The following is a 72089-nucleotide window of genomic DNA, read 5'->3' as shown; positions in this document are numbered from 1 at the left end:
CGATCTTCCAATATCTTCTCTCTTTTATGTGATTGTCCTCAAGTTTTATGGGAGCTTGATGATTGTTCCTTGTTACCTAAAATCTATCTGTCTGCTTACAGTTTTTTTTTCTTTGAACTGGGAGTTCTGGGTTTGAACTTGGCTATTCTTGTCTATTTTCAGTTTGGAATTCCTTCTAAGAGGTGACTGATGTGTTCTTTCTATTTCATCCTCTAATTTGAATAGATCTGGGCAATTTTCTTTTTTTTTTTAATGATTTCTTGAAACATGGTACTCAGTATTTTTTTTGGTCTGGTTCTGGTTTTCATGAAATATAATAATTCCTAAATTATTCCTCCTTAAATTATTTTCTAAATCAATTCTCTTTGATAGTTGATATATTTTCTATTTTTTTCAATAATTTGACTTTATTCTATCATTTCTTATTGTCTTAGTGAGTCATTGAATTTTCTTTATTATATTTTTCAGGAAGCGCACTGTTTGTGTAACTAATGCTATGTTCTGTTCTCAGCTATTTGTTTTCCTTTCATTTTTTCTCCCTCCTGAATGCTCATTTAATTTTTAACTTTGTTTCCATTTACTCTGTAGACTTTGTGGCTAAGCTCTTTTTTTCCTTCTCTGAGCTTCTATTTTCGTTGTTGTGAAGTTTTTCTCTTCTTTTGGGTTTGCTTCTAGGTTTTCTCTTAACCAATACTATTTCTTAATTATTTTCAGTGCTTTCTTCTGTATATTCATATTTTCAGCCTCAGCTTTTTGATTTGGAATTTTATGCTTGGGCAGGCCTTCTTTGGCTGGCTTTCCTTGGTTTGGTAGGCCTACTTTGACTTTATTGGCTCTGGAGTCTGGGGGCTGCTGCCCATCTGGATAAGATGATTAGCATTAGACCCCATACTCTGCCTCATACCCTGTCTTCTGACACAGTCTCCTGGTGGCAGGTTTCAGGCTTCAACTAACCTTTTTCTCTGTCTCTCTGCAGGATATTTAATCAGGAATTGTTTCTTTTCTCTCCTGCCGTCTTAATCGTCAGTGGAACGACCTACAATAATGTAGGTCTCAGGGCTCCTTCATCAGGTGCTGAGATCTGTCCCTTTTCTCCTCTTGTGTCTCCCAGCTCTGACGTATACATTCCTCGGCCCTCTCTTCCTGCACACTGATCTGTCTGAAACTGATTCTGTCACATGTTTATACACACTCAGGCTAGGGCCAGAATCTGACTTCAAGGGCCCATAACTGCAGCTGACAGTGATGTCCCTATTCAGAGCACTGGCTAGCTTCACAGTCATGGGAGTTTGGCCTTCTTTCTCTCTTCATATCCACCAGCTTCTGACCTGGTTACTTGAGTCTACTCTAGCATGATTCTGTCCTCCTTTCTACCTCTTTCATCTTTACCTGAGCTAGTGCTGGCTTCTCTAGTTCAACCTCTCCAACTTCTGGCTGTTGTTTTTTTCTGCAGGTCTGGATAGGTCTGCTTCTTTTAATAATTCTTTACCAATGGTCTTTTGGGAGCTGTTTTCAGCTATTTGTTGGAGTTTATATGGGAAATTTTTTTTTTAAGGAGTCCTCCTGAAGGGAAGGAAAACTTTAGACTTTCTACCTAAAATGACCTGTGTAGGTCCACCTGGAATGATCACTCCAGGTGCTGAAGTTTAGAGTATTCGTTTCAAGTCAGTAATTCATTCCTTGAGCGCTTGTCCAATGTTGGATGATGATGGTGCTAATTTCTTTTTTTTTCTTTTTTGTTTTTAGGCTAGGCAATGGGGTTAAGTGACTTGCCCTGGGTCACACAGATAGTGCGTGCCATGTGTCTGAGGCCGTATTTGAACTCAGGTCCTCCTGACTATAGTGCTGGTGCTCTATCCACTGAGCCACCTAGCTTCCTCAAAGGTGCTAATTTCTACTGGGAATCATTTGCTTTTCCAGGAGCCTAGACCAAGGGTGGGAACCTGTTGCCTCAAGGCCACATGTGGCCCTCTGAATTCAGTCAAAGGGCCTCACTTGAGGACATAGAGGGCCACATGTAGCCTCAAGGCTGCAGTTCCCCAGCCATGTCCTAGACAAATAAGGTTGAAGAAAAATGAAAGCAGCTCAAACTGCATCTGTGTCACAAGTGTTTTCTAGAATCATAGATTTAAGATCTGGAAGGGATACTAGAAATAATCTATCCTAACTGTCTCATTTTACAGATGTGGAAACTGAGGCCTAGAGAGTGAAGTGTCTTGCCTGAGGTTACACAGGAAGTAAGGAAGAAAGATGGGCTTTGAACCAAAGTTCTGTGACTCTATAGGCAGCTAGATGGTACAGTGGATAGGGCTCTAGACCTGGAGTCAGGAAGACATGAGTTCACATATGGCCTCAGATACTTACTAGTCTAGACAAGTCACTTAACCCTGTTTGCCTCAGTTTCTTCATCTGTAAAATGAGTTGGAGAAGTAAATGGCAAACCACTCCAATATCATTGCCAAGAAGATCCCAAATGGGGTCACAAAGAGTTGGGCATTCCTGAAACTACTGAACAACCTATGAATCTAAACTCAGAATTCCTGCCTTTGCACCAGACTGTCTCAGAGAAAGTTGTACTGCCCAGGAAGTTTTTGTGAGGGTGGAAAGCAGCCACACAATTAATCTTCACAATTAACATTTATATTTTGGTGATCCCAGCACTTCCTAATTTCTTATAGTTTCTGAAAACTAGAGAATAACAGGGAAGGCTGTTCTCATGATGCATACAGTCTAATGGAGGTGTGAACATCAGAAAATGTGCATGAAATTGTATGAAATGAGATAGATCCTGGGTTCAGTTTTCAGAGAGTAAAAGTGTTCAGAAATTCTGATAGGTGAGAAAGGCCAACATCCAAATTTTTAGAGCCAGCTTAAACATTTGATGCTTCTCTTGTCCTCTCATCAGGCTAGAGGAATCATATTTGTCACCCATCTTGCTTTCGGATGGGCTATGATGGTTTATGAAATGTATCTTTTAATTGGAGAATCTGTGAAATTGTTGCCTAGGGGGTGGGAATTGTTGCGGGAGGGTCGGGTGGGGTGAAGCAGCAGGAGAAGGGAATAACTGTTATTGGTGAGCCCTTTTAAAAGGCTGTGAAGGTGTGTGTGTGTGTGTGTGTGTGTGTATTATGGTGGAGGAAAGAGGAACAGAAGAAAAAAGTAAATAAATAGAAGATCTAGGCAATGGGAAAGTTATTATGCAAGACCAGCTTATGAAAGGAGAAGTGCCATGATGCTGTATAGAGGAGGAGTCAAAGCACAGGTGAATCCTGGCACCACACATACACAGAGACAGACATGCACATACAACTATATTTGTTACGAGTACATTCTGTACAAGAGTGCTGGAAGGGGGTTAATTGGAAATGTGAGTGATTTTTTTGAAGAGACATCAATTAAATATGTAAGAACTCCGTGTCAACATATATGTGTATAAATGTGTATGTGTATATCTTGGTAGAGAAGTAATGAACTATAAGGGTGGAATGAGGCATATGGTGTCAGATTTGATCAGTGTGTTAGGTAGTTTGTTTAACTGTATTTGTTAAAAAGGAGGGTTCCTACGGGGTAGGTAGGTGGCGCAGTGGATAGAGCACCGGCCCTGGATTCAGGAAGACCCGAGTTCAAATCTGACCTCAGACACATACCACTTACTAGCTGTGTGATCCTGGGCAAGTCATTTAACCCCATTGCCTAGCCAAAAAAACCCAACCCCCCCCCCCAAAAAAGGGAGGGTTCCGTGTAGATTCGGAAAGTAGTTGTTAAGAAATGAGAGTGATGTGAGAAAAAAAATCAGTTAAATACATATGAGCACACTGAACACATTTAAAAAAGATATCAATTAAATATATGTGTATACAAGCATACATGCATATATATTTGATTTTTAAAAACACATACATACACTTAGTATGCACATATATATTCAGTTGATGGCAGGGGGATACTAGGAAATGCGAGCAATGTAAAAAGGCATCAATTAAATATATAGGATTAATATATTTAAAAATTCATATTATACTTACAATAATTATATAATTCACATTTTAAAATTCATACTACAACTCATATATACACTGAGTGTGTGTGTGTTTAAGATGTATGCACCATGTCAAGTGCTTTAAAAACCTTAAAGTGTTACATAAATGCTAAATGCATTTTTAAAATATCACTCATTTCTGAGGAACCTCCTGCCTGTTCCTACATGGAACCCTCCTTTGTAACAAATATAGTTAAGGCTGCACATTGTTCATGCCTGTATTATATACCTCATTCCACTCTCATAATCCACTACCTGTCTACCAAGAAAAGGGAGGTAGACCTCTTTATCAATTCTCTAGAGCCAATTAGTATGTTATACTGAGTTCTGATGTCTTTTAGGATAGTTTCCCATATGGTTATCCTGACTCATTCACTTCCCTCTACATCGGTTTATACAAGTTTCCTTGAATTCTTTATGTTAATCATTTGTTATGGTACAATAATATTCCAGTACATGCATATATGCCAATTTATTTAGCCATTTCCCAACGAAAGGACATCCATCTTGTTTCTAGCTTTCTGGTACCATAAAAGAGGCTATTGTAAATATATACACATACAACATATACATAAACATATACATGTGTGTGTGTGTGTGTGTGTGTGTGTGTGTGTGTGTGTGTGTGTGTGTGTGCGTCTTTGACCTCCTTAGGGTAAACTCAGCAGTTTTACTTCTAGGTCTAAAGATAAGAATAGGCTAGTCATTTTCTAGCCTAGTTCCAAATTGATTTCTCCAACAGTTGGACCAATTTACAACTTTATCAACAGCATAGTTCTAAGCCTGGTACCATTTTTTTCTTCCTGAACAAGCTAATTACAGATTCAGTGTAGCAAAATGTTAGAAATAGGGAAGGTGAAAAAAAAAACAAGGAATGATATTCAAAAGAAGGGAAATGAAATATAGATAGAGAGAAGGAATGGGGCCCCAAGTATATAGTGAGGCTCCATGTGTTATGAGGCAGCTGTTGTTGTACGACTTCAAAGGAGGCAGAATAGATATCTCCACTCTCTTCTTCCCCCTTCATTCCTGCCAGGAGGAGAAGCAGGCAGTTGGTGCTGGAGGCCACTATTCTGCTCTCCTCAGAGAGAGCGATTATGAATCAGAAGTAAATTTATCTGCTCCCTTAAACATTGTTCATCTAGGCTAGGGGATATAATCAAGTTCAATCTAACTTTTGATAGCTTTGTCATTTTGAGGGGAGAAGGAAGACCCGGAGCTGTACGTACAAGGTTTGACCCCTTTCCCATCTAATATCAGTTCCAAAATAAACAAACATATCAAATACCAAAGAAATTCATTTGTCCAAATCATAGCAAAGCAGAAATCAGAGAAGGTATACATAGTAGAATATATGTCAGATGATACAGAATGCAGGACCTCTCCCAGTGGGAGTGATGTAACTCAGCTCAATAAAGAGAGGATGTCCTGGATCTTATGCAAATGTGATCTCCCTGAAATCTCTAGATTAGCAAGTTGGGAATAAGAAAGTGGTGAAGACTGCCCACTTCTATCATGTTTTCCTGGAGTCTTTTCCTTCAGCTACCTGAAGTGGGGGTGGCCTTTTCCATCTCTCTTTTGAAGCTGGAAGCCCTCTAGAAAAAGACTCTCACTTGGAGAATTCCTCAAAGAGGGGACTGCAGAGAACTGAAACTCTCTGTCTCTCCTCAACTCTTCCATACTCCTCACATAGGGCAGGACCTTCATCTCCATCCATCAGCTTCCAAGAGGCTGATACCAATGGACTTTGGGACAGGGGTTACAAAAGGAAAGGGTGATAAGAGAAGACAAAGGAGAGGGTAGTAAGCAAGAGTTCTGAGGGAAAGTTACACTAATATCCATTTGAAGAAGAGGAGTTTGGGGATAGATTGTATTTGTTGAGATTTTGGAAATAGCAGTCATTGGCACTTTGAAAACACTCAGAATAATATATTTCATCACATGTAACTGTTCTACACTATGTGGAAAATCTATGCAAAAATTTGGCACAGATTTAATAATCAGGGACATCTGTCATGTTGTAATATATGCATTTGCTCAGTAATAGGGTTTTTGGTTTTTTTAAGCCACCACAGACTCTGGAAAACTAGGAACACTTTTTTTCTTCCCTTAGAGCGGTGGTGGTTTCAATCTTCATAAAATGAGGATTCTAATTCTCTTCTGGGAGAGACTGGTATTTTGCATAAGCACTGAGTTCACAAAGCAGGACGATCAGTCCCTAATTCTTCTCCATTAGGAGAGAGTGAGGAAAACTGCTGTAAATGAATGAGTCCAGATATTTCCAATTTTTTTTTTCATGGATGTGTGGAAAATACAGTCTTGACACTTTCTTTCAGTGTTAGGTATGACCATTTACTGTAGTAGAAAGTTCTATTTACAACCTTTTTGGGTCTGGATCTGTTATTTCCTTAGTGTAAGAAACTCTACTAAGTAAACTTCTTTTGACCAGTGTTAATTTACACCTGTTTTGCAACCTGTGGACTTAGCCAGTTGTCAAGGGCCACTAAACAGGTTTTGGAGCTTAGGTGATAGGGAAAAAGCCGATTGGAATTTAGCCAAGATGGAGTTGGGGAAGGCATAGCCACATACGTTGCTGTATGTATAGAAGGTCTTTAGGACTCCCCAGGAGTTAGAGCTCTGTAAAAATGGAGTTTTCTTTGAATATTCAAAATAAAAATGGAGTAAGAGGACTTGAGGAAATAAAATGGAAGAAAGTAAGAATCTTGCTTAGGCTACCAAATATTTCTTTTCCTTTTTCCTTTTTTGTTTTTTGATTTCTCTCCCCATTGTTTTCTTATGCCCCCACTCCTTTTCCATTGCCTAACCCCATTTATCTCATGTGTTGAATGACTTTCATAATATTAATATCAAAGTATGATGTCAATAATTTAGACGTAAAGGGTAATACCATAAGCAGATTAGGAGAGCAAGGAATGGTTTACCTGTTAGATCTATGAAGAAAAGAATATATGACCAAACAAGAGATAGAAAACATTATGAAATGCAAAATAGATAATTTTATTACATTAAATTAAAAAGGTTTCGCATAAACAAAGCCAATGCAACCAAGATTAGAAGGAAAACAGAAAGCTGAGAAACAATTTTTATTGCCAGTGTTTCTGATAAAGACCCCATTTCTAAAACCGAGTCAAAATTATAAGAACACAAGTCATTCCCCAACTGATAAATAGTCAAAGGATATGAACAGGCAGTTCTCAGAGGAAGAAATTAAAGCTATATATAGCCATGTGAAAAAATGCTCTAAATCACTATTGATTAGAGAAATGCACTAAAAAAAAAGAAAAAGAGAAATGCAAATCAAAACAACTCTAATGTACCACCTCACACTGCTCAGATTGGCTAATGTGACAGAAAAGGAAAATGATAAATGTTGGAGATATGGGAAAATTGGAACACTAAGGCATTGTTGGTGGAGTTGTGAACTGATCCAACCATTCTGGAGAGCAATTTGGAACTATGCCCAAAGGGCTATAAAACTGTGCATACCCTTTGATCCAGCAATAGCACTTCTAGGACTATACCCCAAAGAGATCATAAAAAATGGAAAAGGACCCACAGGCTCAAAAATATTCATAGCAGTTCTTTTTGTGGTAGCCAAAAATTGGAAATTGAGGGGATGCCCATCAATTGGGGAATGATTGAGCAAGTTGTGGTATATAATGTAATGGAATACTATTGTGCTATAAGAAATGATGAACAGGCTGACTTCAGAAAAGCCTGGAAAGATTTCCATGAACTCATGCTGAATGAAGGGAGCAGAACCAGGAGAACATTTTACACAGTAACAGCAACATTGGACAATGATCAGCTGTGATAGACTTAGCTCTTCTCAGCAATACAATGATCTAAAACAATTCCAAAAGACTTATGATGGAAAATGTTGTCTGTATCCAGAGAAAGAACTATGAAGTCTGAATGCAGTTCAAAGCATATTATTTTCTATTTTTTTTTCTTGTGGTTTTCCCCTTTTGTTCTGATTCTTCTTTCACAACATGACTAATGTGGAAATATATTTAATGTGGTTGTACATATATAGCCTATATGAAATAGCTTGTTGTCTTGGGGAGTGGGGAGGAGAAGGGAGGAGAGGGAGGGAGAAAGAAAAAAAATTTTAAGCTCACAATCTTAAAAAGGTGAATGTTGAAAACTAAAAAGCTAACTAAACGAAAAAAAAAATAATGTTAAACCAATCGTTTAACCTTAATAGAGAATACGGGCTTCCCCAAAGAGGAGCTCATGCTCTACACTCCACAGGCCTTATGGAAAACACTATGCCATTGCTGGAGGAGAATGTGTGAGTTAGAAATTTTTTGAAAGGGAAGATTCTGCATCTGTGATTTCTTCTGTGTAGGACTTCCAGTGTGGAAACTCTTCCTACTAATGCAGAGCAACAACTCATGTGAAACTTCTAGTTTTAGAAAATTGTCTGGGATGCTGAGAGATGAAGTGATTGCCCATGCTCACCCTGCTAATAAGTTTAAATAGAACTTGAACTGAAATCTTCCTAATTCCAAGAACCTCTATGGACTACACTTTATTGATGAAACTACAGATGGTTTAATCTGTCATCCAACAAGCATTTATTAAGCACTTTCTAAGGAATATTAAAATCTAGGAATGAAAAGAAGAATGCTGTTTGACCCTCATTGTCTCTTCTCTCTTTCAGTTGGCTCACTCACCCCAACCTGCCAAGAGAGGGGTGGCCACATGGTGATAATAAACTTTTTCAGGGTTCTAGAGGTGACCCCGGTGGGGGGGGGTGCATACTCTGTTATGGCTGTATGCTGTAGCTCCTGAGATCTCGTTGGTGTTCTTCTCATTTAACAAATCAGCCAGATGAACTCCATCAACTTTTATAATTAAAAAAAATTATGTACTTGTTTTTAACATTCTTTTCTTTTTAAATTTTGAGTTCTAAATTCTCTCCTTGCCTCCCACTTCATCACCCATTCACTGATGAGGTAAGCTATATGATATCAATTATATATGTGAAATCATAAAAAACATTTCTGTATTAGCCATATTTTTTAAAAAGTAAGAAAAATAAACAAAGTAAGAAAATTATTCTTCAATTTGGACTCAGAGTTCATCATTTCCCTTTCTGGAGGTGGATAGCAGTTTTTCATCATGAGTCCTTTGGAATTGTCTTGGGTCATTGTATTGATAGAAGTAGCCAAGTGTTTCACAGTGGGTCATCATTACAACATTGCTTTTACTGTGCACAATGATGTCCTGGTTCTTCTCACTTCACTTTGTCTCAGTTCGTATAGGTCTTGCCATGTTTTTCTGAAGCCACCGCCCTCTTTATCTCCCCCAGCACATTAGTAGTCCATCACAGTCATATGCCACCACTTATTCAACCATGCCCCAATTGACAAGCCACCCCTCAATTTCCAATTCTTTGCTAGCACAAAAACAGCTGCTATAAATATTTTTGTATGTATAGCCTTTTCCTTTTTCTTTAATCTCTTTTGGATACAGACTAATAGTGGTATTGATGGGTTGAGGGATATGCACATTTTAATAGTCCTTTGGGCTCAGTTTAAAATTGTTCTCCAGAATGTTTAGACCAGTTCACAACCCCACTAGCAGTTCATTAGTATACCTATTTTCCCCCTCATCCTTTTTAGTATTTGTCATTTCTGATAGGAGTGAAGTGGTACCTCAGAGTTTTAATTTTCATTTCTCTAATCAATAGCGATTTAGAGAATTTTTTCATAAGACTATCAATAACTTTGATTTCTTCTTATGAAAATTTCCTGTTTATATCCTTAGACTATTTATTAATTGGGGAATGGCTATTTTTGTAAATTGACTCTGATCTATACTCAGTATATATTTGAAAAACGAAGCCTTTATCTCAGAAACTTCCTGTAAATTTTTTGTATTATTTCAGTGTCTATGGTATCTTTTGGCATAATGTAGTTTCCCTGATTATTTCTTTTAATTAGATCTATTTTTGCTTTTGCTTTGTCTGAGATCATGATTCCTACCCTGGCCTTTTTTACTTCAGCTGAAGTATATCAGATTCTTCTCCAGCCCTTTATTTTGACTAGGTGTGTGTCATTCTCTTTCAAGTATCTCTTAGACTCTGGTTTCTAATCCATTCTGCTATCTGCTTCCATTTTATGGGTAAGCTCATCCCATTCACATTCAGTTATGATTACAAACTGTGTATTTAGCTCTATCCCATTTTCCTCTCTCTCTCTCTCTCTCTCTCTCTCTCTCTCTCTCTCTCTCTCTCTCTCTTCTCTCTCTCTCTCTCTCTCTCTCTCTCTTTCTCTCTCTCCTTTGGCCTGTCCTTCCTCAAAAGTCTATTTTGCTTAACTGCCTTCCTTAATCTACCTCCCATTCATCACCCTCCTCTTCTTTCTCTTATTCCCTTTCTCTTCTATTTCAGTATTTGGTAAATTATATTTCCATACACAACTGAGTGTGTATATATATATATTCTTCCTTTGAACCAATTCTGATGAGACCAAGGTTTAAGCATTGCCTGCCACCACTCCCCCATTTCTCCCTACATTATAAAAGCTCTCCTGTGCCTCTTTTACGTGGGAAAAGTATTTCCATTCTACTTCTCTCTTCTCCCTTATTCAAGTACATCTCTCTTTCTCATCCCTTCATGTTTTTTGGACATCATTCCAACATAATTGACTCACACTCATGCTCTATGTCTGTGTAAACTCCTTTTAACTGCTCTAATAATAACAAAGTTCTTAGAAGTTATACATATCATCTTCTCATATAAGAATGTAAACAGTTTAACTTTATTAAGTCCCTTATTATTGGTCTTTCATGTTTATCTTTTTATATTTATTGCATTTTGTGTTTGAATGTCAAATTTTCTATTTATCTTGGCTCTTGTCATCAGGAATGCTTCAAAGTCCTCTATTTCATTAAACATCCATTTTCCTCTTGAAGAATTACACTCAGTTTTGCTGGGTAGATGATTCTTGGTAGTTATCCTAGCTCCTTTGCCTTCTAGAATATCATGTTCCAAGCCCTTCACTCCTTTAACATGGAAGCAGCTAACTTGTATATGATCCTGACTGTGGCTCCATGATATTTGAATTGTTTCTTTCTGGCTACTTGAAATATTTTCTCTTTAACCCAGGAGCTCTGGAATTTGGCTACCATATTTCCTAGGAGTTTTCATTTTTCAATCTCCATTAGGAGGTGATTGGGGGATTCCTTAAATTTCTGGACTTTTCTGATGGACAAAGCTGCTTCTTCACTAGCTGATCTTCTGGGGCCACTACTTTTCAGGGAATGCTGATGTGTTAATGTCTTTCAGCAGAAGCAGAAACCCTAATCCTGGGATATGTAGAGATTTTCACAGTCTGTTCCCTTGGCTGGGCCCTGTTAGAAATTTTTGACTTAAGTATCTGCAGAACTTCTTTAAGTTTGCTCCCTTGGCTAAGCTCTGAGGGGTTTTCAGCTATTAGGTAGTAGGTAGTAATGTGGCAAAAAGCAAAGATAAAGCCTGTTTTCCTTCAGTTCACTGTTCTAAGCAGCAGATAACAGCTTAAAGCCTTTCTGCCTTTAGGTCACTCTTTAAATAGCAGATATCAATACAAGCTCTGAGATATTTTCCTATACCTGACTTTGGGTTTCCCCTAAGATTATCTCTCTGCTGAACTCTGTCATCCTACTTTTCTGAAGCAAGATGTCTTCAATGAGATGAATCACCTCTTACTGTGACAAACAGAAATTCACATTTCTGTCATTTATACCATATCTAGGCAATTATGTATTCATTCCATAGTCACTAAATTCTTTCAGGAATTAGAGTTTTCCAGCTGTTACCTTCAAAGTTTTCATGTCCTTCATATGTAAATAGCCCATCAGCCATTTTGCCTCAAGTATTGTTTCTCTGAGAGACTGCTGTTTTCAGTGTTCCTCTCACAACTGTCCTTGGTTCTTCTTCTTTAACTTACCAAAACTACCCACGTCTTTACATTTAATGTAAAAGGCTTCCCTTTGCCTCAGAATAGTAGAGCTATAGAATTAAAGTTTAATTACATAAATCTGATCTAATTGAAAGGGAACTTAGAAGCTATCTATTACAGATTCCTTCTCAATGCAGCAACTCATATGGTGAGATCATTGCCACATAGTTATCTAGCCTCTGTTTGAATGCTTCTAGTGGTGGGAAGCTTACTAGTTTGCAAAACAGCCCATAGCATTTTGTGAAGCTCTAATTGTTAAATTTTTCCTTATATTAAATCTCACAGGAGCCTCAATCTCATGATCTTGGTTCTGCCTATTGGAGCAGAAGAGAATAAGTTGATTTCCTCTCTTCTACATGAGAATTCTTTAGAAAAATGAAGAAAGCCAATATCTCTACTAATCTTAGTCTTTCGATGTTCCTTATTAAAAATAAATCCAAGATTCTTCCCCAACCTCTTCACCTTTCTTTGGATAATTTTTAACTTGTTAATACCAGTGATACAACTCTTTTTTTTTTAAAAGTGTGACTTGGTTACAAATATACTATTAATGTAGCTGTGATTTGGTCCAACCATTTTGGGATCAGTTTGGAACTATGTGAGAAATATTTCAAGACTATTCAAATACTTTTTCTTAGTAATCCCATCACCAGGTAAAATCAGTTACAGAAATTAAGGGCACATGTATACCAAAATATTCATAGCAGCACTTTTGTGGTAGAAAACTCTAAATAAAACAAAGCAAAATTAGGGGAGAATAGATGCCTGTTGACTGAGATAATGACTGAATACATTATGGCCAATGAATAAAATGGATATTATAAGAATGATGACTATGAGGAATTTAGAGAATCATGAGAAGACATGTATGGATTTATGCTGAATAAAAAAAGCAGAACCAAGAGAACAACATGCACAGTTTTTGCAGTAATATAAATGAAGACAACATCATAATACATAAGAACTCTGGTAACTAATGTTGCAATTCGAGTGCTGTTTCTTGGTAGAGAAATGATAGACTGTGGAGGTAAAATATTGCACATTTTGATTGTTGTGCTCACTGCATTAGTGGAGGTTATAGGAGATTATTGGGAAATGATTGTGATATAAAAATTAAATACAGTAATAAAACATTAAAAATAGAATCTCTGCTATTTTCTACTAGAACTATTAGTAGTAACTCCTCTTATAGGTAATTATTTGATTTACATGTTCCAAGTCTGATGAATATGGGATCATTAAGTTTTGGCAATAGCATGGCACTATTATGAATTGTAGAATGTTAAAATATCCAAAGGTTACAAGGAAACAAATATGAGAAGAAGTGTAAAGGTTGTCAACCACCTTTAAATGAAGTGATATTCAATTAATCAGTCAAAAAACATTTATCATCTACTTTGTGAGGCATTGTGCCTAGTGCTAGGGATGCAAATACAAAAGTGTAATGGTTTCTGCCCTGAAGGAGCTCATATATTACTAGAGGACACTAAACATCCATAGAATATACAAAAATATACAGTGATGGGGAGGGGGCAAAGAGTTGGAAGAACTAGAAAAGGACTCTTGAAGGAGTAGCTCTTTAACTGAGTCTTGAGGGGTCTCAAGAGGCAGATGTAAGGAAAGAAAGCATGCTTGTGCAAGAGACAACTTCTGCAAAGGCATGCGGGTAGCAGATTCAATGTCACACATAGGGAACAGCAAGTAGAATAGTTTGACTGGAGTATAGAGTGTGTGAGGAAGAGTAATGGTTAATCAGTCTGGAAAGATAAGCTGAAGATAGAATATGAAGGGCTATAAATGTCCAACAGAAACATTTGTACTTTGTCCTAATGGCAATGGAGAAATTATTGAAGCCTCTTGAATGGAGGAGTGACATGATCACACCTACAGTTTAAAAGTTTCAATGTGGAAGCTGTATGGAGGATTGTCTGGAGAGAAGACAGGTTTGAGTAGGGGATACAAATTAGAAGGCAGAAAAGAGAATTCCAGAAAAGTATTCCAGAAAAGAGAAAAGACTCACGCAAAAGTTAATGAGAGGTCTGGACAAGAGTGGTTAAAGTATTAGTAGAGCAAAAGCCATAGATGCCAGAGAAACTGAGGAGGTAGAATTGACAAGAATTGTCACTGATTAGATCCAGAGGGGGATGAGGGAGAGCAAAGAACTGAAGATGACCCGTAGGTAGTAATAGAGAATGAAAGAGAGAGGTGAGGGATCTTGGATTTATTTTTAATAAGGAACATCAAAAGAGTAAGATTAGTAGAGAGGAAGAAAAGTGATGGTCTTGAGTGAAATAGGGAAGTAACAAGAAGGGAAGGTTCAAGCACAAAAGATAACGAATTCTTTTTCACTCATGTTAATTTTGAGATGTCTCTGAGACATCTATGTGGAGATGCCAATCATGACGTTAGAAATTTAGAACTGGGGACGTGGGAGAGATAAAGTCTGCAGATGTACATTTGGGAATTATCTGCATAAAAGTGATAGCAGAATTCCTGGTAATCTCCTGATGAGATCACTAAGAGAAAGAGTATAGAGAGAAAAAGAGGAAAGAGCCTAGTTCAGAGACGTTAGTTAAGAAGGGGTGAGGCACAGGGGGAGATGGAAAGGCATGAAGTCATGGTCACACATGGACATTTCAGAGTCATTTTATTGGAAGGTAGAACAGTATGATGATAAGATGAAGGCTATGGCCAACCTTATATGTGGTTGAGGTGGGAGTAAAATTGAAGATACAGTAGTTAAGGAAATTCATAAACTGGGAATCAAAAAATTTGATCAAATAAGTTGAAATCCCCAAATATAAGAGCAGTATTTGGGGTAGAGATGAAGACTGTGAGCCAGGTACTGGATTCCTAGAGAGGAGAAGAGAATAACCATAATGATCTGGATACAGTGATATATTTGGATTCATCGAACCTTAGAAAAGGAGAGGTTGTTGAACAACCTTGTTGGGGAGGACTTGTGGCAGTCAGGGAAAATGAAAAAAAAAAACCAAGTTGACTGATGGACAGCCTTTAAACTCCACAGCTATTCAAGCATAGATGTGAAGGGGAGGGTTGGGGAGGGCCAATGGTAATAATCAACCCATGTTAATTGGCTCATCATCAGTGCACACATATGCATCTGAGCTCTGTTAAGTAAATGAGAGGAAGACCTCAACACATTGGATAGATACCCTATATTGATAAAGTCACACTTAATGGACAGATATGGATGGATTGCTATCAGGGTGTGCAGGTAAATGTTTAACAATCTGCTCCCAAAAAAGTATGCATGATATACTTTTAAGTTTCATCTGCTTTATTGACATTTTCCCCATCACTATTTTATGTCTAGACAATCAATAAAACAATAAATCCTCCATTTCTAGTGTTTTCTGATTTCTGAAGTATAAACACAACGAAAATTTAACAATTAGCTCTTGCAAGCTGGTATGTGACTCCACCACACCTCTGGTTATACTCTGTATCAATGTAAGGAGTACTCCTATACATGATGTAACAGATCCCTTGGGCTATTGGAGTATAAAAGTGTGTTATACTGTTATACTCTAGTGGAGTATAACAGTATAACAGTTGAATGTACCCAATAACCCATACTCTCACAAATCCACCTTTGAAAGCAGGAGTTTAATTTACTTAAGTTTATTGAATTAAAGTATACATTGATCATGCTGGGGAAATTTTAGCCTACAGTCATGCAAATCATTGCTCACAAAGATGAGAATTAACTCAATTAAGTAATTGCTTTGTGTTAGGAATTTGGCTTTAATAATTTTTTTTATAGTGAATCATACATACCTCAGTAATACAGAGAGGACACATGCCCGGGAAGAAATTATGGAATCAGAAAATTCAAGAATTAGAAGAGTTCTTAGGAACCATTTTGTCCAACCTATACATGAAAAGAATTCCCACTATAACACTGTTGTTATTGTTGTTCTCATCTTTTGTCCTCATCCTTGAAGGGGACCAATGACATCATGAGGGTCATGTCTTGACTTACACATGAATTGGATGCCTGACAAATGATTGTCCAGCCTCTACATGAATTACCTAAATTCTAAATCTAAGTTCAAGACTTTTCATTTATCCCTGTCAATTCCATATTATTGATTTCTTCTCATAATTTCAGCCTGTTCAGATAGTTTTGAAACCTAATTCTGTTATACTGTGCATTAATTATCATTCCTCACTCTCGGATATTGCAAATTTAGTAAATATATTTTCTATTCCTTCATCCAAGTCACTGATTAAAAAGGTTGAACAGAACTGAGCCAAGAACAATTCCCCGTGGCATTCCGTTAAAGACTTTGTTTGAGGTTGACATCAAACTATTAATCAACATTGTCAATCTTGCTGTATTATGCATGTCTTATGGTTCAGCAAAAAGAGTTTTGGGTTTGAAGTCATGGAACCTGAATTCAAATTTGAGTTCTGCTATTTACTACCTGTGTGAACTTAGGTAAGTTATTTTATATTTTCTGACCTCAGTTTCCACATCTGTAAAATGAGGGCTTTGGACTTGATTACCCTTGAGGTTGTTTCCAACTGTAAATCTATGATCCCATGATCTGCAAGACTGCAAAACTCTGTCAAAAACCTTGATGAAATCCTAGTATGCTATAGTTGCAATCACTCCCCAATCTAATAGTGTAGTAACCCTATCAAAAAAGAAAGTAAGATTAGTTTAATGAAATAAGGGTGTCTTTTACTCTAGTTTATGTCCTAAGAACGGAAAATAAAAGCCATCAGTCAGAAAACAGATGCATATGGAGACCCAAGTAAAAGAAGAAATGTTGTAGAGTCATTCAGGAAATGTTTCCCACATGGATAAGCCCCAAGGATAAGGATTTGGGGCTTATGCAGGTGCTATCTAGGGGACTATGTTCTGTGAATTTTATGTATAAAGTCACTGGAGGGGTACTGGGAGATATTTTTGCAATGATTCCGATATTAAAGGATGAAAAATGTAAATGAAAACAATTTATGATTTATTATGGAAGAACAATGGAAAGGAAAAAGGAAAGGATTATGATTATTATAATAACAATGATGATAAGCAAGTGAAGGATGGATGGATAAGGTCCTATTATGCGTTTTGTCCTTTTTGTTGTTTATTTAAGACAAAATATAAGTCAAATGAGTAATATATTGGACCAATCTGAGATGCATTGTAGCAGATGGAATCAGCCATCTGCCTGGAAATCTGCCTCCCTGGAACAGAGAAAGGCAATAGCAGATATACTGGGAAGTTCTAATCTGCCATTAAAGTGGATCTAGAAAACATAACTAGGGATTATGTCAGCTTTAAATGTTATGGGGCAGGGGTAATAGTGTTCTATAGTGGAATGAATCCTGGCCCTGGAGTCAAAGAACCTAGGTGCAAATTCCATCTCTGACTCATACTACCTGCAGTTACTTACTCTCTTTGGGCCTCCGTTTCTCCCTTTGTAAAATGAAGGAAGTTGAATTACATGACTTATGAGGCTCCTTCCATCTCTATAGCAATGATCTTACAATTTTTACAACTCTATGAGATGATATTAGACCCCAGCACTACTTATTCAGGGAAGCAATTGTTAACTCTGGGAGTCCATACCTGTTAATCCTACTCTGCATGGGATGGTTAATTGGTTGTGGGACAATTAAAGAGAGTTTCCAGGCATGGCAAAGGACCTATACTTCTAGACTGGTCATTGTCATTCTGTAACTGGCAATTTATGCCATACCATTTGCAAGGAACAGTTAATTGAATTTAATTTGATGCAAATTAGCCGTGCAATCTCGGTGATTCTGGGAGGCCTACATTTCTGGTTTTTTAGTATAAGATCTCTGTGATACTGTAGCAACATTTATTTCAGAAATATTATGGGGATTAAAAAATTCTAGTAGTCTTAGAAATCTTATATCCATTGAGGGAATGATAAACTCGGATAAATATATTGATATGCTGACATTCCCAAATGGAGGAGTACAACAATATGACCTTATACTATGCTACATGTTACGAAAAGTTAAGAAATTTATCCAAAAGATGGAGATAAAGATGTTTCAATGGCTTGGATAGTTGCATTACTTAAACCTTTTGAAATCTTATGAGATACAATGAAAGCCAGACTTGGAAAAATAGACTATTCATCAAAGTTATAGTTAATATCCAACGTGATGTCGCATGGTTTCATGGCAAAAAATATACAAAATCTTGTGAATTCAGGGCCAAATCCTGCAAAACAAATTACTGCAGTAAAAGGAGGATTACATGTTAAATTCTTTTACAGATGTGAAACATTGTAAAATTTGTCTTAGTCAATAAATTTAATTATTTGATTTCTTCTTTTAATTTGCACACCATTTTAATTCTTCTAATAGACCTGTTTCTACTTATAGCTCTAGTCATAGAATCAGTTCAATTGATTCAATCAAATGCTCTTTCCATTACACCACAGTGCCTCCGGTTTGGGGGTGGGGAGAGGAAATGGTTTTCTGACAATTAACATTTCAAATAAAGTAGTGAAAAACAATTCATTTAGTTATTGAACAAATCTTTTTTGAGCACACGTTATGTGCAAGACCCTATAGGAATGAAAGTATTAGGAAAATTCTAAATGTGAATTTTATAAACCATTGTATGAAATGAAAACCTCATTTCTGACAAAAGCAATAAAGAATTTATATCAACCAATGTGGATCAGAGGATGATGTTTACATGGTATAAACATTATAGGAATATATCTATTTTTTAAAAAAAGATAGCAGAGTGATTTTTTTCCCTATAAGTCAATTCAGCAAATATTAAGTACCTACCTGTGTGCTTGGTTTTGTGTTTGGCATTGGGTCTTCCTAGACAAAAATAACAGTCCCTGCCCTTAAAGAACTTGTAGTTTACTGGCAACAGGGGCTGTGTCAATATATACGCAGATAAGTAAGTGCAGAGTATTTTTTAAAGTATCTTTTTTTTCAAAAGGGAAAGTGCATAATTTGATCGCTAACTTTTATTTCATGTACTTGATTTCACTGAAATCCTTTAAATATGATAGAAGCTATGTTTATTTGAAAACATATATTTCTGCTATTTTATTTCATGAAGGTGGCTTTACAAACCAAACTTAACATGTATCTTAATTCTGTTCAATCAAAACTCAGTCAATATCCTTAAAACACAGAAGTCTCATGGGGGGAAACAGACATAAAGAGAAGCTCCAAATGTCTAGTGGTTGAAAAAGGACAGAGATCTTTCAATTTGTGATATCATCGGCCAAATATGTATACACACATGTATTATTTAATTATGCTAATTATTTAATTTATGTAATTATGGAAATTATAGATATAAGGACTGGAAGAGATAATAGACTTAATTATTGATAGTTACCATTGATTGCTCTATGTGTAAGTTTACTTTTTAAAAGATTGATTAAATATTACATATATTCATATATACATGTACATACATACATACATATGTATACACACAAAAGCGCAAATGGGCCACAGTTTTGTTCAGCCCTCTTTAGCTATAACAATGACAGTAGCAGAGAGTCAGAAAAAATGGACAGAAAGTATTAAGAATACAGATTTTAGACTGTCTACAAACATTAATTTAGTTCTTGGCACTCTTAATGTGTAAAGCCTGTCCAATGGCCAAGAGTTGAGCCACTACCAGAGGAAATGAGCCACATCCATGTTGATATTCTTGTCCAACCTTGAGGAACTGGGTAACCATACATACTGGAAGTTTTGTTCCTACTCCCTGTTCTGTACCCAGGGCTCCCTGTATCCATAGGTCATCCTGCTGGAAGTCCAGACAAAAATTTCTTCTGGTTCCCTACACCTTCAGGCTCCCCACGTTTCCCTAATGGATCCTTGCCAATACATAAGGCAATCTAAATAGAACTCTTAATATAGCTGATGATAGGGCAAGCAGACAAGTCAAAAGGAAAAAAAAAACCCAAGTCAAACAAGCCACAGTTACATGTGGGACTCCCCAAAGGAATTAAAGACTGACAGTTGATTGGCATCAGATCCACAAAACTCTAACAGAGTCTCTATAGTTATCCTTGAAAGATCATTACTGGCTCAACACAGGGACTTGAGGTACTCATTCAGCCACTCCCTGTTCCCTAACCAGGCATGCAGTTCAGAATGAGTTCACGTACTGGGGAAACCTGCCTCCAGTGAGAGGGCAATCCTTTATTTGGCATTCTTTTGTCCACTCCCGTGGTACTCCCAGGGTTGATTTTTACCTCAGGCTCTTATCCAAGGTGTCCCAAAAAAGGTAGGGCAGTAAAAGAAGTACTAAACATACAATGTGAATCAAGGATGGAACAAATAATTTATTCTTACACACACACACACACACACACACACACACACACACACACACAAATGCTAAACATAGAACACTCACAGGCATGCAGTTGACAAAAACAAACTTGACAGGACTGAGTAATAACTCATAATTACATTCTCATCTCTTAAAATCAACCAGAACATAAAGTAGTATGGGGACTGTCTTTCACATTTCACGTTGATACCACACTGTACAAACCACTTTGGGTACATGTCTGTTGGTAAAATGTGTAGGTGTGGACCAATGATTTTGTTGGTGGTTATCTTCTGGAACACAGAGGCTTTTGCTACCATCTTTCCATTTTTGCTGCTGTCATTATGACATTTGCTTCTCTCGCTGCACCCAGAACCTCAAGATCTCTTGAACTTAGAAGGCTATCTCCAGGCCTAGACATGTCTAGCTTGAGAACGGTATCATTAGGAGAAGAAACAAAAATATAAAAAGGTTGGCAGGATTCCAGGTTCAAACTCACCTACTTGAGTAGGCTCCATGTAGAGTGGTGACAAGGTGAGGTGAGGTTAGCATCATCGATTCCTCCAGTCCTTTCCATGGAAAAGTCAAAGCAAGTAGTGATCTAGGTCCCACATGAGAGAGTTGTATCCAAGAGGATTGACTCACAAGCTAACTGTTTTAGTTCTTTATTCACCCTTCACCTCCTTGCTGTTGCCATGTTTTGATAATTATTACTTTGTATCAGAGTTTGAACTCTGGTCCTCAACATTTCTCACCTTTAAAAATAATTTCCCTAGCTGTGTGACCCTGAGCAAGTCACTTAACCCCGATTGCCTCACCAAAAAAAAAAAGAAAAAAAAGATTTCCCTTGACTTTTTGTCCCTCTAGATGAATGTTTTATTTTATTTTTTAGTTCTATGAAGGAATCCTTCAGTAATTCCGAATGTTACTGAGTAATTAAATTGATTTAGGTAATATTGTCATTTTTATTATATTGGTTCAGTCTGTCCAAGAGTGATTAATATGCCTTCAGTTGTTTAGGTTGGCCTTTATTTTTGGAAAGAGCATTTTGTAATTGTATTCATACAGTTTTTGTGTACATCTTAGTAAGTAGACTCTCAAGTAATTTATACCTTCTATGGTTGTTTTAAATGTAATTTTTCTTTCTAGCTCATCTTCCTGGATTGTGTTGGTAATATACAGAAGCGTTAATGATTTGTGCATATTTGCTTTACAAGTAGCAACTTTGCTGAAGTTATTGGTTCAATTAATTTTTAGTTGACTTTCTTGGCTTCTCTAAATAAACCATCATATCATCTGAAAAGTAAAAATATAATTTCCTTTTGGCCTGCGCTTATTCTCAGTACATTTTTCTTGTCTTATTGCTATAGCTAGAATTTCCAGCACATATCAGATGGCAGTAGTAATAATGGACATCCTTCTCTTATCCCTGATATTATTGGAAAGACCTCTAGTTGATTTTTATACACACACATATATACGTATGTATGTGTGTATAAGTGACTCTTAAGTTTTAGATAAATGCTATTTACCACATTTTTGGCAGCTAGGAGGTTCAGTAGATAGCATGTTAGGCCTGGAGTTAGAAAGACTTATCTTCCTGTTTTAAGATCTGGCCTCAGACACTAGCTATGCAACCCTGGGCAAGTCTTTGAAATGTTTGTCTTAGTTTTCTCATCTGTAAAATGAGCTGGAGAAAAAAATTGGCAAAACATTCTAGTATCTTTGTCAAAAAACCCAACAATCCCAGATGGGGTCACAAAGAGCTGGACACTACTAAAATGACTGAACAACAACAACAAAAAACTTACCATATTAAATACAGATCTATTTATTTTTATCTTCCTATTTTTAAAAACAGAAATGGGTGTTGTATCTTGTCAAAAGATTTTTCTTCAGCTGTTGATGTAATCATGATTTTTGTTGTTCTTGCTTTTGATAGGTTTTATTATATTTATAGTTTTCTTAATATTGAACCAACTCTACATTCCCGACACCTAGTATGTTTCACTATCTATTCTATTACATGTGGAGGATACCTCTCATAGTGTTTTATTTTTCTCCTTGCCTGTATTATCACATTACATAAGGAAGTGAAAGTGGCACATAAAAGATAAAACTGGGAAGAGAGACTGGATCTGATCCAATATTTAAGAAAAAAAATCTATGCTGGAGAATGAGACAGTCTTGAAGGCACTCAAAGATCAATTTTGAAGATAGCCCCAAAATATCCAAAATAGTGGAAAGATCAGGGATAGTATTATTGCACAAACATAAAATAAAAGGTGACTTCAGAAGATATCATCAATTACTTAACCATATCCCGACTTTCTCATCTCTATAAAATCTTTATGAGAATGGTGTATGCATACGTCAGGGCTACTGTTGATGAAATCCTAAGATTGGAGAAAACAATTACTTGCAGATGATTTTCTCTAGGAAATCATATCTTCTGAGCCGTATGTTTGAAAGCTACAGAAAATACAAGATTCTGCTGTGTTCATTATATATTAACTTCAAAATAACATTTGATTCAGTGGAGCTGATAGGTCTGGGGACTCCCCTCAGAGTGTCTTCCAGACATATGTAAAATTGCAACAATATTCCCTGATAGATGGAACCTTAGAGTTAACTTTGTGCAGTGATCATTTTAGTATCAAAATTAAGTGAGGCTGAAATAAGGAGTCATATATTTGCTGATAGTATTCATTTATTTCATGAGGTATGTTGTGCGCAGTCAAAATAGAATGGGGTGCCTAACATATGACAATATTCTCCAGAAACTTGGGTTTGCTGATGGTATCGTATTGATCACATGGAGCTTGCAAACACTGTAAAGCCTTCTCACTCAGATACCTAAGGACTCAAAGAGGTTGGCCTAGCAATCTACACGAGAAGCATTGGGTCAGCTTGTATCACATTTGGAAAACTACCAAATGCTTTAGATGATCTCAGATTGCCTCAAGGCCATTTAAAAACAACAAAACAACAACAACATACTCTCATTGATCCCATATGTCTGCAAATCATGGAATACCATGTTCTTAAAGAAATTTCAGGTGGGGGCAGCTAGGTGGTGCAGTGGATAGAGCACCGGCCCTGAAATCGGGAGGACCCGAGTTCAAATCCAGCCTCAGACCAAACACTTGACACTTACTAGCTGTGTGACCTTGGGCAAGTCACTTAACCCCAATTGCCTAAAAAAAAAGAAAAAAGAAAAAAAGAAAAAAAAAGAAATTTCAGGTGACTGAAAGCACAATGGAAAAATGCATAGTGGTTGTAAGTCAGAGGTGTCAATGGCACCAGCAGCTAGTTAAAATGTAATTAGGAAATACTTAATGAAACAAAAATCCAATGAGACATAGATAATTTTTTTTGGTTTTCTAAGTCAATTACCTCCCTTTTTGAGTTTTCCAAGGCATATTGCCAATGACCTCTCATATGCAAGGAAAGGCATAAAAGACATCATGAAGGATTAGAAAAGGAAGTCATATAGCAAGAACGAATGACAACAATTAGATAGTCTAACACAGGTTCCCAAAGTGGATGATACACCCCTTGGAGGGTGCTGGAACAATCCAGGGGGGGCAGTAGTAGCCTTGGGTGCAATTGGGGGGTGTTGAATAAAAATAAGGGGGTGGTGGAAGCAAAAGGAAAGAAGATAAGAAAATGTTGAAAAACTGTTCATACATTTTTCATTTGTTGTGTAACAGAGTTAAAGTTATAGTGATTATATTATTTTCCAAACCCCCCCCCCCACAAAATGCAAGTTATAACCAATTAATGGTCAAGTTGGCCAAGAGTAAATGTTGGCAGATGAGTGTGTCGCATAGCGTTAGGAAGTCCAACATGTATTGACAAGAATATGTGTGTGTAATGACTTGTTTACAATATGAAGATATATGGTTACATTATGCAATATTGCATCACCAAAATTTTAATACAGGAAAAAACCCACAAATTTATAATAAATTATTAAATTTAAGATTCATTGTTTAAAAATATATTTTATATTTTTTGAAATAATGCAAATGAAAAAGAAACCATTAAAGGGTTAAAGAAAGTAGATTTCCAGGGGGGCACTGAGTAATTTTTTTTGAAAAGGGGGTGGTGGTCCAAATAAATTTGGGAACCTCTGGTCTATATGCTTCACAGACATCCAAAAATATGTGAAAGAACTAGAGGAATGACTCTTTTGTGTCATATATTAGTTCTGCGGAGGACTTAATGGAAAGACTTGGACTTTAATCACTTACCTAAGATGAGAAGGAAGGAGTGTGTTACAATTTTCATTCCTGGAAGGACTGCTAACTTCAATGAGATCATGGTTCAATCCAAGGGCAAAAGTTTTGATCTGGATTTTGGCTCTCTAGACTTCTCTTCTGATCCATGAGCACGCGTGTATTTGAGTTTGTTACTTGAAAGTTACCATTGTCATTCCTAAGTTTGAATGAATGAATAGGTAGAAAGGCGTCTGTGCTTTCTATGAGACAGGCACAGTGCTAAGCACTGGGAATACAAGTGCAAGCAAGCAAGGAAGTCCCTGACCTCACAGGGCTTACATTCTAATAGGGGAAGACAAAATATATAGGGGAACTAGACAAATAGAGGGGTAGGGAGCATGAGCATGAGCAGGCCAGGGTGAAGGCGGCGTGACTTGCAGGTAGCTGGGAAGTGATGTGGTGGGTCCAGGAGAACAAGACAAGATAAAGGGCCCAGACAAGATAAAGTGCAAACTCACCGATCAGAATTGTGTGTTACGGTGCGAAGGCTGCTAGTCTCAGAGTCCCAGGGTCCTGGGGTACAAGTTCAAGTTTCAATAAGAGGAGGAAAAGATGAAGGAACAGAAGGCCAGAGCACTAATAATATGGTTTGGAGATGACAAGGAAACAACTTTTTCATGTAAAAAGACGTTAAATAAACAAGTTTATAGGCAGATCAAAATCTATTATAGATTTAGATCTGGAAAGTGCCTTCCAGGGTGGTTAGCTCAATCTTCTCCTTTTAAGTGAAGAAACCGCTGCACAGAAAAGTTAAGTGATTTGTCTAAATAAGGTCACATAGAAAATATAGTTTGGAAAATGACTGCAATGATATAAACAGAAAAAAAAATGAAACTGAACATTGCGTAATAACAATGAGCAGTATGCTTGTAAATGCTTAATAATTAATAATCTCTAGAAAAAGATGTTCACATGACACACTTTTAAGTTTATCTGCATTATTAATATTTTCTCCATCATGTCATTAAATGTAGACAATCAATGAAACAATAAATCAGGCCCTGATTTGTAGTATTTGTCAATTTCTGAGATGTAAATGATCACACCGAAGATTTAGCAATAGGTTCCCAAAAGCCAGTTCAAACTTGCTCTAGCACACTCCTTTTTAAAAATTTTATTTTTTCCCAATTACACACAAAGATAATTTTAATATTCATTTAAAAATAATTTGAGTTTTGAATTTTTTCCCTTCCTCCCTCACCTGCCCCCTCCCTGAGACAGTAAGCAATTTGATATAGGCTACCCATGTGCAATCATGCAAAACATATTTCCATATTAATCATGTTGACTGGCATGCTGCTGAAATAATTGTTTGGAGCCTAGGAAGAGTTGAGAAATGTAGCTTCCTTCCCTCTTTGCAGAGGTGGGAAACTATGGTCATGGATCAATGCGTATATTGCTAGATTTGGTTGGTGAGATGATTGGTTTTGCTGAACTAATTTTTTTCCTCTTTCATTTAAAAACCTTTATTACACTTAAAAATCCTTTATTACTCTTTGTGCAGGGGAGAGGTGAGATGCATTCAGAAATTAGATTGATTTAAAAACAAAAGATATCAATAAAAACAATATTTTAGAAAAGGAAAAAAAGTGGCAGATATGGGGTTTGAACTCGGGTCCTATGTCTCCAAATCCAACACTCTTTCTCCTACCCTCACATAACCTCTTGTAGAAAGACAATTGAAAAGATTATTCAATAGTTAACAACACTCATTTGCTCCATAAACTTAAAGTTGGATTCAGATTTAGCTGATAGCACACATTACTATTATGACAGTCATTTTGAATTGGATTGAGAAATATATTTCAAGTTTAGAACAGTTTGTGGCTATTGAAATCTTTAAAAGAAATATGTTTGGTATGGTTAGTGTTTATCACCACGATGAAAACACTTGATGTTAATTGTTTTTTTCCAAATCTCTTTAATTTTTATTTTTTTAATTTTTTTTTCCATATGCTTTTGAGTTGAAAATTTTTTCTCCCTTTTTCTCCCCCCCACCCTCCCCAAGATGGCGCACAATCTGACATAGGCTTTACATTTACATATCCATTAAACATATTTTCACATTAGTGAAGTTGTAAGTAAAAGTTAAAACCAATAGGAGGAACCATCAGAAAGAGGAAACAAAACTCAACAGAAGGTAAAAATAAGTGACAGCGATTTGACTTCCATAGTTCTTTCTTTGAATGTGGACAGCATTTTCCACCCTGAGGCCTCTGAAGATGTCTTAGATCCTTGTAATGCTGAGAAGGGTTCAGTTTAACATTCTTAGTCATTGCATAACTTGGCTGCTATTGTGTGCAAAGTCCTCTTGGTTCTGCTCACTTCACTCAGCATCAGACCATATGTCTTCCCAGGTTTTTCTGAAGTCAGCCTGTTCATCATTTCTTATAGCACAATAGTATTCCATTACATTCATACACCACAACTTGCTCAGCCATTCCCCAATGGATGGGCATCCTGTCAATTTCCAATTCTTTGCCACCACAAAAAGAGCTGCTATGTATATTTTTGTACACGTGGGTCCTTTTCCCATTTGTTTGATCTCTTTGGGATATAGCCCTAGAAGTGCTATTGCTGGATCAAAGGGTATGCACATTTTTGTAGCCCTTTGGACATAGTTCCAAATTGTTCTCCAAAATGGTTGGATCATTTCACAACTCCACCAACAATGTATTAGTGTTCCAATTTTCCCACATCCTCTCCAGCATTTATTATTTTCCTGTTTTGTCATGTTGGCCAATCTGATAGGTGTGATGTGGTACCTCAGAGTTGGCTTGATTTGTATTTCTCTAATCAATAATGATTTAGAGCATTTTTTCATATGACTATAGATGGCTTTAATTTCTTCATCTGAGAACTGCACTTGACATTAAGTTTAACAGTCCTATCTGGATAGATATTCTAATTTAGTTAAATATCTGAAGCATATTATCAATATTATATCATAAATTCTTTGTGTGTCCTTACTTGTGAAGGAAAATGTGCTATTCATTGTGTAGATTGAGAAGCTAAGGTGTAAAGGGGTAAAGGTTATTTATAGATCTCAAGCAGACATTGAAAGACATTCAATCCTACTTGCCCCTTCAAATCCACAGGTTCCTGATAATCTCTTTTGCATGCCTCTTCTCATAGAACTCCAAGGGTCTCTTGTTACTTAACTTTTCTTATCTTTTTTTCTTCTCCTTCTTCCCCTTGCTTCATAATTTATGTCTGGTTGACCATTTCCTTAGGATTCGGCTTTCCTACTATAATGTTGGTTCAGTGACCATACAACTAATCACTGCTTATGGACCCTTCCTAGATACCTCAGCTTAGTTTAAAATACATGTCTTCTCAAATAGGCATGGGAATGGGTCTCCATTTGATTGCCTCTGGATCTCTATGTGGCCTTGTGCCATTCAATATAGGATCATAGGATAACAGATTTAGAGCTTGATATTCAAGGGAGTAAAATCGTAGAATCATAGTTTTCAAACTGAAATAGATCTTTGTTGTTGTCGTCATTCAGTCATTTCAGTTGTGCCTGACTTCGTGACCCCATCTGGGGTTGTCTTGGCAAAGATAGTGGGGTGGCTTGCCATTTCCTTCTCTATCTCATTTCACAGATGAGGAAACTGAGGCAAGCAGGGTTAAGTGACTTGTCTAAAGTCACACTGCTTGTAAGTGTCTGAGGCCAGCTTTGAACTCAGGGAGATGAGTCTTTCTGATTCTAGGCCCAGAGGGCAAACCAGATTCTGGGTTAAAGTTGCAAAGTGGTATGTTCATTTTTGTTGTTAGGGAAAAAAATTCTAATAATTAGAGCTGTCTAAAAGTAGGAAAGGATTTTTCAAGAAACGATGGTTTGTTTTAGATGACCAGTTATTGGGTGTGCTGTAGTCATGGTTCTTTTGAGGGATCTGGCTTGGACCAGATAGCTCCTGAGGTCTCTACCATCTCCAAAATTCTATAAAATTCAATTAATCAATCAATAAATATTAAATTTTTGTGAAGGGTTAGAATTTCAGAGAAGTGGAAAGGAATTTTTCAGACATTGTGAGACTCAGGTACAATGAAATGTAATTCCTGACCTCAAGGAGTTCATAATCCCATACCTATTCAAAGTGTATAGTGTTGAACTCTTCTTTAAACCAACAGGAAGCCTGTGTTTAGTCTTACAGATTTTGATTGGCTATAGAAGAAAAGTTGCAGTTCATGCTTTGTTTTTGAAGAGGACCAGTGACATCATGGGGCGATTTCTTGACTCGTGCATGAATTGGATTAAAGTGAGGTAGAGTTAGATAAAATCACCAGCCTCATTCTGTTTTCCAGAGTCAATGAAATACAGTGGCAAGGCAAAAGTCAAGATGTATAAGAAATCAAGAAACAACAACACAGAACTTAAAGAATGAAAAAGTAGAAACTGACCTGGAAAATAGATCCAGGAGAGAGAATTTAAAAATTTGTGGACTGCCTGAAAGCCGTGATTAGAGCCTAGACATCATCTGTCAGGAAATTATCAAGGAAAACTGCCCTGACATTCTAGAACCAGATCACCTCCTGAAAGAGATCCCAAAAGGAAAACTGCCTGGAATATTATAGCCAAATTCCAGAGTTCTCAGGTCAAGGAGAATATATTGCAAGTAGCTGGAAAGAAACAATTCAGGTATTGTGGAAACACAACCAGGATAACATAAGATTTAGCAGCTTCTAAATTAAAGGATCAGAGATATTGTAGAGGGCAAAGGAACTAGAATTACAACCAAGAATCACTTACCCAGCAAAACTGAGTACAATCCTTCAGGAGGAAAAATGGATATTCAATGAGATAGAGGACTTTCAAGAATTCTTGATGAAAAGACCAGAGCTGAATAGAAAAATTGACTTTGAGACTCAAGAGAAGCATAAAAAGATAAAAAGGAAAGGGAAATCATAAGAGACTTAATAAGTTTAAACTGTCTATATCCCTACATGGGAAAATGTTATTTGTAACTCATAAGACCTTTCTCATTATTAGCATAGTTAGAAGGAGCATATATAGACAGAAGGCACAGGTGTGAGTTGAATATGGAGGAATTATATCCAAAAAATAAAATTAAGAGGTGAGAGAGGAATGTACTGGGAGAAAGAGAAAAGGACAAGTAGAGTGGGATAAATTATCTCACATAAAAGAGATACATAAAACATACCCACTCAATTGGGTATAGAAATCTATCTTACCCTACAGGAAAGTAGAAGGGGAAAGAGATAAGAGAAGAGGGAGTTGATAGAAGAGAGGGCAGATTGGGAGAGGGGGTGGTTAGAAGTAAAACACTTTTGAGGAAGGACAGGGTGAAAGGAGAGAGAGAATAAATAGAATAAATGGGCGGGGGGAGAAATGGGATCAAGGGAAATACAGTTAGCAATAGTAACTGTGAAAAAAATTTTGAAGCAAGTTTGTCTGATAAAGACCTCATTTTTCAAACAAATAGAGAACTGAGTCAAATTTATAAAAATAAGAACCATTTCCCCAATTGATAAATGATCAAAAGATATGATCAGTTTTCAGATGAAATAATCAAAGCTATGCCAACTCACTGTTGATGGGAGAAATGCAAATTAAAACAATCCAGAGGTACTACCTCATACCTATTAGATTGGCTAATAGGACAGAAAAGGTAAATGACAAATGTTGGAGGGGATGTGGGAAAAATGAGACTTTAGGGGCAGCTAGGTGGCGCAGTGGATAGAGCACCAGCCCTGAAGTCAGGAGGACCTGAGTTCAAATCTGGCTTCAGACCAAACACTTAACACTTACTAGCTGTGTGATCCTGGGCAGGTCACTTAACCCCAATTGCCTAAAAGTTAAAAAAAAAAAGAAAAAAAAGAAAAATGAGACTTTAATGCATTGTTGGTGCAGTTGTGAACTGATTCAACCATTCTGTAGAGCAATTTGGAACTGTGCCCAAGGCTCTGAAACCCTTTGACCTAGCAATATCATTACTAGGTTTATATGCCAAAAGAGATAAAAACAAAAAGGAAAAGGACTTATATGTACAAAAATATTCATAGCAGCTCTTTTTTTTAAGGGGTAAAACAATTAGAAATTGAGGGGAATCCCATCAGTTGGGGAATGGCTGAACATCTTGTAATATGTGATTATATGGTGGAATACTATTGAACTATAAGAAATGATGAGGGCAGGTACGTGGTGAAGTGGATAGAGCACCGGCCCTGAAGTCAGGAGAACCTGAGTTCAAATCCATTCTCAGACCAAACACTTGACACTTACTAGCTGTGTGACCCTGGGCAAGTCACTTAACCCCAATTGCCAAAAAAAAAAAAAAAAGAAAAAGAAACAAATGATGAGCAGGATGCTCTCAGAAAAACCTGAAAATACTTGAATGGGCTCATGCAAAGTGAAATGTAGTGGGTACAAAGTAATAGCAATATTATAAGATAATCAGTCATGAATGACTCAGCTATTCTCAGTAATACCACAATCCAAGACAGCTCTGAAGGACTTATGATGAAACATGCTATCCACCCCCAAGATAAAGAACTGATGGTGTCTGAATACAGATTGAAGTATACTTTCTTAACTTTATTTTTCTTGAGTTTTTTTCTGGTCTATGTTTTCTTTCACAACATGAGTATTATGAATATGTTCTACATGACTACACATGTATAACCTACATCGAACTGCTTGCCTTCTCAATGAGAGGGGATGGGGAGGGAGGAAGGGAAAGAATTTGAAACTCAAAAGTTTTAAAAACAAATGTTAAAAATTGCTTTCACACATAATCGAGTAAAAAAAAATACTAAATAAAAGCTTAAAAAAAAGTCGAGATGGCTGGCAATGGCCTGGGATACAGTGGATGACCTTGAGTGTCACTGACGTCTGACCAAGCTCTAAGCACCTCACAGAGGCTGCTTCAGCTGCCCTCGTTTGCTATAGGAACAAATGGTTCTTATCAGTCCATTCTACTGGGGGATGTCTTCAGATGCTTGTGGTAGACATCCCCATACCTCAATGACAGGTTTGAGGCCTATGCTCAGCCTGATTTAGTCCCTCTGAGAAGACTGTTTTACCCAGGTGTGGCCACTGGGCATGCTCTAGCTTCTTGAAATATCTGGCATGTACATGAAGGACTAACACCTCTGGTGTGAAGGCTTGCCAAGCCCTTTTCAGAGTTGCTCATCCACCTTTGGTGTTCACCTGTCACCCAACTCTCACCTGTAGAAGACAAGCACTTTCCTAGAAATAGTATGAAGGATTTGAGTGCATCTTCTGTAGAAATGCTCAGAGGAGAGATATCATTGTGTGAATGAAAGTCTTATTGTTAGTATATTTTGGCATATCTTGTGCAAAGTAGCACAACATTTACATTTGTCTTTTATTCATATGCACATTTCTAAGTCCTTCTGCGGATTTATATATGTTGTGGCATCAAGTTTGGGAAGAGGATCAGCAGTCTTAGTCTTAATTTCCAGAAGATAAATGCCAAAGGACCAAAAGATTGGATGAATTTTCTCAACATCACACAAGTCAGTGGCAGGATTAAAACTTAAACCTCAAGGGGCAGCAAGGTGCAGTGGATAGAGCTCCAGCCTTGGAGTCAGGAGGACTTGAGTTCAAATCCAGTCTTCGATGTATGACAGTTACTAGCTGTGTGACCCTGGGCAAGTCACTTAACCCCGATTGCCTAGCAAAAAGGAAAGAAAAAAAAAGAAAACTTAAACCTCATGAGTTTAGTAAACTGACCTCTTGATTGCATATCCATCAAAGAACTTCTACCCATACACCAATATGGGAGCCTCTGCCCATGTCCTGAGCAAGTTTTTTTTTTTTTCTCTCTATTTGGTTTCCATTTGGAGAATAACGGGAGAAACGAGAGTTTGGCAGTCTGGCCAATTCACCACCACTCCTTCAAATCTATGAAATGTCCCTCAAGTTGTTGTTCAGTCCCTTTTCATCATGTCTGACCCTTTGTGACCCCATTTGGGGTTTTCTGAGCAAAGATACTGGAATGGTTTGCCATATCCTTCTCCAGCTCATTTTATAGATAAGTAAACTGAGGCAAACAGGGTTAAGTGACCTGACCAGGGTCATACAGCTGCTAAGTGTTTGAGACCAGATTTGAACTCAGGAAGATAAGTCTTTCTGATTCCAGGTCTGGCACTCTGCCCATTGTGTCACCTAGCTGCGCCCGTCCCTCAGGTACTAAAAATGAAATAACTTTGAGTATTTATTTTAGTTATAACAAAGAAGATCTGGCATGTTAATTTCCTACCCATTCGAGCCTTCAAAGCATTAATTGCTGTGGCTGTCTGCTCAAGCACAGAAGATATACCTTCAGCCTATTGTGTAATTATCACAGGAATTATAAAGGCAATAAATGCATGATTGCTTTTTTTTATTAATACATTAAAACAGAGATGCATAATTGGCACTTTAACAAACTAGTGGCAGCAAATTAGATATTAACATGATTACAAAATGGCAATTACTGTTGGCAATTAATTGGCATCACCTTTTGGTAACCTTTTTCAAGTCACTATTTGGGAGTCCTGTATGTGGAATGCAATAGTGTACATTGTGAGAGATTTTCAGAAGTGTGAGTTAATTACTTAACAACACAAGTAAATTTAAAAAAAAATCTTTATTTGTCTAGCTCATTGGGCCTTTGGGGCCCTAATGACACGCTATCTCTTTTGTCAAGAGTGATGGTAAAGTAACATGAACCTTCTGAGAGAAATTTATCATATGGAAATCAATTCAGTCAGCTCTGCAATGTTTTCTTTTTTTCCTGAAACGGACGTAGCAGATGTCCATCTCTGCATGATAGCATAGTCTTGGATGAGAAAGGAAAATAAGTCTTACCTCTAACTGGGATTATAGAATAAAGACAGGTAGGAGAAATATTACTTGTGATATGGTGCTAATATAGTTGCATAGCAGGAACAAAAATTACTCATTTTTCTTATACTTACCCCATAGTAGCAGGAGAAGGTAAATGCATTCCTGTGACGGCTATTTTAGATTAAGGCCCATTTGTGGATTATTTTAGTTAGGTTTTCAGAACATTCTCCCAGCTAAAGCACATCATACCTTAATTAAAAAAGCTTATTTTTTACCAAAGTACTGTAACAAATATTACCTTCTTATTCCCTTACACAATGATGAAAGAAGCAGTGGGTCAGCATAAAAATCACAACAAAAGAACAATGGCCTTTCTTTTGTTTCTGCATGGAGTGAGAATGTATGTCTTAATATGGATTGTTACCTCTGTCTATGTGTCCTAGAGATCCAGTCAGTCATTCAATTATCATTTACTATGCTTCTGCTATGTGCCAAGCTATTCTACCTTTGTACTGACTTTGTTTTAAGTCTCTAGTCTTCAAAAATGTTAACAAGGGGGAAAGGAGCAACTTCAGAGTTTGCCCATTTGGACCCACCCACCCACCCACCTTGGGTAACATCATTAGGTTGAGTCTGCCTTAGCAGCAATGGGTGAAATGTTTTACATCTTTTGTGATGGTATTCTCGTAAGAACCCCAGACCACAATTACAATTGTTTATATCAGCCTTCTACCTAATGAGGTCAATTTTGGATAACTATCCTATGATGGGTGAGGAATATGTAATTTATTTTCAAAAGGTTGGAAAAAAAATAAGAATGCCATGTGGTGAATAAAGGATTTTCCCCCACAATATTTTGTTTAACTGCTCATAATTATTGACAGGCAGAAGTAATCCAAAATGGCAATTTGCAACATAACTCTTTGTTACTGACTTGGAGTTATATTGTCTATATTGATTTTCTAAATAAGTCTTCTATTTTGCCCCCAGTACCAAATAATGAGATTATCCATTCCTCAATAATGAGAGCAGATGGTATATTGACCACATTCTAACCACCCTGCTCCATCTTTGATTTCCTATTTTTACATACAACTCGGTTCTTTCAAAGTTTTTTTTTTTATGTCTGGCATGAGAAACATTATAGGACCCTTGAGGACAGTGATGTAATGAAAACTAGTGCTGACACTGTACCTTTAAATTATAGCATCCTAAATTCCTTTATCAAAAGAGGGTACTTATTTCATCTTATTGAAGTGGAAGAGTTGGGGGAAATGTTTATTTAAGTTTTTTCAATACACTGAGTCTTGTGTATATGTGTGCGCATCCTGCTCCTGAGATAATTACTAGAGTGATTAAAGATATGTTAGTTAATTTGTGTGTGTGGATGCTATCTACCATCAATACATATGACTTTGTAGATAGGCCCCAGCGAGTTGCCTATGGCACTGAGAAGTTACTCAGTGTTTCACAGCTAATAAGTATATGAGACCCATTTTGAACCCAGGCCTTAGAATCATAGGATCTAGGTTAAAAACTGAAAGGGATCTCAGAGCAAGGGTGTGCTAGTAAATGTTTAACAACTGGCTCTCCTGGGGTGGAGGAAGGTACTCATGACATACTTTTAATTGATTTTTAAAATTTTAATTGTTTTGCTTTTTGGTGAGGCAATTGGGGTTAAGTGACTTGCCCAGGGTCACACAGCTTAATGTCAAGTGTCTGAGATCATATTTGAACTCAGGTCCTTCTGACTCCAAGGCTGGAGCTCTATCCACAGCACAACCTAGCTGCGCCTTTTTTATTGATTTTTTTTTTTTTTGCTTTTTGGATGACACTTTTAAGTTTAACCTTCATTATTAACATTTTTGTTCATAACTTTCTTAAGTCTAGACAATCAACAAAATGATAGATCAAGCCCTGATTTGCAGTGTTTGCTGATATCTGAGACATAAATATTCACACTGAAGATTTAACATTTGGCTTTCAAGAGATGGTTTAAGCTGGCTTCGGCACATACTTGCTTCAGAAGTTACCTGGTCCAACTCCTTCATTTTTCATATGAGAAAACGAAGGCTTAGAAATGTAAAGTGACTTGCCAAAAGTCACACAGGTAGTAACTGTCAGGGGCAGGATTTGAACCTAGTCTTCTTGACTTCAAGTTCAGAACCTCATCTACCATTGCATACTGCCTGTGGGATAGATATAGAATGAATATTTACGGATCCAAAGGAAAATAAAAACCTTCACCCCTCCTCCACTTTCCTTCCTAGGGGCATTTCATTTCCCTCTCAGAATGCCTTACAGTCTGTAAGCATATCTTAATAACACAATGATTTCTCTTTTAATTCTGCATGTTCTTATTTTTTACCCATGGGCCTCTTAAAAGGGACTCTTATTCTAATATCAACTCACTGTCATTCAGTTTATAGGAAAATGTTAATTTGGTTATTTGGGGGTATTGATGGCCTGGGGACTGTATTGTTTCCTAGCTCAGATTTTCCTGTTGATGATACTTCAGCACCATAGTGTTAGGAGGGATGCTAGAATTTAGAAAGATCCATTTGATCCTCTTTTTCTTTTCTATTTTCTCTTTCTTTATATTTGCAACATGCTTTTCGATTAGGCCTCATGATGTAGCCTTTCAAATGGTAATCAAAGATTATAATTCCGACCCATGAATTGTTGTCGTTTTTTGTCCTTTGTTTACGAAGAGGACCAATGACATCACAGGGTGGGGTTTTGACTCACGTACGAATTGGATTTAAATGAGGCAGAGCTTGCCCAAAGTTCTCAGCCTCACTCTCTCTTCTAGAGTCATTGAAGTCTAGCGGCAGGACAAAAGGCAAGATGACTGCTGAAGGCCAGGGATGGAGTGGATGATCTTGGCTTCTTCAATGCTTGAGTAAGCTCTAAGTACTCCACAATGCTTGTTTTAGCTTCCTTCATGGCTATTAGAATAAATTGTTCCCACCTGCCTTTCCGCTGGGGAAAGCTTCACATGCTTGGGGTAGACACCCCGCCCCAACTCGTCAATGGCTTTGAGGACCATTGGTTACCTTCAGCCTGGTTTAGCCCATCTGCTGTGGTAGTTTTACCAGTGTGAGGCTGCTGCCCATGCTACAGCTTCTTGGAGCCATAGGTTAGAGCCGAATGCCAGGTGGACATCAAAGGTGGATGAGCAATCCTGAAAAGGGCCTGGCAAGCCCTCATCCCAGAGGCACTTGTTTCTTTGAATACCCCATATACCCCACAAATATGAAAAGGATCATTGCACGCCATCTGGGGGAGGAGAAGGAGGTGGAAAATTTAGAAATCAAAATCTTATAAAAATAAATGTTAAAAACTAAAAACAAAGAAATAAATAATTTTTTCAAAATACAAAAAGGATCAAAGCAAGTTTTATCATTTGCATGTGCTGCCCCCAGACTGCCCCTTCCCACATTTCTTTCCATTCTCTACCTGCCCTCTATGTAAATAGATTAAAATAACAGAAACAATAGCTGCATCAAATATACTCACTTCTCTTACAAAGGAGACCTCTCTGAAAACCCATCAAAAAGGGACTAGAAAGAGATGAAGTGTGTTTGAAATCAGGAGGACTGGGACCAAGTCCAGGTTCTGCTAATTACTGCTTGTATGATCTTGAGCAAGTCAGTTAATGTCACTGAGCTTCAGTTTTCTTATCTGCAGGATGAGGATCCTTCCAATTCTAAATATATGATCCTGTGACAAAGCACAACCACAGGGCACAGGATGCCCGGGCAGAAAGGAAACACAAATGCACGTAGTGAGCCAGGGTTCAGTGTTTGGGAGGTAGACACACGGTGGCACATCTACTTCAGGGGAGTTTCCTAGGGATCCTGACAATGTAGCTACGCCCTTCTGGAGCCCCAAAATGTTCATTTGGATCAAAGTTGCCTTTCTTAAGGAACCCCAATGTGCTGCAAAGCTTCATGACAGTGGGCATTCTATGACTTCTGGTAGCAAAATCCATCCCTCCTTCTTCATGGTTCTGCTATACTCTGCCTCCATACAACCATAAAGGTGAAACCTGGCACTTCAGCCTGCCTTTGGCCATTAGCCTCCCCATTCCCTCTTGCCAGGGTGCTAACAATAAAAGTATGCTGTGCTCTCATGGTTACATTTAGAACCAAATGAACATTTGGTATTTAAGAAAGGTGTAGTTATATTATAATTGTGTGCCTGAGGATGAAAGTATACTTCAGATATTCAGGGCTTATTCTAGATATTCAGGGCTTTTTGTTTGGGCTTTAAAAAAATTTTTTTTTCCTCCAAAAACTCTACCTGCTTGCCAATGATCATGGAAGTCTTGGTTGCTTGTAAAGTCTTATAAAAAATTGTGATTGTGTACGTTAGCAGTTGAAAGAGCTTTTAAATATTGGTAACTGATTTGTGAAGGCTTTTCTATCTTCCTCTCTACAGCTAATAGCCATCACGCAACACATTGCATACACACCCAATTTCTGAAGTTGAGTAGATGGGACTATTTAGGGAAGTTGTCACTTAATAAGCTCTTATTAAGGTATTGATGTGGCAAAGTGTCTAATTGTTAGGCATTCAGAGTCTGCCTGGCAGCTCGCTAGGGATATGTTAGGGTCTGTCTCTGATCTGTATCAAGAGTGGCACTGAAACTCTATACAGGAAGAGAGTCAGAATTTCAGAACCTATGTATGCTTCAAAAGCATGCTGAACCTGTGCATGATCTAAGTATGTATGCATCCCAAGTGTTCAGTAACCTAGGAACTTATTTGAAAAGAAGCGTGGCTGAATATGCAACATAATGTAAGAGATGGAATGGCTATTCTAGGTATATTGATTCTGTGTGGTGAGATTTTTCCATTAGCAGTAAGCCAACTTCTTACAGAAATAGCACAATATAGTGGAAAGGGCAGTAGACTCGGACAGAAGACCTTGATTCAAATCCCAGCTCTTATAATTATTATGTAAACATGAGCACATCACTTCTCTTAGCCTCAGTTTTGCCATCTGTAAAATGGAGAGAATGATACAAGCATTAACTTACCTCACAGGACCATTGTAAGAATAAAATCAGATATTGTATATAAAGTGCTTTGTAGACCTTAAAATACTAGATAAACATAAGTGATTACCCTCATTTTTCTAAACCTGAAATTGGAGACACCCTCCCAGTCTTACCTCAAAGGCTTATTATGGCACGGAAGTGAGCCTGAATTCTCAAAAGCTATACCATTGGAGTATAATCTTGGGAAGGTTCTATGATGTTAAAAAAGGCTTTGAGTATGCCTGATAACAGATCAAGTCTGTTTTTAGCAGACGAGCCCTGCTAAGTATAGAAAGCCTCGTTCTCAGTTGGCTGTCCATTTTGTGATGAACTCTTTGGCCACAGTAGCCCATAAAACAAAGAAAAATGCAAAATGGCTCTCAGTTCTGTGGGCCCCCTTTGACTTCTGCAGTGAAGGTGGCAGAATGTAAATGGACAGTGAGCCCGACCCAGAATTAAGCAGTAGTAAGAGGAGAGAAGTCTGAATTGCTTTCAAGAAATTGCAAAGCTCTTTCATGGCTCCAAATTTCTCCAGGAAACAAAGGCTCATCCTTTTTTTTTTTAATTGTATTAATTTATTTTGATTTATCAACAATCACTTCCATATGCTTTTGAGTTGAGAATTTTTCTCCCCCTTCCTCCCCCCCACCCTCCCCAAGATGGCACACAATCTGACATAGGCTTTACATTTACATACCCATTAAACTTATTTTCACATTAGTGAAGTTGTAAGTAAAAGTTAAAACCAGTAGGAGGAACCATCAGAAAGAGGAAACAAAACTCAACAGAAGGTAAAAATAAGTGAGAGCGATTCGACTTCCATAGTTCTTTCTTTGGATGTGGACAGCATTTTCCATCCCGAGACCTCTGGAGATGTCTTAGATCCTTGTAATGCTGAGAAGGGTTCAGTTTAACAATCTTACTCATTATATAATGTGGCTGTTATTGTGTACAAAGTCCTCTTGGTTCTGCTCACTTCACTCAGCATCAGACCATATAAGTCTTTCCAGGTTTTTCTGAAGTCAGCCTGTTCATCATTTCTTATAGCACAATAGTATTCCATTATATTCATATACCACCACTTGTTCAGCCATTCTGCAATGGATGGGCATCCTCTCAATTTCCAATTCTTTGCCACCACAAAAAGAGCTGCTATGTATATTTTTGTAGACGTGGGTCCTTTTCCCATTTGTTTGATCTCTTGGGATATAGCCCTAGAAGTGTTATTGCTGGGTCAAAGGGTATGCACATTTTTGTAGCCCTTTAGACATAGTTCCAAATTGTTCTCCAAAGTGGTTGGATCATTTCACAACTCCACCAACAATGTATTAGTGTTCCAATTTTCCCACATCCTCTCCAGCATTTATCATTTTCCTGTTTTGTCATGTTGGCCAATCTGATAGGTGTGATGTGGTACCTCAGAGTTGTTTTGATTTGCATTTCTCTAATCAATAACGATTTAAAGCATTTTTTCATATGACTATAGATGGCTTTAATTTCTTCATGTGAGAACTGTCTGTTCATATCCTTTGACCATTTGTCAATTGGGGAATGGCTTGTGTTCTTATAATTTGTCTTAATTCTCTATATATTTTAGAAATGAGGAAAGGCTCATCCTTTTAATACTAATATCCCGTCAATGTTGTTATATAGCCCTAAGTTATGAGACACAATGGTTTCCAAAGAACTGAAAATGAATATCACACAGAGGGCAAATAAGTGCATGGTGGGTACAGGCAGTCTACAACGTATAACCAATGAGGAACTTTGAAGAACTGTAGTAAAACATGTCACTAAGGTATTTATTCTAGCAAAAGAAAGTGGTTGTTAACATGGTGAAGATGAAAGATCAAAAATGGACAGTCTGAAAATTCCACTGGTATCTTCATTGTATCAGGAGAATGTAAGGAAAGCCTCTAGCATGTCAGGTCAACCTGCTGTTGTGGGGGAGGATGTGGATAAGTGTTATAAAGCTGGGGAAGGAAGTAAACAAACATTTATTAAGTACCTATTATTTCATTTGATCCTTACAACAACCCAGGGAGATAGGTGCTAACATTATCCTCATTTTACAATTGAGGAAACTGAGGCAGATAGAAGTTAAATGACTTGCCCAGGGTCACACAGCTAGTGAGCATCTGAGGCCAGATTCAAACTCAGTTCCTCCTGAATTCAAGCCCAGTACTCTATCTACTGTGCCACCAAACTGTCTCATGGGCAGACATAGATGGGTTGTCGTTCATACCTCTGAAGGAAATATCCAAATTAATGAAATCACAGATACATTTGAGTATCGAACATTAATTAGGATTATTCTAATCCAAGCTTAAAAGTTTTAAAACTTTTGTTTTTAAATTCTCAATTTCCCCCCATGAAGTATCCCCTGTGGACTTGACTCTGTCAAGATCAAGATAAAAAAGGAGCGTCCATATTACTTCCTTCCACTTTTTAGTTTTATCCAGGAACAAACCAGCGGTCCTTCATTGGGTACCATGTATTGATGCAGCTGCTTCAATTTAATTGTTCTAGCACACTGTGACTTTTTGCCTCACGAGAGGCAGCTCTGAAGGAAATCTAGACTGACTGTCTCACAGGTATGTATCATGTCAGGCAGCTAGGTGGCTCAGTGGCTAGAGTACTGGGCCTGGAGTCAGGAGCAATTGAATTCAAACCCAACCTCAGATATTTACTAGCTGTGTGACCCTGGGCAAGTCACTTCACTGTTTGCCTCAGTTTCCTCATCTGTAAAATGAGAAGGAAATGGCAAACCACTCCAGGATCTTTGCCAAGGAAACCCTAAATGGGGTTTTGGATGCAAGAATCGGACACAACAGGAATGACTGAACGGTGACAACTTATGTCATATCTCACAGCAAGCTTGTTTCATTCCTAGCTGTGGCTACAGCTGTGATAGTCTTTTGGTCTAGAGCACGTGTTGGCAAACATGCCATAGCCTGTGGAACAGATTGGGCCAGCCTCCTGTTTTTGTGTAGTTTGTGAGCTTCTATAGTTTTAAAGTTTTTTTTAATTTAAAAATGTAAAAAAAACATTCTTACCTCTCTGACCATATGAAAAACAAATGAGCAAGGCAGATTTGGCCATCCAGGTATACTTTGTGGACCCCTGGCCTAGAGGAAAACTTGTGTCAAAGGAAAATTATTCTTATATCTAGATGGAAAAATCATCCCCATCATATCCAGTTTGGGAAATGCTCTGTTGCAAGGGTAAAACATGGAAGTTATTTATCAACAGGTACATTCTCCTCTACTTACATCAACCCATCCACCCCCACCTGCCAATTTTTGGCTCCTTTTTCTAGAAAACATAAAAGAATTGTTGATTTGGAATTAATTTTGACTGTACACATTTGTAATGAGTTTTGTTCTTCTTGCTTTCTGTGCATGGGGAAAGGGGGGAGGAAATGGGATAGAGACAGTGTGGACCTGAAAATAAAATAAAATAGAATTAAAAAAAGGATTGTTGTTACTTTATACAACTATTTAGTGTGTCTGAAAGCTTTTCTGGAGGTTAGACAATGTGATCTTCAGCTATTTATGACCACTGTGAAATCAGAAATGTAATAGGTTCCTCAGCAGTATGGACATTAACTATTAAAAAGCCCTTGTGCTTTTATTCTGTAGACAAAGTTGGGAGCCATTTTCCCAGCTTTGGGACTTAAACTCAGGTCTTCTGATTCTAGACCTAGCCTTCTTTCTCCTCTAATATTTTGTCTATGTAAGTATATATGCTTGTCATATCTTACTAATATCAATAAAAGATATTTACTTGTGACTTTTTTTAACATTGAGTATATATTATAATCATTATCAGAATTATTTTAACAAAGAGACTCCAGTGTACATTATCCCAGGATAAAATAAGTCAGCTGTATATGGTCCCTGACTTCTTGTTCCTTGCATTTTCCTAGATTGCCTTCTACTAATAAGTGGTAAATGCTGGTCTGAATTAAAGACAGAGAACACTTAAATGAACATGAATGAATTAAAAAGCAGTTATTAAGCTCTTATTTTGGGCAAAGCACTTTGCTAAGTGCTGGAGACATGAATAGAAATGTAAAAGAGTTCTTGCTTTCAAGGAGCTCACATTCTAATGGGGGAGACAAATAGGTTTCAGCTACAAGTCAAATAGAAAAGCTCCATGGTCCTCAGAGCACATTGGCAAAGCAGATGGTAATGCAACTTTCTGAATGTCATTTGGTACTGATAAAACCATGTATTTCTGATGATGAAGCATTTGAAGGTGCCAAGGACTTTGATATTAAGAACATTTTTTACCTGGTCTTCATTCCATAGCTATGGATGTTTAGGAGATAAAGCTGTAGAAACAGTTGCAAGCTATGTTTACACAGAGGTTGCTTCTCCACTTCTGTGATGATGGCTTCAGGGGCTGGAAGCAGGACTGGTAAATTATTTGGGTGGTGATGCTATTCCAAGGGCTCTTGGGCTTACCTGCCCATCCATTGCAATTGGTCAGTGGTTGGTATTGGTAGTGGTGAGGAAGGCAGACCCTTTTCCCTGCAGTGATAGCCCTGGGACTTGGACTGGATGCAGAAGACTGGTGTTCTGCAGCATTGCTAAGATCTTGGGTTGAGGGTCCTAGGCTAACTCCATCAGGGTCTGAGGGGAGATAGTGGTCAAGGTGGTGGTGGTGGTGGTGGTTTGGCAATGTTGTACCCTCTCTCTCTCTCTCTTTCTCTGAAGATGCCTTAATGTTTCAGCCAGACTGGTTTTCTGATCTTGTAGATGGCAGTTGGCTAGCAATTCACAAAGAAAATAAAATCTTAACTATACTTTTATTTTATTAGAATAATGTGAATTAGTAATTGACTATTGCTGCTTGTTTGGTGCTGACCCAGACAAACTACAAATAAAAACTAAGGACATGTCTAGAAAAACCTTTAAAATATTGAGAGCCAGGTTGATGGTCACAAAGGGAGCAGCTATCAAGGAGAGACTATGGATGACACGGAGCAGGCTGAATCTGTAAGAAAGGCAGCCAGCTAACTTTGATGAAAATCAAAGGGAAGTTCCCCTCACCTCCGCCCCAATCCCCTGAATATCCTCTCCTTTTTTCTTATACTTTTGGAAGGCTTTCATGGGGGCTTAGGTGATCGTCTGAATAGATATGTTTGTGCTCTCTTAAATTATTGAGTAAGGTGGTAGGATATGCCAGGAGATGAAAGAAGATTGACTGGTTTAGATGTATCCATGCCAAATATGGCAGCCTGGTAAAAATCTTTCAATTCCACTGGACAGCATTCCAGCAGCGTATGTGAATCCCACTTCACTGAACCAGTCTTCTTTGCCTCATTTAATAGCTGATGAAGGACCACAAGAAATCATGTAAGCCAAGAAATGAGGGGTGATGCCAATGATTCACATGTCAGTCACTTGAAGGCACTTGGTAGAAGATTGGGTTGTACAAGGAAATGCTGTGCCAGATTGTCACTTGTATTAGAAGAATTTGGTGCTACCTAATACATATCACTCCATGGCTATGAAGGCTTTGTATGAAGGCTCTGGACATATGGATTGGTGGGTCAAAAAGCTAAATCTTTTTTGCTCTCTTCCCTTCAAGGAGATTATGTTCTAATGGGGGACAAAATATGTAAAAACTTAGGTAATCATAAGTAGTCTTTATATACTGCTTTAAAGTTTGCAAAGCACTTTATAAATATGGTCTCATTTTATAACTCATAACAACTCTAAAAGGTTGATGCTATTACCATCCCCATTTTGATGAGAGGCTGAGAGAAATTAAGTGACTTGCCTAGGGTCACACAGGTAAGAAGTGTATGAGGCTGGATTTGAATTCAAGTCTTCCTTACTTTAAGACCAGCACTTTATTGACTGTGCCACAGTACACACAGAGTAGATGAAAAGTAATTTGGGAGGTAAAGTTGAAAAAGGTCTGTGGAGAAAGTTGTATTTGAGCTAAGACTTGAAGAATACCAGGGAAGTTAAGAGGCAAAAGTGAGGAAAGAGGGCATCTTAGGTAGGGGGGACACAGTGCTAAAGCGTAGACATAGGAGATGGAGATTATTGAGATATGATGGAGATAGGAGATTATGTGAGAAGAACAAGTGAGCCAGTGCAGCTGAATCATGGAGTGTGTGGAGGGGAGTAAACATCAGAAGACTGGAAAGGTAGGAAGGGTCCAAGTTACTAAGAACTTTAAATATCAAATATAGGACTTTACACTTGATTCTGAAGGTAATAGGAAACATTGGAATTTATTGAGTTGGAGAGTGACATTGTCACCACACATTAGGGAAATCACTTTTGCTGCTGAGTGGAAGATGGATAGATGGATTTGGAGAGTGGAGAAATTTGAGGTAGAGAGACCAACTAACAGGATATTGCAATAGTCTAGACAAGATGTGATGAGGGCTTGGACTAGGTCAGTGGCTCTGTGAATGCAGAGAAGGGGACACATATATGGGAGATACTGTGAAGATGGAAACAATATTTGGTCGTGGGTTATATATGTGGAGTGAATTAGAGTGGGTAGTCAAGGATAGTGCTATAATTATGAGCCTGATTGGCAATAAGAGTGGTGATATCCTTGACAATAATAGGGCAGTTTAGAAGAAGAAAGGGTTTTGGGGAAAAGATAATGGTCTTTTTTTTGGATGTATTCAGTTTAAGAGAGACTAGGACTATATGGATGTATGGATATATATATGTATACACACACACATAAATATATAAAATATATATATATATGTATACGCACACATAAATATATAAAATATATATATATATATATATACACATACATATGTACACACATACATACATCCATATAGTCCTAGCCTCTCTTTAAATATATATATATATATACACACACATACATACGTGTAGTTTAAAACAGACTAGAACTGTATATCTACATATCTATATCTTTATCTCTTCCTATCTCTATCCGGCAGTCATCTGCAAAGAGATTGAACCCCACTGAACCCATGGGAGTTGATGAGATCACCAAGGTGGAGCAAAATGAAAAGAGAGCCTAGGATAGAGTTTTCACATTCATGGATAGTAATAGTGTTATAGATGAAAATCTCACGAAGGTGATCGATTGAGAAGGTGCTGTTAGGTAATAGGAGAACTAGGAGTAGAGTCATAAAAACTCAGAGGAGAGAAAATCCAGGATGAGAAGGTATCATTATTTTCAAATGCTTCAGAGGGGTCAATAAGGATAAGAATTGAGAAAATACCATTTGGCATTTAAAGGATTGTTGGTAAAGTTGGAAAACACAGCTTCTGTTGAATTTTGAGGTCAGAAACCAGATTGCAGAGGGTTTAGAAAAGAGTCAGAGAAGTAGAGATACCAATTGTAGATAGTTCCCCAAGGAATTATATAGGAAGAGGAGGAGATAGTATCTCAGAATTGATTTAATTTGCATTTCTCTGATTAGTAGTGATTTTGGAGCATTTTTTCACATGTCTGTAGATAGCCTGGGTTTCTTCCCTTGAGAGCTCCCTTTTCATAGACTATTTATTAATGCCTTAGACCATTTATCAGTTGGGGAATGGTGTGACTTTCATAAATTTGAATCAGTTCCTTATATATCTTGGAAATGAGATCTTTACTAGAGATACTTGCTGCAAAGATTTTTTCCCCACTAATCACTTCCATTTTAATCTTAGTTTTATTGGATGTGTTTGTGGAAAAACTTTCAAATTTTATGTAATCAAAATGATCTATTTTATATTCTATGATCCTTTCTATCCTTTGGTGGTGAATTTTTCTTCTATGCATGGATCTAATAAGCAGTTTTCCCATGTTTGTGTAATGCTGAAACATTTTTTGTACTTAGGTTATATATCCATTTGAAGCTTATCTTGGTGTAAGGGGTGAAATGTTGCTCCTAAATTCAACTTTGTCGAGTATTATTGTCCTAGCTGTTTTAAAAAATTAAATAGTCTGTCCTCATCAAAGTAGCTGGGATCTTAGTGTTTATCAAATATTATGTTACTAGACACATTTGCTTCTATATATTGTGCACCCAAATGGTTCCACTGATTAATCACTATTTTTAACCAGTATCAAATTGTTTTGAGAATTATTACTTTGAAGTCTAAGTTTGAGATCTGGCACTGCTAGGCCCACATTATTCCCTTTATTTTCATATTTCCCTTGAGATCCACAATGACTGAGATCTTCCCACCCATTAGACTTGTAAAGATGACAAAAAAAGGAAAATGATAAATATGGGAGGGGCTATGAGAAAGCAGGCATATTGATGCACTTTTGGTGGAGCTGTGAAAAGGTACAATAATTCCGCAATGCCAATTTGGAATTATACACAAAAATGAGCATAGTGCCTGGCACGTAATAAGCACTTAATACATGTTTATTGACTATTATACAAAAATTTACTAAGTAGCACCTGCCCTTTCTCCCACCCTATACCGATGCTAGGCTTATACCCAAAAGATATCGAAGAGAAAGGATAGGTCCTATTTGTTAAGAAAGAAAAAGAAAATATTCATAACAGCTCTTTTTGAAGTGACAAAAAACTAGAATCTTAGAGGGATGTCCATTGATTGAGGAATGGGTTTTTAAAAATGTGGTATACAAATGTGATTATTGTTGAGTTGTTAGGAGTGAGGAAGTGTCAAAGAGACACGGAAAGAGTCATATGAATGGATATAAGCAAAGTAAGCAGGACCAGAAGAATAATCTATATCATATCACCAATATCTTTTAAGTGGACAATTTTGAATATTCTATAAACTGATGAAGAATGGAATGAGCAGAACCAGTAGAAGAATTTATTCAGTAACAAGACCATATGTTGTGTATATACGAGTGTTCAGGGAGGAGTAGCTCCTCTGGTGGGAAGGCTTGCTGAGCCCTTTTCATGGCTGCTCGTCCACCTTTGGGTCTATCTTCACTCAGCTGTCACCTGTGGCATGCATAGTGGCCACACCCTGGTAAACCATCTTGGGAGATTGGCTAAACCAGATTGCGGGTAACTGACAAGCCTCAGTGAGTTGAGTGGGGTGGGTGGGGTGTCTACCCCAAGCATGTGAAGACTTCCCGCAGTAGAATGGGCAGTGAAGAGCAATTTGTACCAACAGTCATGAAGGCAGCTGAAGCAGGTGCTGTGGAGCTCTTAGAGCTGGGTCAGGATATATGAGAGGTTACAAAGGTAAAACCTACAGGATTCCCATTTTCCTTCTGGATCTTTGCTACTACAAAAATTCTGTTCATGAACATTTTGGTATACAGAGAGTTCTAGCTTTCTGCACATTTGCATTATGCAAATTTGACTTTACATAAAGAATTCTGAAATTTGCATTAAAAAACTTATGTTAACTTTACTTCATTTCTTTTTAAAATTTTAAATGAATTTTTATTTACAGATTATATTTTTACATTACCTATTCAATTTAAGGAGTAGAGTTCTCCAGTATTAATTTATAAGGATTTTCCTTGTTGGGTTCTCTTCTTTCTACTATGAATTTAGCTACGATTGTTCTAATCTGGTGCATAATCTCATTTTTCGGAGGGCTGAAGAGTTGAAGTGGTTTGGAGAAAATGATGGGTCTGCCATCTTAATGGTCACATTCACTATGCTACTGTGAATATTTACACTTAACTTATTGGCAATGAAGGTCCACTTTACTTTCTATGAGGAGGGCCTGTGTATTGGGAGTACCATCCTAATGACCAACTCCATGCAAGATAAGATAGTTTTCCTTAAAAGGTTTTGAAACCACCTTCAATATCTGATTGGTTCAGGAGACTTAAGGGTCAGACTCTTGATGTTACTTCCTAGTTTCTTGAGTGTAAAGGAACCAAGAGGACCCCCTGGTGTGCACTGAAGTATGACTGGAGAGCCATAGGAAAGCTCAGGAAAAGGGGCTTCAATCAGCTTGTGGGGTCTTCAACTCATATCCTTATTGAATGCAATATATGTCCTTCTCCTGCTGTGGCTAATTAAATCTCCTTTTATTAACCGTTGAACAGCTTATTATTAAATTTCAGTATCAAACAGAAACTACCAGGAAGTAGCCTGAATTAGGGCCAGTCCAGAGCAGCCAGCATGTCAAATTGTCTATTGATATGTATATGTGTGTGTGGTTTTGTGTGTGTGTGTGTGGGTGTGTGTGTATGTATATGCATAGACATGTACATGTCTATGTATCTTGAGGCTATTAAGAGATGGACTAGATTTTGAAGATTTTGGATTTTGATGGATTTTGAACAAAATCTCTGTTTTTTGGGGACCAGGCCTATATTGCCACAGGCTGTCTGCATATACCCTCTTACCTGTCACCCCTGCATTTCCCTGTTCTGCAACCAACCACACTAGGAAACTTCTATGCCTCATAGTGCAATTTCACTCTGGCCTTTCCTTGCTTGTGCTATCAGAAAAAGGAAATGTCTTTATCCGTGGATATTCACTCATTAAACAGCCTGCTGAGTCTCCTCTATTGGCAGCAGTTGGAGATTGAAACAGGATATAAGTAAACTCTATGATATAATGAAGCTGGCTATAGAAATACTTTACTATTTGACAACAGTAGGTAAGCCTTCCTCGGAAAATAGCGTTTCAAGCAAGGAAAGGAAAAACATGGCTACAGCAATTCACGGATCCATAGATTTGTGGAGACATCAATTCAAGGCTTTAAGAGCACTTTATAGACATTTCACGGGCAATTCAGCTACTGGTATCCTGTATAAATCAGTCAAATGATCAAAAGCATTTTTTTTCTGTTGTTCCCAGATCGTTTTTTTTTTTTCATCCATTCCTCCAGGGTGTGTGAGGCTTCTTCTAGGTCAAGGATAATAGGGATAGATTTCTGGGGATCCATAATGTTAGATAGGAAAAAAAGATACATCTTTACTTAAATGTAATTTGTAATTTTCATAATCCTATGTATTTTATTTTAAACATTAAAAATTCCTTTCTGTGTAGAGGTCCATAGATCTCACTAGATTGCCAAAGACATCCATGACACCCCCCAAAAGATAAGAACTGCTTCTGCTCTGAATGCCCTTTAAAGCATTTTCTCTGCCTTGTTCCAGCAGCAGATTTCAGAAGGATAGTCTCTTGTTTGTAACACATCAATCCCCAGGCAAAGCTTTTTGAGGACAAAACCTCTTACCAGTTTGAAAACATAGCAGTTACAATGAAGAGTCAGATTTACTTTTCACTGCAATTCCCTAAAAGATTCTACTCTGAAAGACTCATCCCCATTTACCTTATTGATTGGTTTAGCAGGTGACCCGACCTGAGGAGGAGGAGAATATTCTAAGGTGAAAATCATGATAATATAAACCCCTTGTTGCCTCAGCTTCTAGCTAAGGCTAAGCCTGTCAAGCCTTGCTTTTCCTCTCTATTCAGTCATGAAAGAACTTTTACCCTCATACATCACCAGCCCATACTTCACCTCTGGATCTAGGGGAAGATTTTCTAAAATAGCTTTCAAGGGGTTTAAGTTACGAGTTCAAGAGGTGGAATCCCTCCATACCTATCTGTCCTTAACCAGGATGCTAGACTTGCTCTGAGGCCTTGCTTTGAATCCACGTTATCTGCAATGCCACGGAAACCTCTTCACCCTGAAAGCTAACTCCAGCCCTGGACTCCACACATTGGAAGTGCTCCCCCCACCTCCTTCTGGCCCCACTCTCATTGGCTGGTTCCTCCTAAAACTTCCATTTTAAGGAGGATGCCCAGGACACCCATGTCTTCATTTTTCTCCAGGCTGTACTCCTACCTCTCCTCCTGGACTTTCTCTGTAACCCACAATCCCAAATCCCTACCTGCATCTCTGCCACTTTTCCTTCCTTTACATTTTATTTTATGTGTTGTCTCTCCCCGTAAGAATGCAAGTTCTTTGGAGGCAGGGACTGTTCTCTTTTGGCTTATATTTATATTCCCACTGGTTAGTACAGTAACATAGTAAATGCTTGACTTGTTGACTTGATAAGGGTTTTAGCAAAAGGAATGAGAGAAAGAAGAAAGCATTTATTCTTGTATGAAACAAGCTCCACTCTTCTGTTACCAAGCCTATCTCAAACTATCTCATCTTCTTTTGGAATAGAAAAGCCTTTCCTGTCAAACAGGGAACAGGTCAATGAAAGCCTAGTCCTTATGAGTATGCACAGAGGGCTCAGCCTAATGTGATTCCTCCATTGGACTTTGAGCATGTTCAGATATTCTATGGCTTTTTCCTATTTGCTTGCTATACGGTGAAAAATAGCTTGGCTGTTGCACTGAAACTGAGTGCTCATTCCAAATGGCACTGACCGGTCCTCTTTGCTTCCTGGTAGTGAATGTAAGAGGGCTGCTCTAAGACTCTGGGTAGACCAGAGAGGTCATAGTGGTAGCAGCAGCAGCCTTCTCTTGCTAACTGCCTATCTCCCTACTCAAGCCTACACATGGCTGCAAATACAGTGTCACTGTTTTTCTGTTTCTTCTTTCCTTCTCTTCAAAGAATGGAATACACTGTGCCCTTGTGAGCTTCAGACAATCATAGGAGCACCAGAGATCTACCCAGGAGCTGGAATATATACTAAGAAACCAAGCACTGTGAAGAGTGTTGCCCTCTTGGAATGACCCACCTGAGATCCAGACCAGTGCCTGGACAATATGTCCTATTGCAGCAAGGAAGCAAGGGAAAACCAGAAATCTCGGCACAGTCAAATGGTTTAACATCAAAAAATATGATTTTAAAAGTGGAATTGGCATTAAGAAAGAGGCATTGTCATGTGCTTTACCCTAAAAACCATGGAACCTCTCAATGTGTTTTGCTGATAAAACATCCTATATGTGTTGTCTTTCTATTAGAATGTGAAAACTTTGAGGGTAAGGGACTATCTTTTCTAGTTGTACTCCTATTGTTTAGCACAGTGCTTTCTCCATCAAATTCTAATTCATTTATTCCTACCTCTGATGTCATAGGCAGAGAGATGCCAGAGATGGAAAAGAGCCTGCCCTTGACATCCCACCTCCGAATCATGGGGGATGGAAGTTTCCAGATAGGAAGAATTCCAGAAAAGTATAGGGACAGGCAAGGTGAGGAAGGAAGAAGCAAGCATCAAACATAGAAAATCTATGGCAAGAAAAGTAAGACCCTCATTCCCCCACCGAAGAGGTTTTTTTTTTTTAGTACTTCACGTAACATTTTACTTACTTTTGTTTTCATTGTTTCTTCTAATAAAATAGTTAGTACTCAAATAACCATTATTCTCTTATATGCCTTTTCTCTACATTAGAGTAAAAGCTGTTTAAAGATAGGGTCTGTAACATAAATCTCTCTCTCTCTCTCGCTCTCTCTATATATGTATATACAACAACTGATGCTATGCTCTAGGCAATTATGTTTCAACTCTTATTATCTTGATTAAACTAACCCTTCTGTTCCCACCACAATAAGTAATATTTTCACAACCCTGCTGGGGATTAAAGTTCTCAAAATGTGACAGAATTCTAGTCTCTTAAATAGACTTCTGATGTTGACTTTGATATAGCTTATAATCAACCATAAAGTTCCTATGTGTTCAGTCTTTAAGGGCCTATGAAACAACTTTTAAGTTACAATTTTTGTTTGTGAATTGTTGTATTATACAACATGCTAAAGATTAGTGTGGGAACTACTCATTCCTATTTTGGAATGAGATCAAGCTGTATCTTGGAGTTAGGAAGATCTGAGTTCCCACTTGCTTCTAATAGTCATCCTGTGACCGGGGCAAGCCAATTCACCTTTATCAACCTCAGTTTCCTTATCTGTAAAATAGAGACAATATTAATACCTACTTCATAGCATTGTTGAGAGGAGCAAATTAAAGAATACATCTATATGTAAATATGTATCCATACATACATGCACATATTTATGTGAAGTGCTTTGCAAATCTTAGAATTTCAAAATTTTATTTAATTATTTAAGGTTTCATTTAATAGCAATTATTATTATTTAAGCTAAGGCAATGTCATCTTACTTCTAGAAACCAAGATGTTTAAATCCAATTTATTATAAGTGGAAATTAATATGCACATATAGTGCTTTGCAAACCTTAAAGAGCTATATAAATGCTAGCTATTATTGTTATTAATATTTCATTACTCTCATCATTTTCAATGGGATTTAGGTAAAAATAGCCCTGGGAAAAGTGGTTATCACACTATTCCTTTAGATTCAGTTTTCTACGGATTGCTACATAGGTTGATTATTTTTTATAGTTGAATAAGAGCATTAGGATGTAAGCTCATTTTTTATAGGTTTACTGAAAGCATCCTTGGTACATTCCACTAAAAGACAGGATGACAAGGACTATGTATCTCATTCTCTTCCCTCATGATTCTGATGTCCTAAGTCTATTTCGAAAGTTTTTTGTTCAATGTAGCTTGGAGATTATGAGTATAAGGTACAGCGTCACCTATTAAGAATGTTTAAAAGTAGAGTTTGTTTTATTTTGAAAATTTGGTAACACCATCACCTGGTGGAGTTACCTAGCTGTAGTAGATACTTAATTAATACAAATAGATTGATCTTAATTTTTTGAGAATCAATGTTATATTTATGTGCTTAAGAGAAACACCTCAGTCTACAATAATGACCTAATTCCAATAGAGTTCATTATTTTTTAATTTTTTTTTTAATTTTTAGGCAATTAGGGTTAAGTGACTTGCCCAGGGTCGCACAGCTAGAGTCAAGTGTTCGGTCTGAGGCCAGATTTGAACTCAAGTCCTCCTGACTTCAGGGCCAGTGCTCTATCCACTGCACCACCTAGCTAGAGTTTATTATTTGGTTGAGTTCTCTGAGACTTACATCAAACAAGAGTTTGACCTTTGTCAAACATGTGACCAGTAACGCTCCTGAATGCAGGCAGAACCAGATTAAAATGCAATTGGGAGATATTTTACAAAGTAAATAAAAATACAATAAAACATAGATAACACTACATTTTAAAGCTAGTCAATATGTAGTTCATTGGGATCCTATTATATGGACTAGTGACTCCCATTTCTATTTGAGTTAGACACAGATGCGTTAAGATATTTTGAGACTTGTATTTGTAGTATAGGGCAGCTAAGTGGTACAGTGGATATAGCACCAGGCCTAGAGTCAGGAAGACCTGAATTCAAATGTGGCCTAGCTGTGTGACCCTAGGCAAGTCATTTAACCTTGTTTGCTTCGGTTTTCTCATGTATAAAATGAACTGGAGAAGGAGATGGGAAACCACTCCAGTATCTTTGCCAAGAAAATCCTAAATGGGGCCATGAAGAGTTGGACACAACTGAAAATGCCTGAACAGCAATAAAAATTTGTAGTATATGGATTGGTCTTCTGTCCATCCATGAAAGATAGAAATATTTGTAATTCTAGTCACAAGTTCTGGGTCATATGAACAACAAGATGGAAGACAAAATATTTTCTATATTCCTCATCAACTCTCAAAAAAACCAAACCAAAACAAAACTCAAAAGAGGAATTGAGCAAATACAACTCTCTTCACAGAACCAGAAAACAAGAAGCAGGCTGGGTGGGGCAGTGGGTAGAGCACTGAGCCTGAAGTCAGGAAGACCTGACTTCAAATTTGGCCTCAGACACTTACTAGCTGTGTGACCCTGAGCAAGTCATTTAACTTCTGTTTGTCTCAGTTTCCCCAGCCGTAAAATGAAAATAGGGATAATGACAATGCCTACCTCCCAGCATAGTTGTGAGAATTTCAAATTAGATAGCATTTTTAAAGTGCCTAGAACAGTGCCTGGCACATAAAAACACTTTATAAATGCTAACTATTATTAAGAAGTCCAAAAAGATAATAGAAGCTTTGAGAATTAACAGAAAAGAACACTTAACCCTAGTGTTCACTCAGTACCAGTTTCCTACCAAGCTACACTTTCTGGAAGATTGCACAAACTGACCCACTGCCTGAGCTTTGGGACCCACTCAGGGATTTCCCATCTGCTATAGTCTCTTCTACAACACATTCCTGCTGCCCTTTCCTCAGCATTTTGTTGTTAACATGCAGCTGGCCTCAACTCTGTCTAGCCATGCACACATTCTCCCGTTGCTCAGGTTTACAACCTTAGAGTCAGTCTGGATTCCTCATGATGGCTCACCTACACCCACCTCCACTCCCACCCCCATATCCACGCTGTTATGAAGGCACATTAATTCTACCACTACAGCATCTTTCTTATATGCCTCCTTCTCTCCTCTCACTGCCAAAACGCTACTGCAGGTCCTTATGACCTCATGCCTGGAATATTACAACAGCCTGTCAGTGAGTTTGTCTGATTCAAGTTGCTGCCCACTCCGTTCCCTATTCAGCCACTAAAATGATTTTCCTAAAGCATAGATTTAATCATTTCCACCACCCTTTGACTCAATAAACTCTGATGACTCCTTATCATCTCCAGGATCAAAAACAAAATCCTCTATTTGGCATTCAAAGTCCTTCATAACCTAGCCTTCTCCTACCTTTCCAGTCTTCTTACATCTTGCTTCTTAACATGTACTCTTTGATATAGTGACAATGGACTCGTGGATGTTTCATGGACAAATTACTCCATCTATTGGCTCCTAGCATTTTCTCTGGGTGTCTGTCGTCCCCCCCCCCCACCCCCCCCAAGCTCTTTCTCTTCAACTCCACCTATTGGTTTCTCTGACTTCCTTTAAGTCTCAACTAAAATCCCATCTTTTACAGTAAACCTTTCCCAACCCCTCTTAAATCTAGTGCCTTCTCCCTGTTAATTACTTCCTATGTATCTTCTATGTCACTTGTTTGCATATATTTGTTTGCTTGTTGTCTCCCCCATTAGATTGTGAGCTTCTTGTGGGAAGGATTGTCTTTTGCTGGTTTTCATCTTTCTAGTGCTTAGAAACATTAATAAATGTTTCTGCATGGGCAGTCTCTAGGTTAGGGACCCCCCCAGAATCTTTGATCAGAGCATACTCTCCATACCTTCCAAGTCTGCAAAAAGTATTCGACACTGACTCATCCCAACTAGAGAGCTAAAGAATGGAGGGAAATGGCACAGGGTGCCAGCATGCTTCATCAGGCTCAAAGGAAATGAAATTAGCATTTAGCTGGGGTCAATTTTGTCTCCCAAGAAGTTACTTGGAGTAGGGACCCAGGCTGGTAAAAAGTAAATTCTCCAGTGTGGGAGGAGGCTGAGGTTAACTTTAAGGTCTAGCCTGGAAATAAACCCACCATCAAAGGGGAAAAATTCAGAGATTAATTGACAGGGGAAGATAAGGGGGAAAAAAAGACTAAAACCACAAAGTTTCAGGAAAAAAAACTCAGCAAAAACTTAGTGTAGGGATTGACAAACTAAGGCCTATGCCAGGGATGACCTATGACTTTGAGGCCACATGTGGCCTTCTAGGTCCTTGGGGGTGGCCTTTTGACTGAGTCCCAAGTTTTACAGAACAAATCCTTTTATTAAGGGGATCTGCTTTTTGAAGTTTGGATTCAGTCAAAGGGCTGCACTCGAGGACCTAGAGGGCCACAGGCCTCAAGGCCGAAGGTTCCCCATACCTGGCTATGCTCTTGTTTTTCCATGTTAATATGAAGTTTTATTGTTTTTAAAATTGTAAAACCAATCTTAGCTTGTTATTTGCCGAGCCGTTGGGTTTGTGGACCCCTTGACCTAACACATAAGCAGATAAATCAAATCAAAAGATACTCAAATCAGAACAAAATATTAGTAACAAGATATCAAAAACATTACAAAAAATCACTAAATAAATATTGCCAAGATAAAGAAAATTGAACCAACACCTGGCAAAGCATAGAACTCTGTTGATTCTCAACAGAACATAGAAACACAGCAGGATATTTGTAAATTGTTCAAGAAAGAATCAGAACCCTGAAAGAAGAATTTAGGTGGAAATAAATGGCAGAATTTATGGCTTGCACAGCAGAAATAATTACAAGAATGTACAAATTGAAATGTATAGTGGCAAATCTCTCCAAAGAAGCAAAACTGGAGGAAGACAGATTGGGAATACAAATTTAAAAGGACAAATTTGAAGAAATAAAAAGCTATAGTTAAAAGAACACATGAACTCTATACAAACAAAAAACATTGATCTCAAACACAGCATGTGTAGAGGCAGCTTAAGGATCATGGGCCCCTCAGAAGAACGAGTCAAAAAACCTGGAGTATAATACAAGAAATAATGCAGGAAAACTGCCCAGAATTTCTGAATATGAAAAACAAAGCCCCGATTGAAAGAATTCACAAATCTCTTTGAGGTTAGGCAGGGGAAAGACTATACTTCAAAATCCAAGACAAGTGCTAGTTAAATTGAACAATTCTGGTTACAAGCAATAAAATCTGCACATGACCAGAGGAAAGACCTTCTAATAGAAAGGAAAGGAAATTTCAGTAACATGAGATTATTTTGTACCCACTAGAAAGTACAAAAGGGAATGTAACAATACATGATAAAATGCGAAGGAACTCAAGATAGAAATCATAATGACATATCCTGTAAACCTGAGCCTAATCAATGAAAAAAAAAGGAACATTCCCCCCCAAAGAGGTATTTGGAGCATTTCTGCAATTATGGCCACCAGGTCATACTACATATTTGATAGCTAATTTTTTACAGATGGTAGTGATACGTTGCACTGTTTCCACCATTTCCTCATGTAATTGATACTGATCACTGAGTACTAGCTCCTTAAAAATAACTCTTGTGGAGTTTCTGGTGGCAATGACTTGGCCTTGAATTGTCATCATAAATCCCTTCTGTTCTGTGACTAAATTTGCATGACTCTGGCATTTCTCCAAAGCTTCTTTGCCAATAGATTTGGTCTGTTGAGTTGATGTGGACATTGTCCATGGAAGGCCTTTTGATCAGTTTTTTGGCTTTGGTTGTCTCATAGGCTCTATGAAGAAAGAAGTCACTTTAGGCTACATCAATGAATCAAATGGTATATATGAATGACTTTTATTTTTGCTTGGCAAATATCTGCTTATTCCAAAAATATTTCTATAGGTTTTGATCAGTTTGTCATGTGCTTTAATATCCATCAATTTTCTTCCTCTTTTTTTTTGCTTGGAAATATTAACCTTTCTATAGCTGTCTTATTGTTATTGTTATCATCATTGCCACTACCACCACTAACACCACCATCATACCATTGTCACCATCACTATCACCATCCTTCTTCCTCTTCCTGCTCCTCCTCCTTCTTCGATACATTGTATCTTCTGTAAATACTTATTCCTCATGGAATCATAGATTCAATTTTATTGCTCCCATTTAATTAAGATTATAGGCCTGGAATTATTTGGTGAGTTTCTACTCTGTTTGCAAATTCCAGCTTGAGATATCAGCTTTATCTTTGTTTTTTGCTGTTCAGTTTGTTATTTCACCTGATGTAGATTTTCCCTTTCTGCTATCAGTTTTTTGATGTGTAAATTTTACATTCCCTTTTGCCTACTATAAAATTCTAACTGTAGCCATCCTGCCTTGCTCTATGCAAGATTTTTGAAAACGTCACTCTGAGTCCATGGGAATGTACTGCAAACATATAATAAATCAATTATTGAATATCTCTGCATGTTGATAAGTATGATTGATAGCAATACCTATCAATGAATCCCTGAACATTTTATATCACTTCCAAGAATAGAGATGTTCTGTTTCTATTGTACTCTGCCCATGTCAGACCTCACTTGAAGTAGTGGGTTCTGTTCTGGTTGCTACAATACAACAGCATTGATAAGCTGGAATGTATCCTGCTTATATAGGAAAGTATAGATTGGATAGTGTCCAGAAGTAGGTGAATAGCTTTGCTTCAAGATCATAGGAGGATCGGTTGAAGGAACTGGGAATATTTAGCTTTGAAAAGCAACACTAGAGGGGAGACATTAGCATGTGGAGGAGATGTGAGATTTGTTCTGTTGGCTCCAGGAGACAGAATCAAAAGCAGAGGGTAGAAGTTGACAACAGGGCAACTGAAGCTTGAGGTAAGGAAAAAAAACTTCCTGACACTTAAGAGGTGCCCCAAAGTAGAAGGACCTGCTTAGAAAGATGATGGGGTCCACCTCCTTGCAGGCCTTTAAATAGGTCAGAAGACCACTGACCAGTGATGTTAACAGTGATTTTTCCTTTTAGTTATGGGTTATAGATTGCTGACAACTTATAGTTCTCAAATTCTGTGATTTTGTTCCTTTTTTAAAAAAATATATCAAGTTTAAATTTGTTCTGATGTGACTCTCATCCACTATTTCTATTTTTCCCTAAGGGAAAGTGGAACATGTAAAATCACTCTTTAACAGGAATCACGTCCCTGCATATGTCTTCTCTTCTAAGGCTAATTATTTCTAGTTCCTTTACCCAGTCCTCTTGTGGCATGATCTTGGATTTCTTCATTATCTTGGCTGCCTTCATTTGCCTGTCTCAACAATATACTACCTAATATATGCCACACCAAAACGAGAATATTCCAGATGTGGTCTGACTGGAACAGCATATAGTAGAACTAAGACATATTTCTTGGATTGTACACAATGTTTCTGTTAATGTAGTCTAACTTCATATTAGCTTCTTGGTTTACTATACGTTATTATTCACTTACATTGAGTTTATAGTTCATCAGGGCATGTTTTTTTTTTTGTAGGAGTTGAAGATGACTGATGCAGAGTGAAGTAAGCAGAACCAGGAAAACAATTTTTTAAATTGAAATTTATTTTTTTCAGTCCCCCGAAAGACACCCTTTTTTTCCTCTCACCTCACCAATTGAGAAAGAGAGAAAAAATGAGACCCCTATTACAAACATGTATATTCAAGTAAAACATGTTTATGTATTGGTGATGCCAATACACAATACATACACAAATGCTGTCATCTGGACTGAACTGGCCTCTAACCTGAGGATGGCTGGAGCCAAACAGAGCAAATTAGAGACAAGAGAGTCAGGCATCAAAAGTTTAATTTCAAAGTGAGAGGAATGGCTTGCAAGCAAGGACATATGTGCTAGGGCCCTGTCCCTAGTAGGAGGATCCAAGGCGGTGTGGGGAGATCTCAATACTTATGCCAGTGGCTGCACCGTGAGCTATAGCCCTGACAACGAGGGGTAACAGCAATAATGTGGCAAGTTTGATTCATAGCAGGGCTTCATGACCAGAGCTATCTGAGCTCAGAGAATACCTGGCACTGGTCAAAGCAGTGCAATAATTGTGTAATTTTTGCCAGGGAGTGAGATAATCTGGAGGGTGAGTGCAAATGTTGCGGTTATGCCACGCTCAGGGCACAGCCTGCTTGCTGGACTTTAGTTTTGGAAAACAGAGTGTCTCCTAATACCTTGACATTACCCCCTTTTGACCAAAGGGAGGGGGTCTGAATGAACCCTACCCTTCTGGCCAATAAAGGAGAGGTAGGTATTAGCCAAGATGCCACAAGAGGACAGTTGGCCCAGGATGAGCATTTTTATTCTAGGAAGTCAGTTCCTTGAAGAGACCTACTGGGGAAGTATGTCCCAGGTATCATTGCTAGCCCATTGTTTGCTTGCAAGAGAAAAGAGAAGGAGGCCAAGAATGTAGAGGAAGAAAATGCCAACACAAGCTTGAATCAGGGCCTCAGTGGTCAGACATGTAACAAAAGGGAAGAGGGAAAAAAAAACCAGGACAGTGTACTCAGCCCTCATCAGGAATCTTGGGACAGCTATCTTATCTGGATGTCAGCTGCTTCTGGGTCTATCCTAGATGAACTTTGAGGTTCCTGGAGGGTTTTGCCATCTACTCAAGAGCAGGGGATTTCTTCAGATGAACCAGGAGTCCATACTCACAAGTATGGCATCTATAGGAGTAGTCAGAAGGACCTGGTAGGGACCCTTAGCTTGAGATGTACAAGTATAAGAAAACTCTTTACATCAATCTTTAGATCTGAATTTCTGGTCAGCATTCTTGGTTGAAGGTCTCTAAACAGCACACAGAGATGGTCCAGTTTCCAGCCATCCAGGGCTAGTTTCAAATAATGCAATAAAGTTTCCTTACAATTCCCATAATTGCATGATTACATTAAATCAGGTCCCATTAATGTCACCTTAAAGATCAAACACTTAGAGGGCTTACAATGGACCAGCTTTGAGAAGGGAGATTTATATGTCAGCAAGGTAACCAAAAAAACTTAAACAAACCATGCAAAACAATACAATAATTATCTCCAATGTTAGCTAGCTCCATCTCCTTATATCCTAGTAATTCATTCTCAATATCAGCATATTTTGAGTTCCAGATGTCTCATGTAGTTATCTGGTCTATAGATATCTTTTCTTGGGTAATAGGCTTTATTCTCAGGATAGCTCTAAAGGAGGCTGTGCTTCTCTGGTTCCAAATCTAGAGGTTCCTAGATAATTCTGCTAGTAATATCATTTAAATTTGGTTCTCCAATTCTGAAACTTTAGAGAATTTCAGCTTATACAACATTCGATGTTTTTATCCTTACCTAAATCCTGTACCTGATAGAAGAATCTTTAAAAAATTTATGAGGATCCAACCACAAAATGAGCTCTTCTGCCTTTTAAAATGATCAGACAGATACTTTAATACTGGGAACATAATTTTCTTTTCTTTACCATTACCCATACAATTTATGTGTAAAATTTTAATCCAATTTTGAGAACTTATTACTAAAACATACTCAGAGTCTGAATTTCCATGAAAAATAAATTTGGAAGCCAATCATATAATCCTGTTGCTTTTTCAAAATTTACCATTCCATTTATTTAGAAAACTTTTGCATTACATCTTTGTGTATTACTTTGTCTAATCATTTCCTCCTTAGTAGAATATCATCTTTATATTATAATTTGATCACAAATATAGGTTAAAATTGTAAGATTGTAAAATTTTTCATACTTGCATCTTATTATAATAACTCAGAGATATTCCAGTAATAATCTACTGTTTAATAGATTTAGTATTGTACTTAAAAAACTTCTAAATTATAGAAATTTGCTATAAAAGGAAAGGGAGGGACATAGATATAACAATATAACAAGGGGAAAAACTTCCTTAGCTCTGTTTGATTCCAGGCATGAGTCATCTCTGACAGCCAATCACATAGTCACAGCGTATCAAAATGGGGAAATAGAGCCAAGAGGATCCTACCTAAGCTATGCCAAGGTCGTCCCCAAAACTTTTCCCAGGCACAGATGTACACCTTTAGCAGTTCCCAGACTGCTAAAGGCACATGTCATTTTCTTCTATTGGCTTCATGACGATTCAGACAACTATTCCCATAATCAAAGATCAAAACAATAACAAATTACAGTCCTAAGAATTTTTACCTTAAATAGTAAATTTCACGAACTACAACTTGGAACTTGAATAGCTTTCTTGATGTTTTCCTAACAGTTAACATTTCATTTACCCTTTATGTATAAATTAAAACCACCCATATTCTGGGGCTTTATACAGCAAATACCTGATAGTTGACTCATCATTAATATTTTGAAGGTACATCTTTAAATCGCCCTATACACTTTCATAATAGCCAAAAATTTCAAATGTAAATTTGCTATTATATATTATTATTATCTACTTTATAACAAAATATATCTCATTAAATATTTAACAGTTTTCAAATATCTTTTTATTGCATCCTTTTAAAAGCCCAATTCATGTGTAACAGCATCTAGATTAAAAGGTTGTTTTGTCTAACAGCATTTCTGTTACAATGATCTCTCAAATTTCACAATATAAGAGAATTTAGAAATACAATAATAACAAAAACAATATCATGTATCTAAAACATGAAACAAAACTTCAGATGACCTCAATTGGATTTCCAAATTATCCTATATAAAAATCATTAATCTTATTAACTTTGGCACTTTAAAACCACTTTAAAATTGTCAGGTATGGAACAATTACATTCAATTAAAGAAATAATAATAATGTAGTGCTTAATATACGCCAGTCATTGTTTTAAGCACTTTATGATCATTATATCATTTTGGTCCTCATAACAGCCCTAGAAGGTGAGTAACAATATTATTTTTCTTTTTACAGATCAGGAAACTGGGGCAAATAGAGATAAGATAACTTGCCTAAGGTTACACAGTTAATACATTTCTACAACTGGAATATAGTTCAAGGTTCCCTACATTTTTCCAGCATTTTTTTCAACACCTGTGTTTGGGAATCTTATATGGGATGAGAGGGGTTGACATGGAGAGGGTCTCTGACTAGGGGGAGTCACAGGAGTCTTTTCTTTTGTCATGGTCAGAAATGTCAATGAAGGGTTAACAAGAGGTTGCTATAAGGTGCAAACTGTTTACCTATTTTTTTTCTTTCTTCCCTCTAGGATTACATTCAAACTAGCTGCCTTCCTTCATTGGCCTAGAACAATGAAGCTATTAATCTTGCCATTTACTTTTAAAACTTTATGAAATCTAATCCCTTTTTTTCTTTAAAACAAATTCTACAAAGTGGTACCTCAAAACTTACTAAGATATTTCAGAAGGAAGTGAGTTCCTGGAATTACCTCAAGGTCCCAGGAGTTCTCCGGTGCAATATTAGAACGATTAACCTTTAAACTCCTTAATCTATTAAGATGTTTTAGTAGTTACACAAACTTTGATTATTTGACTTTATTTCTGTAATTCCAACATAGCCAAAGATGAAATGGCAGAAAAAAAAAGTCTTGAAGATTTTTTTTTCTATTTCTCTTTTCTTATAATCTAATCTCCTATGGAAAGCCTAAAGTGAGAGTTAGTCCTGCTTACTGGGAAAATTGCTTCAACTATGAAAGTTCATTAATCTTTCCCAGTGTTCTAAACTCTCTGGCTACAACCCTTAAGAAGTTTTTCTGACTGGCTGCATTTTAAATCCTTCAAGGTAACAGAATCTAGCTGACAACACAAACACAGCAGAGACAGTTTACATTTTACAAAGACACAAACACAGACAAAACAACAATACAGATAAAAACAGACACAGATAGTTTTGACAAAGCACACAGTTACAGTCCATACAGAGGCATATGGTTATTGAAGTGTGCAGTTTCAACTTTACAGAGGTTGCAGTTTAAAAAACAACAGAGACACGCCAAGGGACAAGAGGCATTCAGTTACAGTTTTACAGAGGTGCACAGTAAAAAACAGACAAACAAAAAAACAGCAGAAGTGCTCAGTGAGGCCAATTAACAGAAGTGTGCAGTTTAAGAAAGGATATCCTTACCAGAGTCATCTGAGACAAACCAGGTCACTGGAGGGGTCCTGGGGTTTTCCTCACAAAGAATGATGAGTTCAATCAATGTGGAAGCTTGGAGGATTAGAGCAGAGACAAGGACAGAGGAGCAGGGCAGACTGCAGAGAAATAACTCTTCAGTAGCACCTAGTCTGTTCCCACTTTGACCAGAGAGTCCAATAGTCTGCTTCTATGCTCAAACCCATTTCTGACACCAATTAACATCAACTGGACCAAACGAGCCTCTATCCTGTGGATGGCTGAAGCCAAACAGAGCAGGTTAGAAACAGGACAGTCAGGAATCAAACAGAAGTTTAATTTCAAAGTGAAGGAAATGGCTTGCAAGTAAGGATACATGTGCTGGTCCTTGCCCCTTATTGGGGAACTTGAGGCAGTGTGGAGAGATCTCAGTACTTATAAAAATGGTTGCACAGTGATCTGTAGCCCTGACAATGAGGGGTAAGAGCAAAAATGTGACAAGTCTGATTCATAGCAGAGCTTCATGACCAGAACTGTCTGAGCTCAGAGAACAGCTGGTGCTGGTCAAAGCAATGCAATAATTATGTGAGTTTGCCAAAGGGTGAGATCATGTGGAGGGTGAGTGCACAGGATTGTTGTTATGCCAAGCTCAGGGCAAAACTTACTTGCTGGGCCTTAGCTTTGGAAAACAGGGTATCTCTTAATAACTTGACAATACATACATATATACATACATGTGATATTTCTTATTCTGTACTCTGAATCCTTCATCTCTCTTATGTGGAGGTGAGTAGCATGTTTTATCATTAGCTATCTGGAACTATTGTTGGGCATTACACTGATCAGAGTTTTTCAAAATTGTGTTACAACATTGTCATTCAATGAGTTGCTCTCCTGGTTCTGCTCACTTCACTCTGCATCAGTTTATTTAAATCTTCCATGTTTCTCTGAAACCATTCTCTTCATCATTTCTTACACTTCCGTAGTACTCCATTACATTTATATACTACAACTTGTTCAACCATTTCTAAATGATAGGTACCCCCTTAGTTTTCAATTCTTTGCCACTGCAAAAAAAAAAAAACAACTATAAATGTTTTTGTACATGATCAGAGTCTGTTTTTGCTTAGGACTAATTCCTCTCTTAATCCACTCTCCTTCTTATTCCTTCTCTTCCTTTTTTTTCTGTCTGTTGAATGAAATGTTTTTCTGTACCCAGCTCTGTGTATGTGTGTATATGTATGTGTGTATGTATGTATGTATGAGTGTGTGTGTGTGTGTATTTGTGCTTGTTCTTCCTTCCTTTGATTAGTTCAGATGAGAGTGAAGTCCAAGTTTAGCTGCTACCTCCATCCTTGTTTGTATAGAATTCTACTTGCACACCTCAATTATGTGGGATGTATTTCCTTTCCACCTACCCCCTCCTTCTCTCTTTCCTTCTCCTCCCTTTCTTTTTTTTTAAGGTTAGAACTATTCTCAGGCTTTTGTCTAATTAGAATCCCTCTATAACTCCTGATGATGATAAGGTTTAAAGGGGACACAAGTACCATCTCCATATGTTAGTTTTATCCTTGTTTAGTTCCTTATGATTGTTCATTTGTGTTTATTCCTATGTTCCTCTTGACTTCTGTGCTTACACTTCAAAATTTCTATGCAGCTTTGGTCTTTTCATCACAAATGCTCAAAAGCCCTCTTTTGTAGAAGTCCATTATTTTCCCTGTGGAATTATATTCAGCTATTCTGGATAAGTTATTCTTGGTTGTAAGCCTTCTGGAATACCTTCTGGAATATCATATTCCAAGCTCTCAATTTCTTAAATAGGTAGCTGTTAAATTATATTTGATCCTGACTGTGGCTCTTTGGTAATTGATTTTTTTTCTTTCTGGATGCTTGAATTATTCATTCTTTGACCTTGAAGCTCTGCATTTTGGCTATAATGTTTTTGGGAGCTCTCATTTTGGGGTTTCTTTTAGGAGGTGACTGGTGGATTCTTTCTATTACTCCTTTGCCCTCTGGTTCTTGGAGATCTGGACAGTTTTCTTTTATGATTTTTTTTCAATATGATTTTAAAGCTTTTTTTTTAAAAGGCCAATGATTTTTAAATTATCATTCCTTGATCTGTTTTCCAAGTCAGTTTGTATTTTCAGTCTTTTGACTTTCTTTAGATATTTCTTGTTGTCTCAAGGGGTCATTAGATTCTATTCGATCCATTATAATTTTTAGGAGGTTTATTGCTTGGGCAAGGTTTTGATAGCAAACGTTGTGGCAAACTTACCAATTTTTTCTTTCACAGCTCTCACTTCTTCCCTAATTTTTTCCTCTAGTATTCTCGTTTTCTTTGTAAAGACATTTTTAACTCTTGCTCCATCTCTTCCTGGAATTCTAGCTGAATTTGTGCCCAAGCTGTATTTTTCTTTGTTTGCTTGTAGATGTTTTGAAGTCATTCTCTCATTCTAAGTTTGTGTCTGGAGCTTCCCTGTCACCATAATAGATCTTTATGGTGGAATTCTTCCTTTTTGTTTGCTCATTCCTCCAGCCTCCTTCCTGACTTGGACTTTATGTTAGGGCTGGTCCTGCTGCCGCTTTCTGTGGGGCACTCTGTTATTCTGGGATCTCAGTGACGGCTTAGTCTGAGAGCCTGCAAGCTTTCAGTGCTTCCAAAGTGGTCTGATCCAGGACCAAGTTTTATTGCTGGTTCTTGGCCTGGGTTTGGGTCTTAGTGACCTGCCTGTGTGCTTGCCTCATTTGGAGTTTCTGTAGATTGCCAGATACTATCAGCCAGCTGGAAAACTCTTCTGGTTCAGAGTGACAGAACTGTAGACTTCCTTTGGTCTGGGATTCCTGCCCTGATTTTTCCTCTGCAGGCTTCAGGTTGGGTTAGACATTGGAACTGACATCTGACACACTCAGCTGTTGCTCACTTCTTGGCTTGTAAAACCACTGCGTTTTGGAATGCCACAGGTCCCAGGTCTCCTTCTCAGTCCACACTGGATCCAGGACTGGGAACTGTGTAGTAATTGACAGAGCTGCCAGCTGGCACTTGTTACAATCTCTACAGAAGTAGGCCCTCTCTGTTGGATCTGATATCACTCCTTGTCCTTGTATACAACCTCTTCCTGCTCTGAAGTGCTTCCAACAGTGCATTCCTAGCCAGTGCCCATTCCCAGTGTCTGAAGACTTCTCTGTCTCCCTCTGTCAACCTGGGCTGGAAACATGACTTTAAAATGTATTTCAAGTTGGATTTTCTTCTTTTTTTATTTTTATTTTTTTTTAGGCAATTGGGGTTAAGTGCCTTGCCCAGGGTCACACAGCTAGTAAAAGTCAAGTATTTGGTCTGAGTCCAGATTTGAACTCAGGTCCTCCTGACTTCAGGGCCAGTGCTCTAACCACTGAACCACCTAGCTGCCCCCTAAGTTGGATTTTCTGATCAGCATTCAGTCTGACATGTTTTGTGAGTTACTTTGGAGGAGTTAGGGGATTGGGGGACTTCTTGTACTTGTACTTCTTCCCACTACTCTGTCATCCTGGCTCCCTAGAAGATCAATTTTATACAATAATGGCAAAATTGTAAAGACAAATAACTTGGAAGGACTTAAGAATTTTGACCAACACAATGACCAATGGCTATTCCAGAGGAATCGTAATAAAACATGCTACCCACCTCCTGACAGAGAGGTGATGGATTGAGACGGATATTGTTTGAACACAGTCAGTATGGAAATTAGTTTTGCCTGACTATCCATATGTGTTATAAGGCTTTTCCCCCCAACTGGGGTAGAGTGGGGAATGTAAAAGAAAAAGAGAATAGATTTTTGCTAATTAAAAAATGAACAGGGGACTGGGAGGAGGTGACAGGTGGTTGAATGTAGTTGAAGTTCATTTGTTCCAGAGGGAGAAAAACCCAGTGATCAGAAAGCTGACCCATTGATAGAAAGCTGGGCCCTGACTCAGGAAGACCTGTGTTCAAATTCAGTCTCAGACACTTACTAACTGTGTGACCCTGGGTAAGTCATTTAACCTCTAACCTTAGTTCCCTCGATGATAAAAAAAAAAAAGCCAGGGGGAGGAGAGGGAGGATAATAATAGCATCTACTTTCCAAGGTTGTTATGAGGATGAAATGAGATAATATTTGTAAAGTGCTTGGCCCAGTGCCTGTCATATAGCAAGGTACTTAACAAATGCTTGTTTCCTTCCCTTCCCACTAGCTGTAGAACCTTTGGCAAATCACTTCATCTTCTAGTCCTCTAAAGACCTTTCTAGCTCTAACATTTTATAACTCTGATTGACCATCAGAGTAGTCACTTAATAAATCCTCCTTCTTTCTTCTCTCCCCTTCCTTCCTCCCTCCCTTCCTCCCTTCCTCCCTCCCAGCCTCCCTCCCCCTCTCTCTTCCTCCCTTCCTCCCTTCCTTCCTTCCTTCCCTCCTTACTTCCTTCCCTCCTTCCTTCCTTCCTTCCTTCCTTCCTTCCTTCCTTCCTTCCTTCCTTCCTTCCTTCCTTCCTTTCTTCCCTCCTTCCTTCCTTCCTTCCTTCCTTCCTTCCTTCCTTCCTTCCTTCCTTCCTTCCTTCCTTCCTTCTTTGTTATATATTACAATTTGGGATATGTTGGATTTGAGACAATCCTTTAATTTCATTTAACAAATATTCATCCAATAGATTTTTATTGAGTTATCTATTGGGTGTCCCTAACTGTGCTAAGTATTATTCAGGACACAAAAAAGTATAATACATGGTTGTTTGCCCTCAAGGAGCTTATGACATAGCTGAGAATAGAAGTCATATGTAGCCTAAAGGGTTAAACTAATAGAAGAATTAACAATATGAAGAATGTCATATGGAAATATATGATTCTGTATTAAGAGGTCAAAGGATGGAAAGATCATGTGGCTGAAACTGCTTGGGAAAGGTGTCATGGAGGAGATAAGATTTGAATTGGAGCCTAAAGATTGGTAGGATTTGGTGGGCAGAGATCAGAAAAAGGACGTTTTAGTTCTGTCAAGTCTGTGCTTCAACTAAGCACAGGAAGGCTAGCTTAGGATCTAGCTGAATAGGTTTCTTAATGAAGTCCAATTCAGCATTAGGGATTATTCTGATAGAAGTTGCCAATAATAGACAGTTTCCAGGAGAGACAAATTAATGAACCATCATGAATTTTATGTTTATTGTGTAATGAAGGTGTTTAAAGGGCATATTTCAATAGCTCAGAAGGAGAGGAGGGGCAAGGTAGATATAGGTGATTGTAATGAGGCAAAGGAGAACAATTAGTAAAGGTTTTATTATGAGTAGTGGGTAGAGTGCTGGAGATGGAGTCAGTAAGACCTGAATTTGAATCCGGCTTCAGATGCTAATTAGCTGTGTGTCCTTGGGCAAGTCACTTAACCTCTTTCCAGCTCAGTTTCCTCATGTATAAAATGGGTATAATATATGGTGGAAGCTGTAGATGATATAAGAAGGCCAACAGATGACACAGAAAAAGTTAAGGCACATAGAAATGCATAAAATATATGTATAGTATTGTATAATATCAACCCAAATTTTATAATAAGGTAAACACCCCTTAAAAGAAAAAAAATTCAGACCTTTTCTTTGGTACAAAGGGAGGGGCAAAAATTTTATGTGGATTTTCCAGGTCCCGGGGGACACCCAAGCCCCATAACGTGGAAGGGATATGTTGTTATTATTTTTAGTCTGACAAGTTCTTTTCGGATACTGACTCAGGCATTCATTACGTTAGCTTTATAGCTTGACAGCTATACCTTTATGGCTTAATGTCATCTGCAAATTTGATAAGTATGCATGCCATCTAGGCCTTTATCCAAGTGAATGCTAAAAAAGTCAAATAGCACAGGGAAAACTGCAGATCCCTGAGACACCCTTCTTATGACCTTTTGCCAAGTTGACCTTGTACCATTCAGTATTGTTATTTGAGTCTGGCCATTTGACCATTTCTTAATGTCTCTAATTTTATTATCATCTGTTTCACCTCTCTCACTCTTCCACAAGAACAATATCTGATTCTTGGATTTTCTCAAATATTAATGTGTAATGACACCTCACCTCACTCCCTTTTACATATTCTATTTCTTTTGAATAAGGCTTACCCATGTAAAACTATATTCTTGTCATAGGTTTCATTTCATTAAATTTCAGTGTTCCTTTGAGGTCAAATTTGATATCCTGCATTCATACCTCCAAAATTCCTTTTGGTTAGATTTTGGATATTTTTGTATAGATACTTAAAGTCATGATATATGTATTATTTTGTATTGTATTATATTGTATTGTATTGCAATATGTATTATATGTACTATGTAATATTTATTATTCTTCTTTTCTTCTGCTGTTTTGTTTCCTTCTCCTTCCTCCCACCCTCCCTTCCTCTCTCCCATCCTTCCTTGCATCCTTCCTTCCTTTCTTCCTTTCTTCAATCCTCTCTCCCTCCTTCCCTCCTTCCATTCCTTCCTTCCTTTCACCCTCCCTTCCTTCCTTTCACCCTCCCTTCCTTCCTTCCTTCCTTCCTTCCTTCCTTCCTTCCTTCCTTCCTTCCTTCCTTCCTTCCTTCCTTCCTTCCTTCCTTCCTTCCTTTTTATGTCTTCTAGGTGTTTCAAATGATACTCTTCTTTCTATATTGTAGTTATTCTCCATGTTATCTAGCTTACTATCTATATTTAGTTGAAAAAAAAAATCCCTATACTCTGTGTTTAAGCCAAAGTCTGTCAGAGATAACATTACTATACAAGCATTTCTGTTTAGAGAGAGAGGTGCAAATCACCCAAGATTCCCCTGCTAATGGAAATTCTCTCTGACCAAGCAATTTCCACTGTGCTTGGCCTTGTGCTATTTACTTGTATCATTCACTTAGATAAAAGCATAGATGGCTTGCTCATTAAATTTTCAGATGGTACTAAGCCCGGAGGCATAGTTAACACATTAAAAGCTTGACTCAATATTGAGAAAAAGAGCATGACAGGCTAATAATCACGGCTAATATTTTTATGGCACTTTAAGGTTTGCAAATTGCTTCTATAGTTATTATCTTATTTGATTCTCACTGTTCTTATCTTCATTTTACAGATAAGAAACCAAGGCTGAGAGAAGTTATATGACTTGCCCAAAGTCTCAGAGCTGGTAAGCATATGAAACAGGATTCAAATTTGGGTTCTCCTGACTCCAGATCTAGTTCTCTATCCACTGCTACTTCCTACTCACAAACCTAGATTAGAGCATTGGGAAGAATCTAAGTTGTTTAAATTTAATTGGGATAAATGTAAAGTGTTATATCTGAGATAAAAAATAAACTTCACAGCTACAAGATGAGAGAAGCATATTTAGATAGCAGTATGAAGAAGATCTGGGAGTTTTGGTGGACTGCAAAACTGCAAATATGTCATTTGTGTAAAGTAGCAGATAGAAAAGCAAATGTAATCTTGGACTGTACTGAGAGGCACATCTCCCTAGGAGTTGATAGTACCTCTGTACTCTGCCCTAGGAAGAACACATATGGGGTATTATGTTTAGTTCTGGGTGCCTCAGTTTAAAAAAGTACGCTGGTAAGGAAGTCTGGTAGGATGGCAAAGGGCCTTACGTACCTGTCATATGAAGATCAGTAGTAGGAGCTGGGCATATTTGATTTGGAGAAAAGAAGGGGGTTGGAGAAGGGTATATGATAGCTGTGTTCAAGTCTTTGAAGAGCTATAATGTGGTGAGTAGCTAGGGGGCAGTGAATAGAGTGCTAAGTCTAGAGTCAGGAAGACTCATCTTCTTGAGTTTAAATCTGGCCTCAGCCCAGTGTGACCCTGGGCAAGTCACATTGGGTTAATCCAATTTGCTTCAGTTTCCTTACCCATAAAATGAGCTGGAGAAGGAAATGGCTGATCAGTTCAGGATCTTTGCCAGGAAAACCCCAAATGGGGTCTTGGAGAGTTGTACATGATGGAAATGAGTGAATGACAACAAACGTGGAAAGGGATTCGACTTGTTCTATTTGTCATTGTAGGGCATAACCAAGAATATATGTGGAAGCTTCAAAGAAAGCCAATTTAGGCTTGATGTCGGGAAAAATTTTCTAATAATTAGAGCTGTCCAACAGCAGGCCAGTCTGTCTTGGGAGGTGGAAGTTTCTATTTCACTGGAAGTTTTGACATGGAGGCCATATAACCAATTACTGGGCACATTCTAGTGGGGATTCCTTGGAATATGTGCTGGATTAGATGGCCACTGAGATCCTTCTGAAATTCTATCATATCAATGATTCCTTGCAATACCTTTGTCAATATGGCTTATTCTCACTTAACTGAAAAAGAGTTGTTCAGACTTATGCTTTATTTAAACTTTTGTTATGACATTAGTGAATGTCATAACACTCAGACAACCATAACTGGGCATTGACTCAATGACAATTATATTGCAGGAAATAAAGT

Source organism: Phascolarctos cinereus, unplaced genomic scaffold (genome assembly GCF_003287225.1).
Source record: "Phascolarctos cinereus isolate Bilbo 61053 unplaced genomic scaffold, phaCin_HiC Scaffold_3;HRSCAF=262, whole genome shotgun sequence".
NCBI lineage: Eukaryota > Metazoa > Chordata > Mammalia > Diprotodontia > Phascolarctidae > Phascolarctos > Phascolarctos cinereus.
The sequence above is the reverse complement of the archived record's forward strand: the minus strand, read 5'-3'. Positions refer to the sequence as shown.